This window comes from Salvia splendens, chromosome 21, assembly GCF_004379255.2.
Source record: "Salvia splendens isolate huo1 chromosome 21, SspV2, whole genome shotgun sequence".
NCBI lineage: Eukaryota > Viridiplantae > Streptophyta > Magnoliopsida > Lamiales > Lamiaceae > Salvia > Salvia splendens.
Window position 1 is genome coordinate 11,377,618 of NC_056052.1, and position 71,137 is coordinate 11,448,754.

At 39.1% G+C, this 71,137-nt stretch overlaps 7 protein-coding genes across 14 annotated transcripts in view; 3 read left to right on the top strand and 4 right to left on the bottom strand.

Moving 5' to 3' along the window:
* LOC121783868 (endoplasmic reticulum oxidoreductin-1-like) overlaps positions 1-2,094 on the top strand; it is a 4,793-nt gene extending 2,699 nt beyond the window's left edge. For all 3 annotated transcript variants that reach the window (XM_042182046.1, XM_042182047.1, XM_042182045.1), the window contains 5 exons: positions 335-453; positions 624-728; positions 827-1,029; positions 1,314-1,437; positions 1,548-2,094. In XM_042182046.1, coding sequence (XP_042037980.1) covers positions 335-453; positions 624-728; positions 827-1,029; positions 1,314-1,437; positions 1,548-1,736 — 740 coding nt within the window. In that variant the 3' untranslated portion in view covers positions 1,737-2,094. The remainder of the gene's footprint in view (positions 1-334; positions 454-623; positions 729-826; positions 1,030-1,313; positions 1,438-1,547) is intronic.
* A 5,283-nt stretch (positions 2,095-7,377) lies between these two features.
* LOC121784508 lies at positions 7,378-14,928 on the top strand. Of its 5 annotated transcripts, none has more exons than XR_006046723.1 (8): positions 7,378-7,582; positions 8,209-8,458; positions 9,255-9,378; positions 10,843-11,186; positions 11,270-13,052; positions 13,359-14,091; positions 14,170-14,269; positions 14,528-14,928. XR_006046723.1 is itself a non-coding variant. In XM_042182656.1 (8 exons), the coding sequence occupies exons 1-7, from the start codon at positions 7,494-7,496 to the stop codon at positions 14,239-14,241; spliced, it is 2,940 nt and encodes a 979-aa protein (XP_042038590.1). In that variant the 5' UTR covers positions 7,378-7,493; the 3' UTR covers positions 14,242-14,269; positions 14,528-14,928. The 5 variants fall into 5 exon arrangements, 4 of the variants coding, with proteins under 4 accessions (XP_042038590.1, XP_042038591.1, XP_042038592.1 ...); XM_042182656.1 differs by having other exon boundaries at positions 13,359-13,636; XM_042182657.1 differs by having other exon boundaries at positions 13,359-13,618.
* Positions 14,929-19,592: 4,664 nt separating this feature from the next.
* LOC121784232 lies at positions 19,593-20,594 on the top strand. Its single transcript, XM_042182394.1, has one exon. It carries the CDS (start codon positions 19,593-19,595, stop codon positions 20,592-20,594), a length of 1,002 nt encoding a protein of 333 aa, XP_042038328.1.
* An 11,057-nt stretch (positions 20,595-31,651) lies between these two features.
* LOC121783697 (solanesyl diphosphate synthase 2, chloroplastic-like) lies at positions 31,652-35,254 on the bottom strand. Its single transcript, XM_042181845.1, has 6 exons — positions 34,698-35,254; positions 34,500-34,624; positions 33,325-33,452; positions 33,140-33,243; positions 32,564-32,691; positions 31,652-32,447 (listed from the first exon to the last, which is right to left on the bottom strand). Exons 1-6 carry the CDS (start codon positions 34,888-34,890, stop codon positions 31,899-31,901), a joined length of 1,227 nt encoding a protein of 408 aa, XP_042037779.1. The 5' UTR covers positions 34,891-35,254; the 3' UTR covers positions 31,652-31,898.
* On the bottom strand, positions 34,926-36,798 carry LOC121784233 (GPI-anchored hemophore cfmA-like). The gene is made up of 2 exons (XM_042182395.1): positions 36,264-36,798; positions 34,926-34,987 (listed from the first exon to the last, which is right to left on the bottom strand). Exons 1-2 carry the CDS (start codon positions 36,796-36,798, stop codon positions 34,926-34,928), a joined length of 597 nt encoding a protein of 198 aa, XP_042038329.1.
* An 8,756-nt stretch (positions 36,799-45,554) lies between these two features.
* On the bottom strand, positions 45,555-47,498 carry LOC121784234 (serine/threonine-protein phosphatase 7 long form homolog). The gene is made up of 4 exons (XM_042182396.1): positions 47,143-47,498; positions 46,983-47,070; positions 46,476-46,919; positions 45,555-46,397 (listed from the first exon to the last, which is right to left on the bottom strand). Exons 1-4 carry the CDS (start codon positions 47,496-47,498, stop codon positions 45,555-45,557), a joined length of 1,731 nt encoding a protein of 576 aa, XP_042038330.1.
* A 14,012-nt stretch (positions 47,499-61,510) lies between these two features.
* LOC121785469 (protein FLX-like 1) lies at positions 61,511-64,417 on the bottom strand. 2 transcript variants are annotated; one of them, XM_042183915.1, is made up of 6 exons: positions 64,300-64,417; positions 63,080-63,766; positions 62,824-62,987; positions 62,359-62,459; positions 62,097-62,206; positions 61,511-61,887 (listed from the first exon to the last, which is right to left on the bottom strand). In XM_042183915.1, exons 2-5 carry the CDS (start codon positions 63,688-63,690, stop codon positions 62,114-62,116), a joined length of 969 nt encoding a protein of 322 aa, XP_042039849.1. In that variant the 5' UTR covers positions 63,691-63,766; positions 64,300-64,417; the 3' UTR covers positions 61,511-61,887; positions 62,097-62,113. The 2 variants fall into 2 exon arrangements, with proteins under 2 accessions (XP_042039849.1, XP_042039848.1); XM_042183914.1 differs by having other exon boundaries at positions 61,511-61,894.
* Positions 64,418-71,137: the final 6,720 nt, after the last annotated feature.

A 71,137-nucleotide genomic window follows, 5' to 3' on the forward strand; every position in this document is an offset into this window, starting at 1 on the left:
TTTTCAGCAGATAGAATAACTATGAGCTGCTTGATGTGAATTTCAATAGTAAATTTTCCACTTTTCTTGTTTTGCAAAATAATTTATCTATAAGTTTTTCAATAAATAAATAGACGATGGTAATATGCTTCTCCTCCATCCATTAGGTCGGGGGTTCGAGTCATCATGGGGTAGATGGAAAACCATTATTGATCCTCTTTAAAAAAAAATCAATACATAAATACTCCTAGTCATATATTTATTAATTTGAGAAGAGCATTATACTTTTTATGATGCTGTATATTTGGCAATTTGAAGGTCGTCTGAACCACTTTATTTCTTTTATGTTTTCCAGATCAATCAGGAGAGATTTGTCAGGAGAAAAAAGTTTTATACAAGCTAATTTCTGGCCTTCACTCCTCAATTTCAATTCATATTGCTGCTGAGTATCTGCTCGATGAAGCTAGAAATCTGGTTAGAGTTCTGTCTTCTCCTTTATTCTTGTATTCTTATTGTGAATCACATTTTACATGGTTTTCTTCAAAGATTCAAATTCTTCTGATAGTATTACATAGTTATACGAACAGCCTTTTTCATGAAAACCAGCACAGACTAGAAACCTAATAAATTCATTGCTATTCCAGTGGGGTAGAAATTTGGAGCTGATGTATGATCGTGTTTTGAGGTATCCTGATCGTGTGAGAAATTTATACTTCACTTTCATGTTTGTTCTCCGAGCTGTGACAAAAGTAAGCCTTTCACAATATCATCTCGATTAATAAGGTGTAAGATATACTGGTTTGTATTGACACATTTTTTGTGTTTCGTCTGGCTTCACGTGATGCAGGCTGCAAATTACTTGGAGCAGGCTGAATACAGTACTGGTAATCTTGAGGAGGACCTGAAAGCACAGTCTTTAATGCGCCAGCTACTGTACAACCCAAAACTACAGGCTGCATGTCCACTTCCATTTGATGAAGCTAAATTGTGGCAAGGACAAAGTGGGCCGGAGTTGAAGCTTGAGATTCAAAAGAACTTCAGGAACATCAGGTTTGTAACAACGTTACTTGTCGAGTAGCCTGTGCCTAATCACCTTATGCGAATCAAACTCTATTGCAAGTCTTGTTTCCGCAAAATTCAGCAATTTGTACTTTTAGTGATGGATCAGTTTTGAACCTGATGCGACTAGAACCAGATGAATCAGCAATTTGTTTACTTGTTTTGAACCTAATCAGTCTTGGCAACTCATTTTCCATCATATCTACTTTTGTGGTTGTTACCGTGCATACTCGATTTTTTATGCTAACTTGCTGCAATTATTGTGTATGTTTTAGTGGTCTGATGGATTGTGTTGGATGCGAGAAATGTCGTCTTTGGGGTAAACTTCAGATCCTAGGTCTTGGAACTGCCCTGAAAATTCTTTTCTCCGTTGATAGTAAAAATCATCCAAACAAACCAGTAAGTTTAATACAACTTAGAGACATATATATGTTATTCAAGATCGTCTCATGTATCTTGCTAGGTGAAACATTTTTCGAGAATTAATGCTGATTGGATCTGTCTTGCAGCTGCAACTGCAAAGAAATGAAGTGATTGCTTTAGTGAACCTTCTTCATCGACTCGCAGAATCTGTTAAACTTGTCAATGAAATCGGTCCTTCAGTTGAAAAGACTGTGGAGGAGTTTACATCAGAGCCTGCAGTGCAAGAAATTAGTTTACTAGAAAGAGCACGGCTGGCAGTAGGAAGGATTCGGTAAGTACCTTCGGATGATATGTTTATGTCTGAACTGGACTTGTTTCCCCCCAGGATGATCCTTCCACTGTAGCTGGGCATAGTTTGTATGAATTTTGGAAGCCGTTATCGAGCATTTATACATAATACGGACCGAGCCGCTGTCGTTGAGCCATCTTATTAAAAATGACTAGCTATCAGAGACGAGGCTGTAACTTTTTTACAACCTAAAAAACATTTTTACTAGCAATCATATTTCTTGTTTTTTAGTGTTTTGTTGTCCCAAATTGGGGAGGCTTCGGAAGAATAGTATGTTTTGTAATGAGCAGAGTAGCCAGCAATTAAAAACCCTTGGTAGAAGCAAATTGTGTTTACCATTTTCAGTGACTTATTCCTTTATTAGATTTGCGTGCTCGAATATACTCCCTCCGTCCCATTCAAGATGGTCACCTTTCCTTTTTTGTTTGTCCCAATTAAGATGACCACTTTCAAATTTTGGAAATAACCTCTTCTCTCCTCATTAAAATATTCAACTATCTTTATCTTATCTACTTATTTCACCTAACAACACTTCCTAAAATCACGTGTCACTCAAGAATGTGGCCATGAGTGGGACGGAGGGAGTATAGTATTTGGTGATAAAGTGGCAGTTTAAGTGAAACTAGTATAACACCCGATGCACATACATGTATAGTTCATTGTATTTCCATTTGAGTTCAATGTATTTGGTGTTTTAAAATAAGTAAAGAAAAGTGTGGGTGGAAAAAGAGAGTGGAATGTGAGTATCAATTTTATACATTGGTTTCATAATAAGAAGCGAGTGAAATAAGTTAGTGGAATGTGATAGCTATCTATCCATTTACAGTAAAAAAGTGAAATAGGACTCCTAATGGCTAACAAATGGAGTACTTGTTAGAGTTTGTATATTAGAAATCACCCTTTGAGTGATTGAATACTGTAAAAACTCTTATTTTATTTTCTAAGGAATAAAACGATTATTTTTGTCGTAATGTTGTTATATTTTGCATTTAATAGTTATTTTATTACATATTTAAATGTATAAGAATCTTAACAAAGTCTAAGTCTTTGTTTTAGTAGACCGGTTGTGGGCGACGTCCACTTTAAGGTAACACGGTCAGTTCTGAACAAAGAAAAAGTAGAATTTCACAATCCAGATAGGCTTAAACTACCTATCATGAAAGGTTGCAATATCAGTTCGCATATTTCTAAGTCTAACTGAAATAAATAAGATGACATTGGTGTGGTACAACACTGAACGAATCTAACAGCGAGACATGTCTTTATGCTATCTCCTGAAAGACGAGGTCTTGATAAATATTTATTTCTTAATCAATATATGTTAGCACTGAGCATACGGTATTGATTATGCACTACTTTGACTTATCAAATAGTACGGGTTTTTCGCAACCGAATAATCCTGATATATTGGGTAGTGGTGATTAATATCTAACGGTGATGGGATTACTATTATACTGAAACGAGCGCGAGATGAGTCTCGTTTGATAATGTCCTCAAGAGGAGCTCGAAACAAGGTTTTATTATTCGGAACCTAGCTAGTTGGAGTTTAATTACTATATGTATAATAAATAAGCGTTTCATGTTAAGTCCACTCTTGGAATTAATAAGATGTTAATTAATTAAGTCCATAGCAGACTTTAATTAATTAATGGACATTTAGATCTTAAGTGCAGGAAATAAAAGTCAAAACAGAAACCCGGATTACTTGCAATTTCGGATTTGGATGGGCAGGTCAATATTACTTCTGTAGTGACTGGTCGTAATATTCCAATATAAAGCTTATATTAAATTGTAGGTTCAATTTAATTAGTAAAAAGCTAGTTGGGGGAGGCCATATCCAAAACCTTCCATAGATCCCTGTCTAGACCCAATAGGAACTTAATATAAATAGGAAAATAAATGAGACAGAAAATACACACTTATTTTTCCTCAAAATTTTAGTCCCCTCTCCTACACTGTATAGGACGATTTTTTCTCTTCAGCTCTCCTCCGTGAGATCGAATTTTTCTGTCCTATTTATTCAAGTCCTAGTATCCCGGTGAGATCGGCCCACACTGATATCGGAATACAATTCTGTTGGGTTTGAATCCCCTTGCACAGCGGAAGACTTGTACAAAATAAAAAAAATCAGACGTATGATCTATTTGACGGATTATGGGATTAATCAATTCCATGTTAACACATAATTGCACGCTAGAACGCAAATAATTCATGCTTAAAGAATATAAATCCTAAAACATGATTTCTACGGTTTAGAATTACCGATTTTGATTCTCCAAAGAATCGTCGATTGCTCGCGCCTTCTCCACGTGATGATCTTCAATACTAAACCACAGATCTTCTAACTGGTTCCCGAACTGTATTCCGAAATTAGTGTGGGTTGATCTTATCAGAACATTAGGACTCGAATAAAGAAGATAGAAAAATCTCACGGATGAGAGCTGAGAGAATTTTCGAGCTCCTCTAAAAATAGAGGGGGACGAAAATTACTAACTCCAAATTAATTAATTTTTTTCTCTCCTTTATTCTCATATTTATATTAAGTTCATATTTGGGCCCAACTAGGTATCTATAGAGGTTTGGATGTGGCCTCACCCAATTAGCTTTTTACTAATTAATTTGAACCCACAATTTAATATAAGCTTATATTGGAATATTATTATCAGCCACTACAGTAATAATATTGCACTGCCCATCCAAATCCGAAATTACAAATAATCCGGGTTTCCATTTTATTTAAATGTTTATTTTCCGCACTTAAGATATAAATGTCCTTTAATTAATTGAAGTCTGCTATGGACTTAATTAATTAACATCTTATTAATTCAAAGAGTGGACTCAACAAGAAACACTTATTTATTATTCATGGAATAATTAAATTCCAACTGGCCAGTTTTCCGAATAATAAAACCTTGTTCGAGCTCCTCTTGAGGACAGTATCAAATGAGACTCACCCCGCGCACGATTCAACATAATAGCAATCCTAGCACCGCTAGATATTAATCACCACTACCCAAGATATCAGGATTATTAGGTTGCGAAAAACTCGCACCATTTGATAAGTCAAAGTAATGCATAATCAATACCGTATGTTCAATGCTAACGTATGTAGATTAAGAAATATTAGTTTATCAAGACCTAGTCTTTCAGTAGATAGCATAAAGACACGTCTTGCTGTTAGATCCATTCAGTGCTATACCACACCAACGTCATCTTATTTCAATAAGGCTTAGAAATAATCGGACTGACATTGCAACCTTTCGCGATAGGTAGCCAAAGCCTATCTAGGTTGTGAAATTCTTGTTTCTCTTTTGCAAAGCATTGCATAGAACCGACTGTGGTTACCATAAAGTGGACGACGCCCACAACCAGTCTACTAAGCAAAAAACTTAGGCTTTGTTTGTTTCCTATGCATTTAAATGTTTATAAAACATCTTATAAATGCACAAGCAAACACAATATAATAATATATTGATTCTATTCGTGCGAAACTAGTCGAATAATACTGAATCGGGTTAAAAGTGCATTGTAGAGTTTTTCGTATACAAGCAAGATTCTATTCGCGCGAAACTGCTCGAATAATATTGAAACATGCTTTTCAGTATACGAAACCTAACAAGTTCGAGAATCAGTCAGAAGATCCGTGGTCTAGTACTCGACATCTTCACGAGGAGAAGTAGCGAGCAATCTTCGATTCTCTGAAGAATTATCAAGGTATTATTCCTGCTCCGTAGAAAAACGTGTTTTAGGTTTCAATTATACTTGAAGCATGTTTTAATTCAAGTTATGAGCATGATACATGTGATAATTACGCGAATAGATTTTGTCTAAATAATCCGCTAAATAGATCGAAATTGTTTATCTGATTTATTTGTATCCGGTTCCTCTGCCAACCCCTTTAGTACTGAATATTGTAATATAGTCATTCTAAAAATTTATTACTGAATATTGTAAATATAGCCATTCTAAAAATTTATTAGAATTTAAATGGTCTCTATCTTTTATTCTCTCTATCCCAATTAAGATGACACACTTTCCTTTTTGATATGTCCTATTTAAAATGACATGCTTCTATTTTTAGAAAAAAATAGTTATTTTAATGACAAATTACACCTTACTAATTGATGAAAACGGAAGACACAGAGGATGTGAATTCACCACACACATGATGAATATAGCAAATTGGATGAATATTTAAAAAAAAATATGGAGTAACTTACTTTTTCTTATTACTTGCGCCTTACTTTTTTTTTCTTATTTCATACTTACATCCTACATTTCTCTCTCCAATTTAACTCATTAACTAAGAATTCCTAAAATCTCGTACCAGCTAAAAAATATGTTATCTTAACCGGGACGGATGGAGTACTATAGTGTGAGTATTACAATAATTGTTAGCCATTCTTTACATAGAAAATATAATTGCAAAGAAAGAAGAAACTATGTAGTCTATATATCTAATTAAACTTCCACATTTCCATTAACACAATTAATAGATCACGATGTATATAATTCTTAATATTGTAGTATTAAGGAGTGAGACACATGGCATAACATACGATCCAAAGATATGTCAAATTACATGACTTTTTGTTCTCATCTCATCATCTACAACCCAACATCCATAGTCGTTTTCTTTTCCCCAGCAAAAAAGAGCCAAGCTTTCAAATTAGAGTGGAATATTTTATTAAATTCCCATGTTGCAAAAATGAATAAAAACCATCAGAGAAAGGTAAAAAAGCATTAAATATCGCCGGAAAATAACTGAATTTTAACTTTTATACTCTATAGTTTAACTTTAAAAATTGAAGATATTAAATTTGAACCCAAATCCTTTACGCGATCTTTTTTCTCGTTAATTTTTACTCTTTGTATACACTAGTTTCTTATCTTTAATAACTAATTTGTTGTTAGTTTATATATAGTTTACCATTATATGAATTACGAGTTTGTTATTACATGAACTTTGTAATTTATTAAATTTTTATTATTATAATTGTCAACTCATTTTTTCTTTCCTTTACCTACTACTTTTACTCACACATATTTTCTTTATTTGTATATCTTATTCTAATTAATTCATACTCTTTGATCATTAGTCACACATCTTATTTTTTATCATTAATTTTATTCTTTTTACTCCACTTAGGTGGTGTTCGGTTCCAAGATAAAATAATACAAGATACAATCTAGGATTGAGTTGTGAGATTATTTTAGTCATAGGGGTCAGCTATGACTAATTATCCCATGATTATCCATCTACGATTGAGTTAGGGGACTAAATCTTATGAACCAAACACACTACTAATTTAATCATGAGATACAATCTTGCAAACCGAACACCCCCTTGGATTATAAATTAAAATTGCACAAATGTTTCATTCATTGCGGAGTAGTAAATTCTTCATTTTGAGTGAGACAAGATAAGTACATTTCTGTTTTTTTAAATCTCCATATTGCTTTCAATTCTTATTTTCTATATATTTATTATATTTTATATTCATTATTTGAAATTCTTATGTCCTATGGTGTTAATGCTAGTGTCTACAAAAGTACAGTTTTTAATAGAAAAATAGTCACTCACTTAGTAGTGAACTTATATATGACCATATTTATTAGTCTTAACTACTTTCATTTGCTTGTCAATTTCAGTTGCAAGAATTTCGCTCTCAGATGAATTGAGAGAGTGAGTGAGGGGAAAAGCATAGAGAGAGAAAGAGGCGACAGTGAGAAAGGGCGAGGGATGAAAGACGAAGCCGTCAGCTCCTCGCGCGACCCGTTATTGCCCCCAAGATCTTCGTCTCCTCCTCCGAGCCTCACTCCCGCTGCCAGGTTAATTTACCTTTACGCCCTCGCGAAACCCTCTTATCCAATTGCAATTGCTATGCTTTACGCACTGTTTATTTGTGTCTTTATTGGTTCAATTTTATGCTTGAATAGTTTGATTTTGTTCTATTTATTGCTTCTACAACTTGCGTGTTAGTGCTGTGATGACAAATTAGGGCATGTGATGCCTCTTGATATTCTGCAGTCTTCATTGAATAATTACTCTGTAATGTCGCAGCTAAAGTTTCAGTTGTTCTGCTGAGTTTCATTAATTTCTATGAATTAAACAGCCTCGGCAGGCCATGAAATGATCTGTATTAGCAATGGCAAATGCGTAATGCTATCTCTGTCCATGCAATTTTTAAATTATGTAGTGGAAATCATGTCTCTCTAAGGAATGGATTCTCTTTTTTGTTAAGAGCCTTTAACATTGATGGTTTTACCCATATACAAGAAACTGCGAATAATGAATGAGTAATGATGGTAAACTTAGGACACGGTTTTTTCTGCAACTTTTGTAATGAGTCTTAATTAGATTAATTGACAAAAAGTTAATGATGTTGGATTTCTCTTAATGAATGTTGTAAAATCTTACTTTGTTGCAAATTTGCAATCAATGCTCTTCTATATAGTTCTGTTGGGGCATCATCTCCTGCTGTTCCCACTAATGCTGGAAGCTCAGATGGTCTTGGTCAAGTGCAGAATTCAAGAGGAGGGTCTCTTTCGCGGATTGGTTCCCAGCCCATACACGCATCATTGAGCACCAGTGCTGGTGGTTCAGCACTGGGATCATCACAGCCTTCTTGCAGGCCCTGGGAAAGGGGTGACTTGTTAAGGCGTCTCTCAACATTCAAACCAGAAAATTGGTTTGGAAAGCCCAAGGTTTTTTTAACTTGCTCTCCCTTCTATATTTGCTTTTAGAAATTTTTACTCGATTGATCTTATATTCAATTAGAAATAGTCGAGTAATGAGCGGCAGATTCATGTCAGTCAATCAAGATTCTCGTCTCTCCTGCCTTATTGGTTGATTAAACCTTGGCATTACAATTAATTATGCTTAATTTAATAGTTTGATATATTGGAAGACAACCAAAATAAAATAATGTTTCACTTCAGTAATTTCTCGTTCCGTTAAGTTTGCTGTTTTGATGGGTTAAACTTTGATTTTGAGCAAAGCATTAGTTGTCTTCTTTACTTATTTTTTTCTAGATAGTATTGAACTGGTAACCAGCCTTTGTAAACCTGATTCATCAGTATGGCTGCTGGTGCTGGCTAGTACTGGAAAAGGTAGATAGAAGTACAAGACAGATTGTTTGCTTATCTTTGAAATCCTTTGGATGCAATGGCTTGGGTGTGACTTGAAAGTGAAACTACTCTTGTACTCTGCAAAAAGGTTCAGATTTAAGTTTGGCCTGAGAATAGTAGTGTTGCAAAAAATTAAAGTGAGTGGACGGACAAAAACGGTGAGAATACAAATCAGAATGATTTAGTAAGATATAGATGTGTAATGAACAGAATATCTGCTGGATTGTTAGTTATGCATTTGAGCAGACCCATTCAAATTTTATTTCACTCATGTTTATTCTCCCTGTATAGCTTTCTGTTGTGTCAGGATTGGTCATGGACTAGATGTTGTTTATATGCTTATATCTGTATTTGGGTGCAATTCCTGATTCAGGCTGCAAGTTCCCTGGCATGTGCCAGAAAAGGCTGGGTGAATGTGGATGTTGATAAAGTTGAATGTGAATCCTGTGGTGCAATTCTGAAGTTTGTTTCATCAGCTACCTGGACTCCTTCTGAAGGTGAATTGAGATGGTAGTTGATTATTAGGTTAAGTAAAGGCTTCTTCCATGCTGTCATCAGTTTGTTTATATTGGACGTTCTTTAAATTCACAGTTCAGATCAAGATCAGGTAAATACTAGTTCATTATGAGATTAAAATTGTCTATTACTCCCTCCGTCCCACTCAAGATGACTACATTCTTGAGTGGCACGGGATTTTAGGAAGTGTTAGGTGGAATAAAGTAGAGAGGAAAAAGGTAGTTGAATATTTTAATGAGGAGAGAGGAGGTTATTTCCAAAATTGAAAAGTGGCCATCTTGATTGGGACAAATAAAAAAGGAAAGGTGGCCATCTTGAATGGGACGGAGGGAGTAGTATTTATACGAAAATAAACAACCAAAATTTGAGTTTGTGAACATTATCATATTTAAAATTATTTGTCGGCTGTCATCTTTACATGAATCCAGAAACATTTCAATAAAAACAAATAGATGCCTAATAATTGTTTTAAGACACATTATGTAGTTTCTTCCAAGATATTGGCTGTGTATGAAGTTTTCGAATTGTCAACTTATTTGGTTATGTTGATTATTTTATGTTTTTTAATATATGCATTTTTGTGAAAAACAGTCTTATATGTTGCCAGAGAGTTGATCAGTTATGGACTAATGGGTCCGAATCCCACTAAATGCGTGAAGGATGGCTAACAAGAATGATATATGAATTTTTAGGGGTGTGACTTACCCGGGGTTCTCCTGGGATGGGAGTACTTGTGATTTGTGAATCACCTTGAATATGAAATTAATATCGTAGTGTAATAGGGTATAGGATTCTGTAATAGGTGGCTAAATACGTTTTTTCTTCTCATATAAATTTGCATCTTTGTTGGTTCTGTGAATTTTACTCAAGTCTTGGCCTTCTATTTTCACTTAAAAAATAAACAAACTCGAGTGTAGCGTTAACCTGTGTTATTATTAGCTGAAGAGAGCTTCTGTAGAACTTGCAGTTCTGTTACTTAGAAACCTCTTGATTCCTGTTTCTGTTGTAAACTAAGGTGGCTACTCTTAATTTCTGCTCTACCCCTGTTTCTGTCCATTATACTCTGACTCTTCCTCAGACTCTCTCACACTTATAAGAAATAACTTGCTGATGCTTGTGTCATTTTAAAAATAATAAAGCTCATTGAACTACCTATGAGCTTATATGTGCATATGTTCTGGTTGGGGAGCTTATTATTTTTTGTATGTAACTAAGGTTGCTGATTTGGAGAATTTACCAAATGAATACGGCGCTGTAGGTCTGGTTAGAATCATTCCTTTCGATGTAAAGGACAGTAATACAAAATTTTGGTTCTCCAGTTTTAAGCTTCTTTGAATGATCTCAAATGGAATATTGGGAATATGAAGCCTTTTCTATTTGTACCAATCAAAATTTTCTTGCTGTTGGCTAGTCATATCTCTCGTTTGACTAATTTCCTGCTGTAGCTGATGGTGCTGGGGAAGAGTTTTCCAAGAAACTTGATGAAGAGCATAAGGTTATCTGCCCATGGACAGGAAACTGCTGTGCAGAAAGTCTGGTGCAATTCCCGCCGACTCCACCATCAGCACTTATTGGTGGTTACAAGGATAGGTGTGATGGACTACTCCAGTTTCCCTCCCTTCCTGCCGTGGCTGCATCTGCAATTGAGCAAATGCGGATTTCTCGAGGCTCAGAAATTGATCGTTTGCTGGCCCAGTCTCAGCTTACACGCAATGAATCTGGCATCAAGCTAGAATTTTTTTTAGGAACTGAGTGCTCCAGAGATGATGTCTTCTTCATATACTCTCGTGTAATACATATGTAACCTCTACTTCTTTTATTTAACTAGTAGTTTTTTTTTGGCCTCTTAGTGAAATTTCTGTCAAATTGCAGTCTCAGAAGCTCATAAGCCTTTGTGGATGGGAACCTAGGTGGCTCCCAAATATTCAGGACTGTGAAGAGCATTCTGCACAATCAGCTAGAAACGGCTGCTCAATTGGTCCTTCAAAATATCGTGCTCCTCCGCGTGATCCTAGCCGAGGAAAGAAAGCCTTGTCCTCTTCAGCAAAAAGGGATTATGGTGGATATGAAGTTACTGGAAATAATTCAAAAGGTATATCCAGGTCACCGTTGCTAGACTGCAGCTTATGTGGTGCGACAGTGAGACTGTGGGACTTTTTAACTGTACAGCGTCCCTCTAGTTTTGTTCAAAGTAGCACTGAAGGTCCTGAAACTAGCAAGAAGATGTTGACACGTGGAATAAGTGCAGCAAGTGGCATCAGTGGGTGGGTTGCTGCAGATGGTGCGGAGAAGGAGCAGGCAGAGGACCTTGATGAAGCTGGAACTGGAGAAGGAAAGTCACTTTCAAATGTTGGGGTGGAGTTGAATCTTACAATGTCTGCTGGATTATCGTCATCGCGGTTGAACATGAATGCTGCATCTGAACAGTATCAATATGGGCTTAGAGGTAGAGATTTATTGATTGGGCAGCCTTCCAGCAGTGAGGTTGGTGATCGCGCAGCTTCATTTGAATCACGCGGCCCTAGTTCACATAAGAGGAACTTAGATGAAGGTGGAAGTACAGGTGACAGGCCACACTTTCTGCTCCAACAAGCAGACAGTGGAGAGGGTACTGTCATTGATCGCGATGGTGATGAAGTTGATGATGGTGGACAGTACTCTGCTGGTCCTTCAAAGCGTGCCCGTGAGTCTTGGGTTGTAGAACCCCGTCGGTCACCGTATAGAAAAGATTCTTTTGGTGCTGGTCCCAGCCTGTCATTCGGGTTCGACATAGGAATCGATGCTTATAAAGGGGAATACGACCAGGGTACTGAACAATTCATTGGTAATCCACCAACTAGAGATTCAACACGGGCATCCTCTGTCGTTGCAATGGACACTATGTGCCACACTGCAGATAATGATTCAATGGAAAGTGTTGAGAACTATCCTGGCGATTTTGATGACATACATTTGCCGTCTACATCAGGAATAAAAAACAACGATCATGCTGAGACATCAGAGTTGAATTACAGCAATCAAGCACAGCAGAGTACTTGTCCTGCTGCTGTGAGAAGTACTGGTGAAATTGGAGTCAGCAGTGCAAATGAAGAAGTTGTAAACACAGATACTGCAACTGCACATGGGAGGGATGGTCCCAGCTTGGGGATTAGTGGAGGAAGTGTTGGCATGGGTGCTAGCCATGAAGCTGAAATTCATGGGATTGATGCTTCTATCTACCGAACTGAGAGTGTTGTTGGTGATGTAGAGCCTATTACTGAACTAACTGATAACCAAGGCCAAACAAGCGAATTTGCACCAGATCCAGTGTTGATGGGCAATTTTGTCCCTGAAGAAGTGGATAGAGAGGACCCTCACGGAGATAGTCAAGATCTGATGTTTCGGTCGGTAGTTAGGGCAGATAGTGGTTCAAAAGTTATGGGTTCAACTAAAGCAGAATCTGTTGAAAGTGGAGAAAAGACAAGTAATATGCCAGCCACCTCTTGTGAGAACAGTCTCCATCCTTCACTTTCTTGCAATGCCATTTTATATTCTGGCGTAGAGCTATCTAAGGAAGAAGTCACGCAAGCCACCAAGGATCCAACAACCGATGACTGTGGTTTTGTGGAATCAGGCTATCAAGTTGCAAATGGATCAGGTAAAGAGTTGCACTTTGGTAAATGAAAATTGGTGTTAATTCTGCACATTAGATCCACCAAATAATTTATCTGTGAATCTACTTTAATTGGTCTGTTAATTTTTGTGTGTGTCAGAGGCTCAGAGCATAAATATTTAAGCACTTCTGATAGTTGATTCCAATCTATGAGTCTACTTTATAATTAATTGTGTTGTAGTTTACTGAGTGATCACAGCTTGGATTTTTATACACTTCCGATAATCAATTCCAATCAGTGTTTGTGTTTGTGTGTGTATGTTTGTGTATGCTAACCAGGTATTTGGTTTGCATATGGAACTCTGTTAGGGCCTCCCAATGGTGGAAGCAACTATGATGAAGCTGTGGAATTTGATCCAATAAAGTATCACAATTACTACTGTCCTTGGGTGAATGGAAATGTTGCTGCAGCTGGCTCTAGTAGCAGCGGTGGCTCTGGCTCCAGTCACAGTGCTCTTGCGCTTTGTGGTTGGCAGCTGACGTTAGATGCTTTGGATGCATTCCAATTACAAGGCCAGGTTCCACCAGTGCAACCAGTTGAATCTGAATCTGCTGCTTCGATGTATAAGGTTAACATAGATAGCCAGGTTCCAAATGCTTTACACTGAATCTTGATTTTGTTTAAATTTCCCTGTTTTGTATTTTTCCTAATAATACAACCTATGTGAAATTTGGTAAATATAACAAAAATTGTTTTTCTTTATAAGATCTAATTATTTTGTCATCCTTTATGTTCATAACCTTTTTTCTTAACAATTTTTTTGATACTCGATCTGATGCAATTTTGGTGTACTTCCTTTTACCATCTTAAGGAATTGGACTTTTGAAATATTTTATCATCTAAGAACTTCTCTATTTGTTCAAATTCTTTATTATTTCGAAATGAGGGTATCCGTTTTGTTCTGTAAGAAATGGAATTTTATTAGAACAATGAACTGGTATCAAATGGGATGAGAAATATCCAATCTCTAGCAGCATCTAACATAAGAAAGGCCTAAATACCTGGTTTGAGGCCCACCAAGCAACTCCAAATTCGGACAAAGTGGTGTATCCTACACTTTTCTACTTTAAATACCTTTACAACTTTTCACTACCAAAAATGACTAGAAATTTTTTACAGGATGATCATCACACACCCAATCAGAAGCTCTTGGCAAAGCACTCTTTCAGTAAGAGCAGTGGGATGAACTAATGGGCTATTCTTGACGATGTGCCATCAGGTAATTTTCCACTACGATGCTTCTGCAAGAAATTATCGTTAGGGCGAGACACGTGACAGTTGAATTATTCATCTTTTCATGCCCCCTGCTCCTATATCTCATGTTGGCTTTTCTAGGAATGATATGCTCATACTTCTCGTACTATCTTGCAGTTTGCCTATGTAACACAGAAACTGCATCATGTGATAAATAGACATTTGAAGCTATGTTCTATATTTAAAACCAAATCTTATCTGTCTTGAGTTTTACAACTTGCAGTTATTATTGCCTCATGGTACTCTGATTGAACCGAGAGCCTAAAAGCACCCATCCAAACACAACGTGTTGATGTTATTAGTTGTTTTCACCTCAAATGGAGTAAAGTAATGGAAAAACTAATGTTCCGTTACCTGTGTTTATTCAAGATGCAAGAGAACCTCTATCTTGAGTATCTTCTCCCTTTTAGTTTTGGACCTCAGTTTCAGTAAAGCCTCGTGTTTAGTCAATAATAGTTGTGTGGGGGATTATTGTATTCTACTGTTTCAGAATGTTGCTGCTGCTGCTGTTTTGGAGATTGCTTTTCATAACGTTTCTATTTATATTCGAACACTCTGTATACGTATATTTTACCCAAGTCGACCTCCAAGTTCAAAATCATAAGCTTTGGGGATGTGTTTAAATTTGTTGTGCATTTAGGATTAGGTGCAGGAGAATTGGTCTTGTTTACTTCTTGCTTTTGAATTTTTGGGACTTTATTTGCTTCTTTGAGCCACTATTTCTTTTCGTTGTGTCGTTGTGGGCTATATACATTGTTTGAGAAAAATGGGACTAACTGCAATACACTTAAAATAACTACCAGCAAGTGTCAATTTCGTTGGTTTCTTTGATTGCCTTAGTCATTTAAATATCTATCTATGCAAGATTGATGTTGATGAAATATCAGAAGTTTACTGACTGAAAAAATTAATTATTACTAAAAGATAATCTTAACTAATTCATTGTCCAATTCGGTGGATTGTTTAATTTTGAGCTCATTCAATATCCCCATCCTTCTCAGAAAATATTCTCGTTCTCGTATTAATGATTGAGCAGTGTGTCATATATCCAAAGTCATTTTTATAGGGGATATTGGTGTTATAAATTTTGGTCAACATTTTGTATTTTGCATGAACTATAAAATTGATTTAAATTATCTTTAACTTTTCATTTAGTTTGTTATTTTTCAAAAAATCCAAATAAGATTTTCGGTAAAAACTTATTCTACTTGGGGCTAATTGTGATACTTTTTTTAGACCACTTTTTTAGTTCTTGACGAGTAGGATAAAAAGCTACTCCCTCCGTCCCCTAATAGGAGTCGTTGTTTGACCGGGTACGAGTTTTAAGAAATGTAGAGAAAAATTGGTTGAAAAAGTTAGTGGAATGTGGGATCCACTTTTTTATATTGATTTTATAATAAAATGTGAGTGGAGTGAGTTAGTGGAATGTGGGGCCTACTACCATTTATGGTAAAAATGAAGAGTGACTTTTAATGGGGGACGACCCAAAATGGAAATTAGCGACTCTTATTCGGGGACGGAGGGAGTATATGATTTAGTTGTGTCAAGTATGAAAAAAAGCATGTACATTAGTCAGATATGGTGATTGATCTGCCATAAAAAATAACAAACGAAATGTAAAAGTTTGTGATATTTTAGATCGAATTTAAAATTCAAGGCAAATACTAGAATTTGTATGAAGTTAATAGTTTTATGGACTAATATCTCTTTTTATATTGTAAAAGATAAAAAGCCCGTCACCAAAATAAAGATTGAATTATGAAAATAGTTCCTGGACAATTTGTGCATAATGAATTTTAATATATCACGGATAATCTTTGGATATATAAAGTAATTACATTCTCTGTTTGGTACTTGTAATTGAAGTTGTGGAGTTTCAAATTCCAATTTTTGGAATCACAAAAATATTTAGATTTGAATTTGAATTGCAAATCCAAATATCTCAATTTTACAATTTGATGTCATATTTTAAAGTAGTACTCCCTCGTTGCATAGTAGTGGAGTCATTTTGTCATTTTAGTACGTTCCATAGTAGTGAAGTCATTTCCCTTTTTAGTAAAAGTTAACATATTTCTTTTCTCTTACTTTACTCTCTCTTACTTTATTATCTCTTCATCTCTCTATCTTTTTCATTTTCAACTTTATGCTTTCTTTACTTAACTCACTTAACACAAATTTTTCTTAATCTCTGTGCCGAAAAGAAATGTCTCCACTACTATGGGACGGAGAGAGTAATAGATAATTGAAATTCAAAATAATTACTCTCTTTCAGCTAAAAATAAAAAAATATCTTATTTTTAACATGTCCCCTAAAAATAGAAACTTTACACTGTAATGAGGCATGACCCATTTTCCACTAACACGCTTTTCTTTCTATCTATTTCCTATTTTACCAATTTTGCATTAAACCCCGTACCATTTTAAAATTTTCTTATTTTAGGGGGCGGAAGAAGTATAAATTAGATACATTCACTACATATATCCATTATACATACTGCACACACACATACACACACTACACACATATAAACAAAATATATGGCTGGCAAATCGTGTGGATTGGGTCGTTATCGGGTCAACCTGATAATGACCCAACCCAATAAGGCCTAACCTGAACCCGACCTGTTAAGGAAACTGTAAATCCGAACACGAACCCGACCTGCTACCTTCAAATCCGAACACGACCCGCACCCGACACGAACCCGTTATCGACACGATATAATATGGGTTGACACGACACGATAACAACCCGAACATGATATTACACGATTAAAACCTAATATTACACGATTAAACCGTAAATTTTAACCTAATTTACACAATTAAAATTCGTTTTATACTATTTAAACCTAATTTATAAGAAATTAAAAAATTAAAGTAATATATATATTTTTAAATAATAATAAAAATAATAATATTATTTCTTAATGGGTTACCCGTATTCGACCCGTATCCAACCCGAAATTATCGGGTTCTTAATGGGTCAACCCGATAAGGACACAGATCCAATAAGACTTGACCCCAATCCAATAATTTCTTGCGGATTCGTGTCAGATTATCATGTCGTGTCGAAAATTGCCAGCCCTAACAAAATACACACTACACACATATAAACAAAATACACACATGGTACACACTACACACACTATATACACACTACGCACATTGTACGCACTGCACACACTATACATAAAATACACACTATACACTCTACACACACATACTACACAAAATATACACAATATACTCCCACTACACACACATACACAAAATATACACACTACACACACTATACACAATATACATACATTACATACAAAATGCATGCATTGCACATACACTGCAAAAATTACACACTCTGCCCATGCTACACTACACACACTGTCCACAAAATGCACAAGCAAATACAAAATACACAGCACCATTCTTTACCTAGGGGATGAGACTTGTTTTCTAAGGATGAGACTCTAGTTGATAAGATTTTTCAACGATGTGAAACAACTATCATTCCTAGTAGCCCCATCATCAGTGGTAAGACTGGTGGGGTTGTGATCAATATAAGTTTAACATCGAAAAGATCAAATCTGTGTGGGCAGTTGTGGGGCTTTGATGCTATAATTAATACTCCTAATTTAATAGCAGCATGGTACTTTACTGGTGCAGTTGTCCACATAATACTCCTAATTTAAAGCTTCCCTACAAGTCAATGTAGCCCGTAACTCATGGGCTAGCGCGAATAGCCCACCAAATTTATAGGATTAGGACTGGAAATTTCTAGTCGGATAAAATCAACCCGATTAGCACGCACTCGATTAACCCGCAACCCGTTAGGGCACCGAAAACTAGATAAAATTTCTATTATTCTATTTTTTTACTCATAATTCGACACTTCATTGATTAATTTTAACTAAAAATATAACTTTTAATTTTATATTAAATATACATATTATATATTAAATATTTATTAATATAATAATTGATAAATAAATTAAAAACTTCAAATTCACAAAAAATATTTAAATTTCTAAAATATACATTAAAATTCCACGAAATATCCCAAATATTAGCATTTGATCATGTTTATGATTGAGTTTAAGCGTATATCTCAAATATATCATAATTAAATGTTTTATATTGTATAAATATTAGTAATTTTAATCATTATTTATTGGATTAATCGCATGTTAATATTATCGGTAGCAACCCGGTTAACCGTCTAGGCTAGCCCGAAACCCGAGCTTTTAGGGTTAGGGTTGAACTTTTGTAACCCGAAAGAAATCACAATCTGATTAGCCCGCACCCGATTGACCCGCAACCCGAGTAGGGTTAGCCTGAAACCCGACGGGCCGTCCCTACCTATTATTGGTGGTTGCAAAATTGTGTATGGTGATCTGCTGCTGTTCAGAATTGTTGATATGTGGAGAATGTCGTGATATATATGGTTTATGATTTCAAGAAACACCAAAAAAACGTATATCTTTTAAAGACACAAAAATTGAGACGCAATTACTAGTGTTTGACATTTTTAAAAAATAACCATAATTCAGGACTCAAAAAAAGTCTCTATGTAGATTTCAAGAAACACTAAATAAACATACTTGTGTGCCCTAATTTTAGTTGAAACACCAACAGTAATGATACTTTATAAAGTTTTAGTGGTATATTTAGGCACATAAATTAACGTCTTTAATATATAACATTAAAAAATTTCCTGAGCCGTTATTTTTTGTTGTAGTGAAATTATAATATGTGATCACCTCTTGTAATATATAAGAATGATACTGTTGCTGGACATATATAGGATTATAACTAGGGATTTCTAAAGTGTGATGTCGTAATAGTATATCTCTCCAATTCGATCGATTTATAATTGCCGAAATTAAATTACTTTAGAAGTGTTTGGTTGCAAAACTATTTATATATTGTTGGAGCGAGCACATTAAAAGTTTATTAATCAATTTTATATTCCAAAGTGTTAGAAGATACCGAGAATAATGAGATTGATTGTAAATTGATCTATTACCAAAGATAGAATAGGATCTCCATAATCTAAGTTTACCATATATGCATATTCTATGCCTATATAACAATGTAATATATTGTGTGATATTCGTCAAGTAAATATATGAAACCTTCTCCCAATCGTTTCTTCATGGTATCAGAGCAGAGAAAGATCCGGCTCAGAAAAATTTCATCATAGCCGTGTTCATACCATATCTCGGTCAAGAGACCAAAACCAAATCAGAAAAACCAACCCTACCAGAAAAACCAATCCCTGCACAAGAAACATGTCAGATTCAAATTCAGATTCAGAAGTAGATACCAAACCAAAAATTAAGCCTTCAAAGTTGAAGACAATCAAGAATGTTAATGTTGCATTCAAATTGAATGGAAAAAACTATCCTTTGTGGGCGCGACTAATGAAAGTCGCAATAGGGAGTAGAGGAGGATACTCGCACATCAAAGATAAGCCACCGGAACCAGAACGTCACAGATATGCTGATTGGGAGGAAACTAATCTCGTGGTGTTCTCGTGGATCGTCGACAACATCGAAAACGACATCATTGCTGACATCGCCCATCACCAAACCTCGAAAGCCATATGGGATAATCTCGTCGTAACCTTCGAAGGCAAGAGGGACCCATACCTCATATATGATATGGAGGATAAGGCGATTGCACTCAGGCAAGGAAGCATGGATCTTGAAACTTACTATCGGCGAATCCACAGGCTGTGGATTAATGTGGATCGATGTCGAAAACAACCCGTCGACTGCTGTGGCAAGGGAGTCAAGAAATTCAGGGAATTCTCAAACACGATGAGGCTGTTCAAGTTCCTCACGGGGCTGAATCCAGAGTATGACACAATCCAAAGGGATATCCTCAAGGAGGAGCCCTATCCCTCAGTCGAAGAGGCTTACGGGAGGGTCCAGAGGGAAGCGACTCGATTAAAAATCATGCCACCGGCATCCCCTAAAACCTCCGAAGACTCTGGCGTAGGAAGCGCTGATGCATCATCGAGAAAATTTGGCTATGGATTCGGGGCACAGAGAGACCGACCAAGCAACAGGAACGGGCCACCACGATCGCCGCCTACCGGAAGCAGTCACCAAACCGAAGGAAAAATTGACAAAATCAAGTTGTGGTGTTCTCACTGCGACAAGAACAAGCACACGAGGGAGACCTGCTTTCTCCCGGTGGGATACCCGGAATGGTGGGATGAACGACAGAAAACGAGAGCTCAATCAAAGCTCGCCGCCGTCGGGATCAAAGAGATAGGGCAGAAATAGAACAACGCCCAAAATCAACACCGAGACGGAGGGACAAACCAGCTAAACAAAGGTGGGAGTGGTGGTGAAGGCGTATCGGAGGGGTTCGGTCGGAAATTTCATGGAGAGGGCTGGAGTGATGGAGCCGCAGAAATGGAATGGCGGCGGAGTTCATTCAGGAGGTAAATGGTTTGATCGTGGATCAAATCCTATGTTATTTCACATTTTGTAGAATGGTCCCCCAGATATGCATGATTTAAACTTGATACCCCATCCTCCTAAAATGAAACCCCTAGATATGCATAATTGTGAAATTGCCTCACATGACATCCGAAAATCCGAATTACTGATGCACTTTTTATTAGCATTAAATAAACCTGCAAGTATACAGAGTATATATAGTATAGCTAAAGGTCAGTACCGGATATCGAACACATGGAAAACAATTGTTTCATTCCGTCTAGTACATGTAGATCTGTTTTATTTCCGGCTAATTGCAAGTTTCCGACGTCCGCACTTTTACATTTTGTTTGAATCTGGAAATGTGCTCTGTTTTCTTCATGTTCGTGTGTGATTTAGGCAATGAAATGCAGGTAGTTGTTAGTTAAATCCTTAGTTTGTTATTTGCAGCTTTATTTCGTACTTGCTGTTTCTGGAAAATGGTCCCCGCTGTTTACTCACTTTCTGTCTAGCTATATTAGGAAGTTGTTTGCTCGGTCTAAGAAGTTAGTTTAATATCTCGCAGTTATGAGGAAGTTCGATGTCAGCATGATGTTTTCAGTTTCCTAGGTCTAATGTTTAATTCGTTCCTAGGTCTAGCAGTAGTTTTACCTCAACCCAAAATTGCGTGGCAGCAGCCATTCACCATTTCCAAGGTCTTCTAAATGTTTTCTTACGCGTCCATCTTCGTGGGATCGATCCCTGCTTCCCTGTACTAATTCATAGTATAACTGGTTGAGGGTTTTGAACGCGGAATCAGTGTGTCCAACGACTGAGATTTCTGATATCCTCTGAGTTCCTAGACCTCGTGATCTAGCGGATTCTCTGGATCTGAGAAGCTTGACCTAGCATAAAAAGCACACACGTTTCCAAAGCGAGTTTCAGGTTACAAATATGTGAAGGAGCGAAACTTACTGACAGGGGGAGATATCAGAGACTAGTCGGAAAACTCATCTATCTTTCACATACCCGCCTAGATATAGCGTATGCAGTGGGAGTGGTCAGCCAGTTCATGCATTCACCGCAGGAAGATCATTGGGAGGCTATTTTGAGAATTGTCCGATACTTGAAGGGTACAACAGATCATGGAGTGTTGTTTGAGAAACACGGTCACTTAGAAGTACATGGGTTCACTGATGCAGACTGGACTGGGAACCCAAATGATAGAAAATCAACCGCAGGCTACTTCACCTTTGTAGGAGGAAACCTTGTCACTTGGAGAAGCAAGAAACAGAAGGTGGTTGCACTATCAAGTGCAGAAGCAGAATTTCGAGGAATAAGAAGTGGTCTCACTGAGATACTGTGGCTAAAGAGACTCATGACGGAACTTGATCTTCGACGAATACCTGCACATTAAGAAAAGCACTGGGAGACTGTTTTAATGAACTTCTGCAAAGTCGTCCGGGCAGCCTTCATCGACGAATTTCTCCGGAAGCCAAGCATCGCAGATTGTCAGTTTCTGCTCTGGCTTCACGAATAAGTGCACGGATTCCCCGGGATGCTCGGCAGCGTCAATTGCATGCATTGGTAAAGGAAGAATTACCCTGTGGCGTGGAGGGGGTCATACACGAGCGGCCACAAAGGCACCCACCCCACCGTTATACTCGAGGCCGTTGCCGACTACCGGCTATGGATTTGGCATGCGTATTTCGGGGTCCCCGGATCGAACAACGACGTCAACGTGCTCAACCAATCCGACCTCTTCAGCGAAGTTTTGAATGGTAAAGCGCTGGCCATCAACTTCATCGCTAACAACCGTCAGTATAAAATGAGGTACTATCTTGCCGACGGCATCTATCCGAAGTGGCCAACCTTCGTGAAGACGTTCAACAGGCCGATGAACGAAAAACGGGCTCTTTTTGCGCAGAAGCAAGAGGCAACTCGCAAGGATGTGGAGAGAGCGTTCGGGGTTCTCCAAGCTCGATTCAACATTATCAAAGCCCCGGCTCGTACGTGGTTTATGGAGAATATGGTCAACATCATGTATACGTGCATAATCTTGCACAACATGATTGTCGCTGACAAAGGACCTGAGGCGGGAAATTGGTTCGACCCTAAAACCCCAGGAAGCTCTACCGCAAGTAGACCGCCTCGCACTGGAGTGCATCCGTCTTTGCAAGAGCGGCTGTCTGTTCGGGCAAGGACACGTGATTCTACCGCCCACGCCCAACTCCAGGAGGATCTAATGGAGCACATTTGGGCAAAATTTGACAACCAGTAGACGCACATGATCGTCATTAGACAACTCTTTCTTCTGCTTCTTTGAGTTTTGAGATTTTGAATTTAGAGAGAGTGAGCGAAAGATTTTAAATTATGTATTTTTAATTTTTTTAGGATATTAATTATGTGTTTTTATTTTTTTTTAGAATTTTAAGTTGTAATTTATTTTATTTAATGAAGTGTGTTTTTATTAATTGAATTTGTTGGAAATAAAAATAAAAATAAAATTGAATGAATAGTTAAGGGATGAGATGGTTAAGAGACGGTTAAGAGATGGAGGGATGCAGGTGTTGTCTCTTACTTAAGAGATGGGGTGAAAAGTACAGTGGGACCCATGAATAGTGAATAGATGAGACGGTTAAGAGACGGATAAGAGACATGGATGCGGATGGCCTAATCCCGACATAATAGTTCTATAGAAGAAAGTCAGTGTATCTTTATAGAACTTTATGTATGAGATTTTTTGTAACATACTCCCCTCGTCCTAAAAAGATAGGCTACTTTTACCATTTTTGGACATCCTGAAAAATTAGGCAAAGTTTAAATATAGAAAGTTTTCAACAAATAATAATAATACACATCATTTATAATACAGACCTCACAATCCGCTAACATTCATTCCACTACCTTTTCCCCCTCTTTCTCTTTTACTTTTTCTCATTTCTCTCTTGCTTTACCAATTGCATATTAAAACTCGTGTCGTTTATAAATTATCTATTTTTAGGACAAATGGAGTATTTCATTACCAGAATATACAAAATAACTAACAGATGAGCCCTGGGCAAATCAACTAATTTTTTGTATGATTTATTTAATTCATAGTCTAATTATACTTAATTAAGTCATTATCCTAATCTAGTCCATAATTTTTTAATTTCCAAGTTGAACTAGCATTGGATATAATACACAGCTAAAATGTTGTATCCTTGAGCGGATCAACAATACACTTGATTATGTAGGCCCCATTATTGACGATAATCAAATCAAAATCTACACAAAACTCCCACACTACGTTGGCAGCAAACTCGATATATGAAAGGCGGTTATGTGAGTTCAATAAACATGCATTTACATAAAGTTTATAGTAATGTCCTTACGTTTACGAATCACTCAATTGTGTCTAGGATTTATCATGCGTCTATCCAAATAGATCAATCACTTTATCTTATATTTATTAAACGACCCAATTATCATATGCAAATACTTTAAATAATTCTCTCAAAATTCTATTCGGCCAATGAATACATTCTTAGCTCAACTAGTATTTTTATTTGTCTTATGATGTAGTACAACATAAGTTGGTGTCTTAAACTCTTAAGCATCATTTGAGTGGTAAAACGTTGTGTAGGGTCACAACACATCACTCGACAAACAAAATGTAATGATCTCAGATTATTCCATATTCCATTCAATTATAAACGGTAGACACTTGACGAACGGTTTAGTAGCACAGTATACAAATAGTCTCCAAAATATTCAGGTATCTATCACATATATCTACTACTGTAACCTAGTTGTGAGAACAATCATATTCTCTAAGAATGTGATGCAAACAACCGATTAACATAACATCAATATCACATAGTCACAAATATGATGTCACAAATTATACATTCATTTAGTGTTTAGACTTGGTTTGTTTTGATTTATTTTCACATGAATTTAATATGATTTGTCAATAATGCTACGAATTGGTTGATTGGTCAATTTGTTGAGTTTTTTTTATAGAAGAAAAGCTTAAAATAGGCCAAGAATAGAAAATACACTACATGAAGTTGGAATCGAGAGTTTTACATGGAAATTACACTATACATACAAAATGTTTCAAATTGATACAAAAAATTTTAAGTTTACACTATACATATAAAATGTTTCATAAATGTTTTAAGCTAATAGTACATTTTACTTAAATAACGCCGTTAATTATTTTAAGTGTCTCATCAAACATATCAGAAGAAGTTAAAGAAATAAAGTTACCCTCACGAAGATGAATCGTCACTCCACAATATATTACTACAATTGATTGCTCAAACAAAAATCAGGACTTCTGTCGCTGAATAACAACAGCCAACAGGTATACACTTACCTTTGATTTTTTATAAAAATTTTGGTGGGCTTTGAAAAAAGGGTCTAGAACCTCTATTCAAATTTAGGAGTTTTTGTTCAAAATTTCCATCTTTTACACTTTTGTCAAGTCTTTACACTTCTGTCAAATGCAGTTGCTTAAATTTTAATTCTTGGTTGCCTTTTATTTGCTATTTACTTGCTTTATGAGTTTTGATTGCTGACCGTGATTTAGTTTAGAAACATGTCTCGGTTGCTTTAACAGCTGTAGTTTTAGTCAGCTTCAGATGCTTCAACCAAGCTTTGAGGCACTGCTGCGGTTGGAGCAAATGCAGGAAAAAGAGAGCAACAGTAATCTACTTTGTGACAAGTTTTAAGGTTTTGAAAATATTTTCAATATCATTACTAATTTCTCAAATATGAGAATTCATGTTTGGTTGAGAAAGATTGTAGTTGTATTTTGAGTTTATTTGCTGCTTGTTTTTTAAAAATGTGCTGAAAGTATTTCTTATGAAGGAGCTTTCAATAGTAAAATATATTAGTGCTAAATTAATTAAGAATGTGATGTGAAGATATATAATTCGTGGCTTGCATAATATCTGTTGGAAATTGGAAATAATGTTGTCTTTACACGGGCAACTCATGCTATTACAAAAGAATCAAAACTAGAAGGTAAATATATCAAAGTAAATACAATGGGAGTAACAAGAATGCAAACTATTGTCTTCTTCAAGTCGAGTCAAGGTATCCCTCTCTCCGCAAGATGAGATACGCCCCGGCTAGTGCTCACGGATTGGCGCAACATCACCAAAGATGAAACGACTTTCCTCCTACCTAGTTGAAGCACCTCAAACTCGTAGACACCGACGAACTTGAATTGGAGGCGAGAACCGAGCAATGCAATGCTCCTAAATGCGAACTAGAATGCTTGAGAGCTAGAGAGAAAAGAGAAGATTTGTTGGTGTGTTTTCCATCTCTCAAATCCACACCTATTTATAGGATAGGAGTGACCACATGAAAGGTCTCGGCATTAAGGCAGGCACCTCATAAACATTTTGAAGGTTACCTTAGAAGTGAAAAGCCAAAAAACTTAGAAAATGAAAGGCTAAATCCCTTTCCAATTTCTCACGTTTTCCAACAATATCTACATCCAATAACCATTTAGTTAACTTTTGGTAAAACACCCGATAAAAATGGCGTTGGTGATTTAAGTTAATTAAAATATTTATTATAAAATTTTGTATGTATACTTAAACTTTTTGTACTAATTTAAAATATTAATAAAATATTTTATATTTTGTATATATAGTGCCATCTTCCCAAGTTTTACAAAATTACCAAATTCACATGTTTGATACACAAAGTTTGTTTATTGTGAGCCAATGAATGTATGCAAGGCACGCTGAAGGCACAAAGTATCCTTCTTTGCCCTCATTTGGTTTCATATTGGGTTAATTACCTTGCAATTTCTAGTGTCTCCCATTTGAATTAGAGAGCTCCCTTGTGATTTGGGTGAATCATGGGATTTGCCATCACAAGCATAAGAGCATCCACATCCGTGCTCTTACCAACGAGCACGGATGTGGGCCCGGACCCACTTTTTCTGCTTGCTCTTAGGCAAGAGCACAACACTCACATCCGTGCTCTGCCGCAAGGACGAGCACAAGGGTCCCACCATTCCATTATTCAATTTAAATAAAAACATTTCCACAAAATTAAAATACATTAAAAATACCCGGAATAATATTACAAAATACATTAAAAATTAAAAATTAAAAATTACATAATTAAAATCCTAAAAATTAAAAATTACATAATTAAAATTATAAAAATTAAAAATTACATAATTAAACTCCTAATCAATAAAAAATACATAATTCAACTCCTAAAATAAAAAAAACCACTACTCGTGGTAGAATTTCGTCAAAATGTGTTTGATTAGGTCTTCTTTTAGCTCAACGTGGGTTCGGGTATCGCGCATTGTGTGCCTTGTTTCGATCCTCTCACCCACCATCGTATGCACACATCGGCGTGGGGGAGACCTCGCGCTTGAGCTTCCGGCTTCATCCTCGTCGTAAAAGCTAGCCGCCCTCGGTCCTTCGTCGGCTATAATCATGTTATGTAAGATAATACATGTGTACATGATGTTGGCGATATTTTTCACGTACCATAGCCGAGACGGGGCCTTCACAATGTTGAATCAGGCTTGAAGGACCCCAAAGGCTCTTTCGACGTCTTTCTGCGCGGACTTTTGACGCTGCGCAAAAGGAACCTGTCTCGCGTCTTGCGGGTTGCTGAGCGCCTTCACGAAAGTCGACCACCTTGGGTAGATACCATCGGCGAGATAGTAACTCATGTAGTATACATTTCCGTTGACGGTGAAGTCGATCGTCGGTGCTACATCATTCAATACATCATTGAAGAGGGGTGAAGAATAGAGCACGTTCAAGTCGTTATTGGATCCGGCAACACCGAAATATGCATGCCAAATCCATAGGCGGTAGTTGGCGACCGCTTCAAGGATAAATGTTGGGCTGCCGCCTTTGTGACCGCTTAAGTGTTGCCCCCTCCAAACAGTCGGGCAATTCTTCCACCTCCAATACATGCAGTCAATGCTGCCTAGCATACCGAGAAAGCCATGGACTATTTCGTGAAGATGAAGCAACCGTTGGCAATCATCGGTGGTGGGTGTCCGAAGGAATTCATCACCGAAAGCTGAACGAACGCACTCACAAAAATTTTTAAGACAAAGGATTCTAGTAGATTCACCGACATGCAAATACTCGTCGAAGAGGTCGGCCGTTTGCCTAGTAACGAGTTGTCGAATGACACACGTACACTTCTGCAACGCCGAGAGACTTTGCCAACCGGATGCATCTGGACCTGTTTGGAAGTATTCAACATGGGCGGACAATGTGTTGATAATACGCATGAACAAGCGCTTTGACATGCGAAAACGACGCCTAAAGTAATCTTCCGAAAACCGCGGCTGGTCGGAAAAATAGTCGTCAACGAGCTTTTCGTGTGCTCCCTCACGGTCACGATGGATGTAGCGGCGAGTTGATCTAGTTGGTTGAGGAGGAGGGGCTGGGGTATTCGCTGCGACATATGCTTCATAAGCGGCACGATGTTGTTCGTAGTATTCTTGTTCTTCGCGCTCCGCTTCCGCAATGAGAAGTGAAGGTGTAGATAAGTTGTATGAAAAATATGAATGAGAGATGATTTGATGTGAAAAATGGATAATGAATGTGTGTATTTATAGATGATTTTGGGGGGGGGGGAAATACAGAAAAATGGGCAAAAAAACGGCCATTTTTTGGGATTGTGATTTTTTTGGTATTATTTTCGATTTAAAAAAAAATAATTTTCCAACGGATATGCCGTTGGCCAATCAGAACGCGTCACGTCGCCTGCTCGCTGGCACGGACGTGCTCGATGCATCGAGCAGCGTTGTGCCAACGTCTCCGTGCCGCTAGCACGGACGGACGGCTACATGCTGGCCGATGTGGATGCTCTAAAGAGCTCTTGTGGAACGTCTCCCATTTGAATTGCTCTCTAAATTCAAAGCTCGCTGGAATTTTATGTGGGAATGATAAAGCACATTCATCTTTTATAAACCAGACATGAGGCTAATTAAGCAATGAAGCTTGTTCTTCGTGGGTTGACTCAACGGCAAATTCACAAACAAAGAGGGGTAAAATGAGACCAACGGCTCTTTCATCAATTATGGTTGATGATTGTAAAACCTATGTGGCCAGTGATTATATATGTATTCAAACTCCTCATTATTAGTCAATCCACATATGGCAATTCTGAATTATTCTTAACGACATTATCACTAACATTCAAATATCGTCAAATTATACGACACGGCTCTTCGATGGTTTTAATGCTAAAGTAAAGGATAAAAAAAGGAATTTGGAATGATACAATTTTTAATGCAAAATTGATCAATTAGAAAAAATTTGCCAAAAATATAGGTAAAGACCCATAATAAAAAGAGAAAATTATTTTTTATAGACTGATAATAGTAGTATAATACTCCCTCTGTCCCCTCTGTCCGCGAGAAGTCTCATTTTTTTTATTTTGATAGGAATCCATGTTCATAATTATTATAAATAGTAAAGAGACCTTACGTTCCTCCAACTCACTCCAGTCACATATCATTCAAAACTAATATATACAAGTGAAATCCCTACTCCACTAACTCACTGTTCTTAACATTTCTGATAAGAATGAGACCTTTATTCGTGGACGGAGAGAGTATTTCATATGTCCTAATAAATAAACTACTTTTAACATTAAAAAAGAAACTAATTTTAATATTATACACCAACCATCAAAATTAAACTCAATTTAATATGAAAACTTTTAAAACAATTACACTTACTACAATAACATTACAATAAAATAGCTTTCTTATCACTAACTTTTTTTCTTTCTCTTAATTTTTCTAACTATCTGACTTTATCAATTCTCACGTTCATGAATAAAATGCGTCTATTTTATTTTAGGACAGAGGAAGTCTATACAAATTACTACGTCAATAAATATTTCGCCATGAAACCTTCACATGTGAAAATTCTTTAAGAAGCAATGAGTAAAGGTTTTGCAAGAAATCTCACTTCATCTGATCTGACGTTGAACACAGGAAAACGCGTGAAAAAAATAATTTCTAGACAATCAATTTTTTGGTTTGAATGAAACAGCACAGTTTCTGGCAAACTCAAATCCAAACGCTTAATTGATTAGTTAAGTTTAATTGTTGACCAATGTGAAAAACAAAAACAAAAAACAGAAAAAGTGAGAGCTTAAAAAAAATATAGGGCAGTTTCGATGATTTTCAGCACGAAACGAAAACGTGTGAATTCACAAGTTGAAGATGCCCCAAAATAAATGTAGGCCGGGTGAAATAGAGCATTCACGCATTGTAAAATGGCAGAGAGCCCTTTGGATCGGCCGATCAAAATAGCTTAAAATGAAAATTGGAGAAATGTGAGACCTTTTCAGAGCAAAAGAGGAAGTGGAGAATTCATCAATTGAGATCTGAGAAAGGACTCCGGTAATCGATATCTGCCGGCAACGGAACATGAGCGCCACAGGATAAACGGCGCGCTCTGTTCTCTCAAAGGCAATATTGAGGAGATAAAACCCTAAACCCACCTTCTTATTTATAGCTGTTTTTTAGGTTAATTTGATTACCACTGAGGGTATCAAAATAAAAATGTTATATTCCCCCTCAATAATTAAAATCAGAGATATTAAACGCCTAATTTTATACTCCTTCGGAATAAATAGTGTCATTTTTGTGTTCGACTGTAACATTCCAAAAGTTTAAGAATTCATAGAAAATGAAATTATGAAAATTAAATAATTAAAATCATAAGTATAAAATTCTTAAATCAAAACTCTCAACTCAATTAGTATTAACACATCACATATTAAATTCTAATTTGTTTTATAATATAGTGGACCGAACTAAGAACTTTAATATTTTATAAAGAACATGAGAAATTATGAACTATATAACATAAATATTAAATAGATGGGTTAAGAACATGCAAATTTTTTTTTATTGAGGTTCAATTATAACATTCTAAAAATTAAGAATCAATAAATTTAAAGATTTGCAAAAAAATACATTTTGAAATTTGCTCTAGAAGCTGGAAAGGGATCCGAATGGATCAAATAGGCATTTTTAATTTACATAAAGAATTAAGCAAATTGGTGAAGAAATAATTTGTTGATGGAGAATTATAATGGGAGAAGAAGAAAATGATAATTTGTTTATAGAAAATTATAATTGGAGAAAAGGAAAATAAGAATTTTTGATAAACATATAAATAGTAAAGAAGAGAGAGAGCTTGACAACTAATGAAATAAAAAAAACTTTAAAATGTAATTAAATGTTAGGCACTTAATTTAACAAAGCTCATTAACACACTCACAATACATTCCTTAATTAAAAGCAAGACGAGCGTTCATTACTATAATGGTAAAATAGTATTTATGTATAACATAAATTTAATTATAAATCTAATATAATCTAAAATTACCCTTTTGACCCTATTATGGTAATGCCTTTATGTCTCTAAAACATTTTCCTTAAAATTAATGATAACTATATAATCTAAACATCTAATTTTTATACTGTAGTTTCATTTTTTTTAATATTAGTCAATTTATCAAATTTAGTCTCATTTTTAAGTTCGAAAATTATATTTACAAAAAGTTTCTTATTGTTTTTTCTTTCTTTTATTTCTCCCATGACCTTTACTCCCTCCGTCTCTAATAATCAATAATTTGTCATCATTTGACCGGGCATAGGTTTTTTTCAATTATCTCGTAATCATCAGAATTAGTTCTAATATGGTTAAATCACATATGATGTAGACAATAAAATGTCGATGTTAATTTAAAGTGTGTCATTATATACAAACCAATGTTGTTTTATTGTCATAATCATAAGTATTAGTTTCAATTTTGATTAATATACGACAATTGTTAAAATTTTAAAATTTAGGATGATGTTCAGTTTCAAAAGTTACAAGCGAGATTGATCAGAAAAATTATTGTTGAAATGACAATCATTCTATAATATTATTAGCTTCCCATTTGATGATGAACAAATGGATACTTCTTCTATAGGCCATTGTCCGAAAATGACCACAACAATGATACAACTGCAACAATAGCTACACCAATATTGTTCAAGATTTCCTATAAATATACAACATAGACCTGCTTTCATGCACAACTCCATTCTGTGATGATCAAGAATCGAGCATGCGACACACTGCCGCGGGCCTGAGCAACATGTCTTCATTTTATCCGTTCCAAATTATAGTTCACCAACTGTTCCAGTGATAGCCTAAAGGGACTCGGGGGAAGGCAGTGGAGATTCTCAACAGCTAGATCGGCCATTTCTCTTGCCAGCTCCCGAGCCCTATAAATCCCCCCGCTGTGCTTGACAATCTCAATGGCCTCCTCAAGAGAGCCCATCTCACAGAATTCAGAGTCAATGATGTCTCTGAGCTTCGTCTCTTTCTCAAGTGCAAATATGACCGGAGCAGTAAGGTTTCCCTTTGCCAGGTCGCTCCCAGCCGGTTTTCCCAGCTGCTCTGCTGACTGAGTGAAATCCAATATGTCATCAACGACTTGGAACGAGAGCCCCAAATTCTTACCATACTGGTACATCTTCTCGCTGATGGAACTGTTGACCCCACTGAAAATCGAGGATCCCTTGGTGCTAGCAGCAATCAAGGAGGCTGTTTTGTAGTAGCTCTTGATTAGATACTCATCAAGGCGAACATCACAGTCGAACAAACTCGATGCCTGCTTTATTTCGCCACTAGCAAAATCTTTAATAACCTGCATCACCATTATACTCAGTAATTTGCCTTTAACAAGAAAATTTTGCTTTTTATTCCTTACTGTCCACTTTATTTATCATCAGCAAATGGTCACGAGGCGAAGTTCTAACACACCTGGCTTATAAGCTTGATAACTTCAAGATTTTCGAGATTTGCCAGGTACCACGATGATTGAGCAAACATGAAATCCCCAGCAAGAACGGCCACTCTTGTGCCATATAATTGATGGACGGTTTCCTTTCCTGCAGTGCATCAGTATATAAGAAAGTCTAGTGCAGCAACGATTGCTCTCTTTTGAATATACGTTTAAGGGAAAACCACATGATTACAACTTCAAGTACTAAGAAAATCGACATATTTCAAGTATGAGTAATCAAGCAAGAGGTATAAGCATTGAACCAGTGGTACTCAAGCTATTGTATTATGTTCAAACTGGAATGACTGATGTATCATACTTCAAGTTGGGAAAAAAAGTTAAAAACAAAAAGACAGATGACAAAGATAAGTAAAAAAATTGAACTACAAAAAGGTAAAAAGTCAAGAGAAGATAAAGAGTAAAGAATTCGCATTTTTCCTTTCTTTAAACTATTTATTTATTTTTAATATGAAGAACTAAAAACTGAAGAGAAAATGAAATCAAAATTGAAAGAGCACAGATATGGATGATATGAGAAATCTAATAGGGCTAACCTCTCCTCATGTTGCTTTCATCTATTACATCGTCATGAATCAGACTAGCAGTGTGGATCATCTCGATGATCTCGGCCAACCTTCTATGTTCTTTGGTAAGATCCCTGAACCACGAGAATGTTACGTACACAGAACAACTTGGGTCTCGACTGAAGGAAGATATAGAGAATACCCTAACGACTTACTTCAGACCAGCGATTTCTGCAGTGGCTCGTGAGGCTAGAAAAACTAAAGCTGGCCGCATTCTTTTCCCACCAGCTTCGAATATTTGCTCAGCAGCAGACATCAAAACAGGGTTTTCTGAACCAACAATCTAAAATTCATATTAAACACTAAGTTAGTTTGATTGTGAACTAGTGTTAACAAATCAAATTCGAAAAGGTGCATCACAAAAAGTAAATGCATCTATCTGATCAATTTATTCTCCTAATTGACATAATCCAACTAGTTACAGTGGCCACAAGATCTCTCCATTTAAGATCATGGATGCTTCTTATTCCAATATTAAGCAATCAACTTTGAATGTCTCATTCAGTTCCTCACCATTGCTATTAACTGTTTTCATTTGGGACGATGCTTTTGCACTATAACAACGTTACAATCCATTACATCACTGTAGCCAGAATCACACATCTCAATAGGTTAAAACTATCATCTATAACAACAAACTTGAGCTTGCACATCGAATATACTAGTGATTTCTAGCATGCACAAAATCATTCATCCTCCCTACCCGTGAAAGGAAATCCACGTTACGGTGCCAAAAGGGCCTTATCAAGACTGTGTTCATTGGGGACAATGCTTTTGCACTATAACTACGTTACAACCCATTACATCACTGTAGCCAGATTCATACATCGCAATAGGTTAAAAGTATCATCTATAACAACATACTTGAGCTTCAACGACGAATATACTAGTGTTTTCTTGCATGCACAAAATCATTCATCCTCCCCACCCGCAAAAGGAAATCCATGTTACGGTACCCAAAGGGCCTTATCAACCAAGCCTCCCATAAAACCTCCATTCGATTACGATCATTCATAGTACACAAGAAAATAAGTCACCAACCATCATCACCAATTCCATAATATCCTTCCCACCTACCATACACTGAAAAAACATCCTTCTATGGTGTCTCTCCTTCAATATCCCATCTCAAAATACTCTCTCTGTCCCATAAAAAATGAAACGTCTCCTAAAATGGAAACAACATCCTTTCTACTTTTTCCTCTCTTATTTTACTCTCTCTTCATTAACTCACAAAACTACACTACATAAAATCTCATGCCGAAAATCAAATGTTTCATACTTATATGCCAACAAACATCAAACAAACGTCTAAAACCAAGAAACTCACCGACTGCAGATTCTTATTCAATTGCAGTAAATCTTCAGAAACCACTTCAAACATATCCGACATTGAAGGAAGGCCCTTTTCCTCATCAGCCAAGTCCAGTGCAGGAGGGGGACCAGCAGCAACCCCTATAAACAACGCCAAGAAAAAACTATACATATCAAGTCAAACAATATCAGAAGCTACAAAAACACAAGTTACCATTGAGAAAAGCTTCCGGAGTCTTGGTCGAAAACACGCGCCGCCGGCAACCCAAGAATCTGCGGCGCCAATTCACTTTCTTGAGCAGCCCCTTTCCGATATTTCTCGTGGAAACACTGGAAGAGCACCCACACGCAGCAAAATCCAATCTTGCTCTACCAAAATCGAGATTACTACATGTCACTGACATCATTACTAGCAAAAGCAGCAACCTTTCTTTCCCAGAAGCTAAATAACCCACTTCAGAAACTCGGGCAATTTCTCATTTGACGCAGAATTAGTCTCCAATGCTATAAAAATTGAATCTTTGATTGAAAAAAGAGGCTGGGAAAGTGCGAAATGTTGAGGTGGGGAGTTTCTCAAAGAATAGAAGAGGCTGCTGGTTGCGAGACGTATTCATTTTGGGTTGGGCATGAGCAGGAAAAATTGAGTGGAGCAAAAGAATACAGCATTCGACTTCGGATTTTTATTTTTATACAACACACAGGATTGTTTAATTTCACAAAATTTCAAGACTTTTATTGGAAAGTGTTTTGAAAAGTGGTGTGACAGTGAGAGATATGAGAAGCAATGGACGAGACAACAGGGCGGTAGATCTTATCTGGCTTCCAAATTCATGGCAATAATTTTGTAATTAATCGAACAACAAATGTATTATTAGTTTAATACGGGTGTCCACAATAAGGCGGACACGCCCAATAGCCCCGCCCCAATTGTTGTCCATAGCCCCAATTTTGTTGTCAACAGCCCTAAAATTCTATTTCTGCCACTATAGTAGACACCCCCAATAGCCCCCAAATTTTATAATCAATTTTCAATTTAAAATATTTTTAGCTTCAATCAAATGTAATTTAAATACTCGCAGTGTAAATAACTAGAAAACGAGGTAATTAGGGCCGAATATTCGTTGTATTGCAAACCGGTAAAATTATACAACGAATAATTAAAATAAAATACAACTACTAAACTCCGCCACCGTCTACTCGGTGTCGGAGTCGGCTTCCTCGTCTTCCTCTTCTTCTTCTCCTCCTCCTCTCTCGCTGCTGCCGGCCGCGGTATCCCCAGGCGCATTATCAACCAACCCCAGTCGACTCTCAATCCGAGTGATGAGCCTCTTGTAGACGTTCCTGACGTACGGGTCAGTTTCCCCTGCGTATGACCTGCATACGTCTTGCAGTTGTTGCATCAACTGCACGTCTATGGTATTGGCCAATACCTCGTGGGGTTGCACCGTGGGCTGTGGGATTGGGGCGGGCTAGTGGATGCGCGATCCGGACGCGCCAGCCGATAGGCGGGAGGCACTTCTACCCCCTCTGGCGCTGCGGATAGAGGCCTGTTGTCCCATGGGCCGCCGTCGCCTAGTGTGAGTATCGGCTGGCTGTTCGACTTGTTCGTCGGACTGCTCGAACTCTTGCGAGCCGCTTCCACTGCTGTAGTCGCCGGCAAGGTTGTGCCTTGTGCGCTTTGGCCCAGGAGCTGTTCCCACCTCGTGTGCCACGATCGACCTGAATTTCGGACAATCCGCGAGGACAAGATACTCTTCCCACAAGGTGAACTTCGGCCAGCCCTCTGTGTGGTATTGGCCCTCAGACAGGTTCTTAACATCTGCTGCTCTGCGGCCACTCTCAGCGTGGCGAAGGTTGTTCTCGTATATGGACGAGAACCGCTTGGTCGCACGGAGAATCCTACCCCACTTTTTCCGGAGCTGTTCTGGGTCGCGCCTCTCGGCGCCGTCGGGTTTGAACTCCTCGTATGCAAACATGACGCGCCTCCAAAAGCTCCCCTCGGCCTGATCTGTGCCCACCACGGGGTTCGAAGTGATAGTATCCCAAGCCTTCGCCACGGCAATGCTCTCGTCTTTGGTGTATGGCTTGCCCCAGTTGGACCCAGAACTAGAGCCACCGCTACCGCCAGTGCCACTGCCCTCGCCACTCAGAATGCCGGCCCCGCTGCCCGTGCGCCCACCGACGTGGCCGGTGCCACGACTGCCGCCTCCGCCCCTACCGCCTCCGCCCCAACTGCCGCTACCTCCTCGGGTCGGAACGGGTGTTTCCACTCGTGCTGCCGGCGTATCTGGGATGCCAGAACTGAGCAGACCCATCCTAGTATCAAATGCGTCTTGATCTGCTTCGGTGAACGGAGATTGGCTGGCTTGGAAAGGGGAACCAGGACGCGGCTGGTGAAGCGCGTCTAGGTTGGGTCTGTAATCTCCAAATGCGGAACGACTCAGATTCCGCTGTAAAGGTGGCGGAGTTGGAGAAGACCTCCACGACTGAGATGGAGGAAGGGGTGGACTCGATGCCCACGGTGGGGGAGATTGATTCCAACTCCAATGCTGGGACGGAGGCGCATATCCGCCAAAGCCCGACGGCTGAGAAGCATATCCGCCAAAACCCGATGGCTGCGAAGGATAGGCCGAGGGGTTTGATGGATTGCTGCCATATCCCGATTCCTGAGAGTCGGGTGATTCGTCGTCTCCTCGGTGCATTTTTTAGAGAGTGGTTGTGTATATAGTGAGTGGATGGATTTTGTGAAAATGGTGAAAAATAGGTGGTGGGGAGTGGTATTTATAGAGGAAAAAAACAAAAAACAAAAATTAAAATCGTCGCCGCATGCGCCGCGGCGGATGTCCTCACTATAGTCGCCGCGCCTATAGGCGCGACTATGTCCCCCCGCCGCGTCCTCGCCCCGCACCCGGCGATCGCCCGTCCGCCCACCCTCGCCACGTCCACCGCGTCCGCCCCCGGGGTGGACAACCTCGCCACTATAGCCCGCCCGCCCTCCGCCCCAACCCGCGGCTATAGCCGCGGGCACCCCATAGTGGACACTCTTAATGGCTAGTAATGATTTCATCCTCTTGGTACTAATATAAAAGGGAAGGTTCTTTAAAGAATTATTAATGTCGTTGACCCCCAAATTCTTCTCAGAAATTTCAATTACCTTCAGATCATTTTTATTTTTTTTATTAATTTAGAAATTGATTAACAATGAAAATCAATTAGATAATTCACCATTGTTTACAAAACTATACTATTCTATCCCACAGCATCCATAATTGATGTTGTTACACATCTTGAAGCCTTTGAGTCTCCCAAAATTGTTGTTCCGCCATCCGTGAATCCTCTTGAGTCGCTCAATCTTGACAGTTGAAGGCATTCTCTTGTTGTTGCTCCGCTCAACGATGGTCCCAAATATAAGACATGTTTTGCATGTAGGAGAACATTTCTCCTAGGCAGGCGGAGGAGTAGGCTTGGAATTCATCATTGGGATTGTGTCTCTCACGACAGCGGTTGGCTCTATTGCAGCGGCGGTGGCCCTCTACTTCCTCTTCATCTTCCACTTCTTCTTGTTGGTATTTCTTCTTATTGGTGTGTCCCACTCTCTTGAGCTTTTATTATAGTTTGAGTACTTGTAATGATATTTTTGAACTATATGTTTTTGTGCCAAATCTTCTTTCTCCTTTTTTTTAACTTTTAGAAAATAAAAATAAAAATTAAAATATTATGAAAGCGTTAAATAGTATGTTAATTATAAATTTTAAAATTGTAAATTTAGTAGTGAGGAATTGCTTTTAAGATCGGAAAATTATAAAGAAAAAAGTGTTACAACCTTACAATAGACTCAAACGCGAACATCCGGATATTACGGTTTGGCCAATATATCAAATAGGTTAGTTTAACTAGAATAGCCGTGAGCAGAAGACACCTCAAAGAAATGTAAGTAATTTAATAAAATTCAGTATTTTCTTATAGCATACTCCATGTTAATAGATAACTAGTGTGCCAATTAAACTTGAGAGAAATATTTCAAATTAATGACTTTACATAATCAGTCGCTTGTTGTAAATATTAAAGATATTCTCTGGTAACTTAAACTCAAATACTATATTTTAAAAATAACAACTCTTTCTATTTTAGTCTGTCTCTTAAAAATATAAACTTTCAAACTTTCTATTTTAGAAAATCTATAAACCCATATACATCAATTTATTTACCACTTAAACCACTACAATAAAATAGACTCCACCATCCACTAACATTAATTTCATTACTATACTACTTACATAAACTTGTGCACTTTGCCAAAGGCTTTGAAGACATAAAATATGAAAGCAATCTCTCCAACACAACATTATTTCTGAAAACATAATATGTAAAATTAGAAAGCAAGCATGCGTATGCAACAAAAACACTTGGCCAAATACCATATGACGGAGATGATTAGAAGTGATAATACATTACAAAGAAATACAGTATAACTATAAGAGTATCTGAGCATCAGATATTGAAGTGGAAAATACCAACTTCCTGAAAGGAAAGGTGGTTAGAGGCAGAGCATGACAGTGAGATTCATTAACAAGTTGAGTCATTAAACAGCATATTTTGTTTTCCAAACAAAAGATACCATTTCTCCCCATTCCACCCTTTGCAATCTTCAGAATCACGGGTTGGCTATCATCTGGGTGGTTTCCCTGAAACAAACGCTCATTTTGGATCAGTCAGTAATTTGAAGTAATGATAGAGACAAGAAATGAAGGTCTGAGAAAGTACCAAGGTTACTGGATAGATACTGCAACAAGCCTATGGCAATATCCAACGTGACGGAGGCCACATCCTTTATCTATTAAGGGACAGAACATATACATCAGATGAGTGAATTGAGAATGACAATATTGCCAGCAGCACAATTGCAAAGGATAATGAGCATGATAGGAGTAAAAGGCTCAATACTAACGAAAGACAACATATACTAGGAATAAAGGATTGAAAGAACAGGAACTTGAAATAATTGAATGGAACTAACGAAACGAATACAAGAATACTAATCCTCACAAAGGAGGCCACAGTAAAAACCATCCACAATATTGATCTCTCCAAAGATGCTTTTCAACGTCTGGGGTCCTCCCTATTTATAAGAAAACTAATGCAACAAAATAGGAATAAAGAAGCTGAAATAACCACCTAACAATCTACTGATTTGTCTGCCCCATATCTCTCAATCGGTTAGCTTGAATAGCTGACCAAGTCAACTATCATTTGAGGGACTATTCTGCTGACTCATACTTGCCAAACCACTTCCCTATATGTGTGCTTGTACAATCTCCACTCCGTATCAGAGCACGCAAAGTTAATCAAATGATAAAGTGTATCATAATAGATACAAGTCAGGGAATGTGAAGGGTTGCATGGCTTTTAGCATTTCCTTGATGATCATTAAAATTGACAAAAATGGAACATTTAGAAAGCACTTGTGTAACTTGTGAGTGCCTAAAATTACATTCAAGTATGGCTGGCATATATACTAAAGCATGAAGCTGTTTTTGTTTTATATTATCGTTATTGTGGTTGTTATTAACTTATTAAAAATAAAAACCCTATAATGATAATTTAAATACAATAGAAATTCTGTGAAGCAGACTCTGTGGAGGGATCAGAGATGCAAGTGCTTTTTGCCCCCAATTCCCAACCACTACAGTGGGCAGTTTTCATTAAGTAGACTGATGTGATTGAAACTAACTATTTCATAAATTATGATTAAGAGACCTCATTTTATTTTAAAATTTTCTGAATATGTTTGATTCCGCTGTGTAAGGAATAAACAAATGATAGAGATAGTCAGAGACATAGAATAAGAGAACGAAAGTGGTGATCAAAATTCAACAACTAAAATATGTAGGTACGTGAGACAATGATGCTCGCTTGGGTGGATGCCCTTTCCTGTCTTCACCAAGCTGCACATAGTGTCTGTATGGACCACACTTCAACAGAATCTACATAGCAAACAACACAACAAAAATGCAGAAAACACAATGTCAATTAACAGTAAACAATCAGCACATATAATCATCAGATGAACCTTATCCTGAGATGCTGGATGTAAGCCCAGCAACTTTGGCTCCTCGACAGTTCTCTTTTGTTGTTCCTGGATGTCATCGTCATTATCTTCACCATAGAGTGTTTGGGCAATATACCTGCATTGGATTTTCACAACAACACAAGTTAGACTTTATCAAGGCAACAGGGACAAACCTATACAGCACAGTGATTCTCATACTCACTTGATCACAACCAATAAAGTATCCTGCACCAAACCTGCTAACTCCTAGCTAGACAGCTTGGGCAAGTCCTATTTCAGCTGTTTGGGAATATGACCTGCTGATGCTATTACTAACATAACTAGTTGGCCATGCTCCACCTACTAACCCATAAAAGGAAACATTCATGGGAATCCCAGAGTTCAAAAGCTCACATCCAAAGGATGAAAGGGGATGAGACACTAGCGCTACTTCGTAGTGGACAATTTTTTGTTCCTGTCTTTAATTTTAGAGCACATGATATCCCAGCTCTCACACAAGATTGTTTCGATCTTTCAGCCTGTACAGATGGACACTTTTAACGGATTCGAGGATGGTAACTTCTAAATGCCTGTTTCTGCAACTAATACATAAGAAAGCTACCAAATTAGAAATAAAAGCATGCATGTGCCACGACAAACTATTGCAAATTTCTACCATCCCCCATCAAAATTTGAGAATTTGAGAGAGCTGCTGTTCTTTAACCGAGTCGGAATTGTTATACTATATTACTAGTAGAATGAATTTCAAATTAGAATCTCAAATTGAAGTATGCACATTCTCCATTGACGTTCATAATGAAAGTTAAACTAGTCTCGATAAAATAAACGTAGTTGGATAATAGTATATGAGAGAGAGATACTTCCAGCAGACACTAAATTCAAACAAGCATTAGGAGAAAGACTTTGCTACAAAACAGTAGTATTAACAAACAAACACACCACTATCAGGAATAATTCAATTTGACACTGACCTGAGAAAATTGAGCACGATACCATGTCATGCCCATAACCTTCACTACTGATGCATCCATCAACCTATTCATTGCCACGAAGGAACTGTCAATGCAGCATCTGCAAAATCAAACATTTAGCAAATATAAATTCAAAAACAACTTTGAAGAAAGTAAGCAATCGATATAGTACTAGATAAAGGGGCATTCATGCTCGAGCACTGACAGCTAAAAAATAGATTAAAAATGTATACTTGGCATCAATTAGCAACGCCAAAAACTACAACAATCTATCTATCTATACTAATACTAATACTAATACTAATACTAATATGATGAGAGAGTTGTGGGGATGAATTGATGGTTAAATTCCGCTAATGTACGTCATGGGAGATGATATCCGCCATTTGTACTCGAAAAAAAAAACATTTCCAGTGATGGGAAAAACGCGTGAGCCTCTCGCGTCTTTGATAAACACGCATGACGCTCTCGCGTCTTTGATTAAACACGCGTGACACTCTCGCGTGTTTGCCTTGGATACATGTTCCAATCCAGGCGGCAGAAACTTCACTTCCACCTCACTCACTCTCTCACTCTCAGCGACGCCCAACGTCTCTAGCTGGCGGAAATCGAAGTGAATCCGATATTTTGATGCTCTAATTCCTATTTTAAGTGGTGTTAGGTAATTTTTTACCATTAATTTCAATTATCATTGCTATATGTTAGTTAGGTATAGATTTAGGGTTCATGGTTTGACATTGTGTGACAAGAAAAACATTGAATTTAGGCCATTGATGTGAATTTAGGCCATTGATGTAGTTATATGTATGCATTGTAAACTAAATATATAATTGAAGCATTGAACTTGGTATTAATTTTTTGTATTTAATTTTGTGCAATATTTATTTAAGTATGTTGAATTTAGAGTATATGATGTTTTGTCGTACTTATTTTGCAGGTTTGATGGTGTTTATGAGTTTATATTGGGATGGGAAAATTATTCAGCTCCCAGGTTTGGGTGTTGCTTATGATCCCCTTCATGCAAAATTATTTATTATATTGAATGAAAAGATATCTTATTATCAGCTAGTTTCAATGATATGTGAAAAATTGGAATTGATTTGGATGCACATACGATTGATTTAACATGGAGGCATCATGTGGTTTTTAGTGGAGTGGTGAATTATATAGCTACACCAGTGGATGATAATTTGTTGGAGTATATGTTTGCTGAAAATTCACGTCAAATTGAACTTTTTATTGAATATACTCCGGTTACTACTGCGTTGCAATTTGAACCACCTATCACTCATCATGATGTTGGAACATCTAGGAGAGATGATTATCATAGTTTTGATGTCGGGACATCTAGGAGGGATGATAAATATCATAGCTTTGAATTCAACACATTTGGGAGGGAGGTTGATGAACAACTAGATGTACCAAATGTGACATGTGATGGTTATGATGGTTCAGATGGTTCTATTAATTGTGATGGTTCTGATGGTTCTGATAATTGTGATGGTTCAGATGGTTCTGATAATTGTGATGGTTCAGATGGTTCTGATTGTGATGGTTCCGATGGTTCTCAACCAAGTGATCTTGATTATAGTACAGAAGCATGTGAAGATTCTACAGACAACGAGACACTTGATATGATGGTTGAGAATTATGTACAACCATCTGTTCGTGGGGAGCAACCTGTTCCCGACTATGTGCCTGAAGGGTTACCATTTTTTCGATCATTACCATGTGAAGGCAACCGAGGTTACTTTTCAGAAGACCATGGAGTGGGTGAAGAAGATATGTGGTATTGGGATGAGGATAATCCGAGACATATAGATGTGGGAACGAAATTTGATAGCAAATTGCAGTTAAAAACTGCTGTAACATTATGGCATGTGGGAACAGGTCGGATGTATGAGGTTATGGATAGTAAATCAAGAAGATGGCATGCATTTTGTAGGGACCTTGGGCAACGATACCTATGTAATTGGGAGGTTAAAGCAACGTTTAAGAAACGTGATGGTAGCTGGTCTATCAACTCATGGGTTGATCGACATTGCTGTATGGGAGATCACGATCCAAGTGAACATGTTAATCTTACATCATCCATGATTGCTCTCTGTATTTGAAGTCAAATTGAAAACGATGCTGAATTCAAGCCTTCTGTGGTAGGTACATATATCAAAGATAAATTTCACGTAAAAATCGGTTACAAGAAAGCATGGTATGCTCGCAGAAAAGCTATTGAGCTTGTATATGGTGGGTGGGAGGGATCATTCAGACAACTCCCCAGCTACCTGACTGAGTTGCAAAGTGAAAATCCTAGGACAATCGTTGAGTGGTTGCATGACCCTATATTGAGTCAAGGTAATACAAAGGTGTTCCGCTACGTATTTTGGGCATTTGGGCTAGCAATAGAGGCGTTCCAACTAGCAAAGCCGGTCTTATCAGTTGATGGGACTCACCTGCGTGGAAGACTGAAAGGTAAACTACTTGCTGCAGTAGGTTACGATGCAAATAAGAACTGTTTGCCTGTTGCTTTTGCTATTGTTGATGAAGAAACAAATTAGAGTTGGAGTTGGTTTTTGAATCTTGTCAGAGTGCATATTATAAAGCATGACCAGGAAGTGTGCATAATATCAGACAGACATCAAGGCATTATAAATGCCATGCAGTCTGATGTGTGGAAAGAGGTACCAGTTGGTTATCATCGATACTGTTTAGTTCACGTTAGATCGAATGTGTTACAAAGACATAAAGGCATTATAAATGCCAGGAAGTGTGCGTAATATCAGACAGACATCAAGGCATTATAAATGCCATTTAGTCTGATGTGTGGAAAGAGGTACCAGTTGGTTATCATCGATACTGTTTAGTTCACGTTAGATCGAATGTGTTACAAAGACACAAAGGCCCCAGAGTGAAGAAATGGGTATGGATAATGGGTGAAGTAATTGAGGAGCGGAGATATTGGACTGCAAGGTGTGAATTAGAAAAGGTGAGTCCAGAAGCTCTGAGGTACCTCGAAACCACCATAGATAGATCGCAGTGGACTATGGCACACGATGAATTTCGTCGATGGGGTGAGACATCTACTAACATGGCCGAGTGTTATAACAATGTGTTGTTATCTACGAGGGAACTCCCAATTAGAGCTATCATTGATATTACATCCTGGATGACCATCAACTGGTTTGTTAACCGAACGACTCTAGCCAAACAATGTCAGACGCCTTTGACACCGTGGGCTTGGGAGTTATTTCAGAAGAATGACCGTCGAGGGAGATGTCATCATGTTAGGACTACAAGCATAGTACGTGGAACTTATGAGGTGCTAACCTATCATAGAGGTCCGGGTAGAGGCCATAATATACATGTTGTAGATTATCGTGAAAAGAGATGCTCATGTGGAAAGTGGCAGACCTGGAGAATGCCTTGCTCTCACGCTGTTGCGGTGCTGAGAGAACGCATTGATGACATCTTTAGTCATGTTGATTCCCGATACCATACAGATGTTTGGATTCACCAGTACGCAGGTATGTTATTTAGATACTTCTTATTCTTACATTATTATCATGTCTTACGGTTGCAATTTTATGCAGCTGCGTTCCGTCCATTGAGACACCAAGATTATTGGTATGAACCTGAATGGACGTTGGAATGTTCACCAGCACGGCTGCTTCCTCGTTCACGTGGGTGGTACAACAGAGGCAGGATACACAACAAATGGATGAGCGCGAAGAAGATGCGCCAAGAGCTCCTCCTCGATGCCGCCTTTGTGGAGAGACCGACCACAATAGAAGAAAGTGCACTTTAGGACGTGTTGTGTAGTCATATTATATTTGAGAATCGTGTTTGAGGCTTGAATTTTATTATGTTTACGAACAGTATTTTAGATTTTCTAACCATGTTTAAGACTGAAATGACATTCTTAAGTAATATTGTTACGTAAAATCATCTTGTTACGAAAAATTTCGACAGAGTTTACCTTATTTATTGATCAATCCACCTGTAATAAGTAGACAGTACATCTCATGATAACTGGCTACTTAAAGGACGATGGTGTATATTTACTCGGGCCTTTTCCTCTGTTGTCACGGCTAGACCTTCTACGTGGGAACATGCCCATAATTGTCTGAGACAAACTTGGCCTGGAGCGTTCCTTGTCGGGTCGGGACGTGTGTGCACTACTACTAGGGCGATCAAGTTGTACACTACTCCTAGGAGGGTCTATATGTTCTCTCCTCCTGGGGCGCTCTATGTAGGCACTACTTCTGGGACGCTCCAATTGTGCAGAACTCTCAAGAGCATCATCAGCAGCATCATCATCATCATCATCAGCAGCATCATCATCCAATTCCTCATTTGTTGGAGAGTGCATGATATGGACATCTGAGAAGAATGAATCTTGTGTAGTAGGCTTCCATGGTAGCCCAACTCTATCAAAGGGAGTCACCCAACTAGACTGTGGCACGTCTGACCAGGTAAGAAACCAACTAGAGGGATCTGATGCTGGTGGATTTTGCATTTCAGGCTCAGCATCAAAATTGTCGATGAATGTATGCAAATCTATGTTGTCATCTGAATTAATATTTTCTTCATTTGCGGCTTGTGATGACCCTGGCATGTCTTGGGACATTCTGTAATGACGTGAATAATCATGCCCGCCTGTTCGGACACCTCTTTGACCAATACCGCGAGCTCTTCGGATAAAACCCCAGGACATATCCACATCAGTGTGCTGTGTAGAAGGTATGACCGTGCGTTCACTCTCACTGCAATCGTTAAGGTAGTTAAGAACAAGATTGTTAATCTCATGCAACAATCCTACGGCGTTTGCTGGGTCAAAACTGCTCGACAATTGAAATACACGGGCCAATGTCTCAGCCTGTAACAAATAAAACGTGAATAGTTAATAACATAAATACTTTAAATGAAACAACAACTATAAAAATACAATACTTACTTGGAGTGTTGATGATGATGCACCAGTGTTCATCCCTACTTCTGGAAGTCTACCCGGCAGTGTGATATATGTAATAGTTATTTTAAAATACCACTCCATGTATAATCGAGTTCTAATCACCTGCACATGGTCTTCAAGAGGCTCCATGTAATGATTAGACACGAACTCTGACCTTCTCTCCCAATGTTGAATGTAAGCCTTGTTCTGCATAGCCCAGTTCGTCTTAGATTTTCCACGACGATTTGTTTTGAAATGAGTTTCATTGAAACCCCAATCACGCAATTCCGAAATGAACGGAGTGCCTCCAAATTGTCTCACAACGCGCTCAGTCTCATGTGCTTCGACAATAGCCCAATAAACCATGTACGTCACAGATCTCCAACTGTTGTTTATCTCGAGGCAGGAGTCTGGTAATTGACGGTCCACATATGGCATCCAAATAAACTACAATAACAAGTTTACATTAAACTATTAGACAAATATATATCAAAACATTATTCATTTTACCTGGCTATTTTGGAGTAATGATAACTGTTCACGATAATGTCGAACAAAATGTTTGGGGGCTTTGTTTATCATATATGAGCCAGTCCACCTGCAATGAGAAAAGTTTCCAATTTAATATGTTGTCATTAAATACACAAAAGAGAGAAAACAACAAACTTACATTAATGCACATGGAGTGTTGTTTGTATGTATACGTGCCATCACAAAATCGGGTCTCAAAGTGGGCATTCTCTCCCACACCCACGGTTGTAGGAGTACTGTCGGACCTCCAATGTCTATCCTTTTTCCCATGGACGCCACACAAAGATTATGATATAATGTAGCAAGTGCAGCACTCGCCCAACTAATCATAGAGGCAGCCTCTACATCTCGAAGTTGGGTCAACCACATGAGAGGTATCTTACACCCTGAGCTGTCGGGTAATATCAACCCTCCCAATAGCGCAAGCACAATCATACGTGCCCGTTGAATGTAGGCTTTGTCTTCCAGACCATCTTCTAACGGTTCAATCGCCATCCTATGTATTAGAGCCGATGCCAAGATACCGTTTTCCTTCATCTCACTTTGAAGGGGATAGAAGCCCAACAGTTCATCACATAAACTCTTCCACCCAGATTCACAATAACCATTTCCTGTAAAGGGTACTCCATCTACACGTAGAGCCCGTAATACTTGAACGTCCTGTAATGTAATAGTAGTCTCTTACGGGAAGATGGAATGTATGTGTCTCTGGCCTCCAACGTTCAACCAAAGCTGTGATCTAAGCATGATCTACATCTAGAGACTTCCCACAGTAAAAAACTCCACCAAAACCAAATCTGCAGACATAATCAATCACGCGTATGTGATGATTATCTATTTCCCAAATATGGCCCTCAAAGCGCCGAATATTGAAAGGAGTTATTTCGTCGCCTGCCCACGCCTTGCGAGATATATGACTGTGCTGATAATGCAATACCGAATGATCTTCTGGTCCATATCGCGACATCCTAATATAATCAACAATTAACAACATGTTTAATTATAAAATAGAAGGATCTTCGGCTCGTCATCTAGTTAAGTGTATATATAAAAATCAATTAGTACACATTATTCCATATATTTTACTTATATTTCAAAATTCAATCAGCTCATATAGAGTTCAATTCTCTGAGATCAAATCCAACACCAAATCTTAGTTACTAACAACAATTTTCATCAAACAACAATCTTAGTTTATCAAAACAAATCAATTTTCATTGTTAAGAGAACTAAACAAATCTAAAGTTGACGGTGCTTTCAACTAATTTGCTTTTAACTATTCTAAATCCGATTAAGCAAAGTATACTTTTTGATTGGAACAAATTACAAAATAATAAGATTGATTAACATTGTAAAGTTTAATATGTGTTTTAACATATGTCTTTCATCACAATTCAACACCAAATTCATCACAATTCATCCCAACACCAAAAATTCGAAACCAATTTCAATAATTCAACAAAAATTCGACACCAATTTCAATAATTCACAAATTCAATAATTCAACAAAAAATTTCAAACCATGAACCCTAAATCTATAACCAACTAAAATCGAAACTAAGGGTAAAAAGTTACCTAACAACACTTAAAAGAGGAATGGGAGCAGCTAGATGTCGGATTCACTTCGATTTTCGTCGGCTAGATGACGAATTCGCCGTCTCGTCGCTGGGCGTGCAGAGGGAGCTGCTGGGAGTGAAGGAAGAGGGGAGAAGCGTCGATTTTTCATTCATTCAAACACGCATGAGCTTGATGCGTATTTAATTAAAACACGCATGAGAGTAACGCGTGTTTTGTATACACGCAAGAGACTATCGCGTGTTTGGTTAAAACACGCAAGAGGCTCACGCGTCTTTCCCATCACTGGAAATATTTTTTTTTCCGTGTACAAATGACGGATATCATCTCCCATGACGTACATTCGTGGAATTTAGCCATGAATTGATGGCAAAAAGATACTGGTCCAATGAAATGATAGCTTCCTAAGTAAGTTTTGGAAGCACCATTGAATGAAACATAGAGAGAAGGGTGATGAGGAAGGAGAAAGAGTGGCAGCGAGGTGGCTGTGGCGTTAAAATGAGAAGAAGAAAAAAGGAGAGGAAGGAGAAGGAGAAGGAGAGGTGCAAAAAAATTGATAATTGAATCTTGGAGGTGAAGAAATTTGTGTCAAACCAAATCATCAACTGCCGAGCCGGATTGAGAAGCGCCGGCGTCGGGAAATGGCGGGTTCCACTGATTACGGTGGCGAGGAGATGCTAATTTGATGTATATCCAAGATTCTGTGTGGGGCTTTTTAGTGTATTAAATAAATTTTATAGGTGTTCCGAATCCTGCTCGACCGAACTTGCGGATTAAGATCGAAAGTCTCCCAATGACCTCAAGGTCGCCACAGCTCCATGCTGCCAACTGCGCTACAACCCGTTCGTTATAACATGGGTTTTTAATAATATACTAGAATTTTAATTTGGATTGTTGCGTGTTTTAAAAACTGGACTGGGACCGATCCGGCTGCGAATCGGTAGCTTATCTAGTCCGGTTTGGTCATTAAAACCGCCACCTATTTGGTCAGATACAATTATACACCGTCTTGCCCACTATATTTCTTTCCTTTCACCACAATCCAACTAAATAAAAATGTTCAACTTACTGCAACCAAAATGAGGCCCGATTAATTGGGAAAAATCTGTATATCTACGGCTACGGTGATGAATAGCACAAAATTGAGTGGGAGAATCTATCTGTAATAACTACTCCCTTCGTCCGTGAAATGTTGTCCAATTTGATCATTTTAATCCGTCCGTGAAAAGTTGTCCATTTTGCGTTTTTTTCTATTTTTGGTAAATGGACCCCACTTTCTACCCACTCTTTACACTCACATTATATTATAAAACTAATAGGAGTATATAAATGTGAGACTCTCATTCCACTAACTTTTTTAACTCACTTTTCTTCACATTTCTTAAAATCTGTGTTGAGTCAAACTTGGACAATATTTCATGAACGGATGGAGTATATAAAATATAAATTTTAGCCTAAAGCTCACCTTTTATATATGTATTAATAAAAAGTAACGTAACAATAATTATAACATGCCAAAATTGCAGTTTACATGCCAATACTATGAGAAAATATTCAATATACCTTCCGTACCGAAGGTGACATTATGAGGTGGTGTACCCAACCAATTAATCTTTGACAAATAGGAATATAAATGACTCAACATCCAACTAGACATTCCAACTAATAGAGTTTTTTTTAGAAGATACCATTTTTATGAAATATTGCATGATCTTAAAAATATAAAAATTGCCGATATTTGTCCTCATATATATAAATATATTTATAATTTAATTGTTATTTTCATACTGTTGGGATTTACGCACACAAGGCTTTCACACACTCAATAAGATCACACACACACTCACTGTTGTATGAGATCACACAATGCAGAAAACACACACACTCACACTTTGAGTATTGAAGATGATAATCTTGGAGAGAAAACTGGAAAACTCTTTATTGATTAAACTCTATCCTAAACTACGTACATGGTGAGCTATTTAAAGCTCTATAATCACGTAGCAACTGCTACTAACTAACTACAAGAAGAATCAAGAAAGCAAGAAGAATAACCGCTACATCTCAGCTAACTAACTGCTGCTCCAACGGCTAGTTCGGCTAGGTTGCTTCTACCTTCTCGGTTCAAGACCGAACTCCTTCTTCGGCTCAATACCGAACTCCTTCCTCGGCTTACAACCGAACTCTTCCTTCTCGGCTCGACTTACAACCGAACTCTTCCTGCTCGGCTCATTCCAGCTCAACGCCGAGCTTCCTTACCGAGCTTCCATACCGAGCTTCTTTACCGCTGAGCTTACCGACTTCTGCCTTCTTCTTCTTCTCGGCTAGTTCCAGGCTAGTTCCAGCTCGGTAAGCCGAGCTTACCGAACTCCTTTCTAGCCGAGCTTCTTCCAACTGAAATGAGCACTCCATTATTACAATTCTCCACCTGAGGGCTCATCTCAGTTCTTGCACAAACATTGATCCATTTCTTGCAATGATCAAACTTGTCTCTACCTAGAGACTTTGTTAGCATGTCAGCCGGATTGTGCAAGGTGTTAATCTTAATCACCTTCACTCTCCCCTTTTCAATCTCATCTCTAATGAAATGCAACTTTATGTCTATGTGCTTGCTCCTTTCATGAAAACCCGGATGTTTAGCCAAGCACATAGCTGAGCTGCTGTCACAATGAATCACCATTGTCTTTTGGTCAAAACCAAAGTCAGAAATCACTCCCTGAATCCAAAAACTCTCCTGTACAGCTGCAGTGAGAGCTATATACTCTGATTCTGTTGTTGAGAGAGCAACAACACTTTGCAACCCTGACTTCCAGCTGATTACAGTTCCAAACATGGTGAAAAGATAACCTGTTTGGGACTTTCTGTTGTCCAGGTTTGCAGCATAGTCTGCATCACAATAGCCCTGCACAACCTCCTCAGATTCACCTTCCCAGCCATTGAACACAATACCCCAGTCCTTAGTTGACTTCATGTACCTCAATATCCACTTAAGAGCATTCCAATGCTCCTTCCCCGGGTCTGCCATGTATCTGCTAGTCACTGAGATAGCATGAGCCAAATCTGGTCTTGTACAAATCATAGTGTACATAACACTTCCAACCACACTAGCATAAGGGATAGCCTCCATCTCACCAGCCTCTTGCTTAGTTTTAGGGGCTTGTTCCTTTGATAGCTTAAAACTCTGGGACAGAGGAGTTGATGCAGCTTTTGCATTTTCCATTTTGAATCTCTGCAACACTTTCTCAATATAATCAGTTTGCAGCATCCACAGCTTCTTGCAGCCTCTATCTCTCTGAATATGTATGCCTAGGATCTTCCTTGACTCTCCTAGATCCTTCATTTCAAAGCTTGACTTCAGATCTTGTTTAACTTTCTGAATTTCTGTCATAGAAGGCCCTGCAAGTAGCATATCATCCACATAGAGTAATAGGTAGGCAATGGGAGTCTTGCCTGCCTTCTTGATGTAGATGCAATCATCATATTCTGACTTGGAGAAGCCAATCTTCTTCATCTGTGCATCAAACTTCTTATTCCACTGTCTAGGACTTTGCTTAAGTCCATAAAGACTTTTCTGTAACAGGCACACCTTGCCTTCTTCTCCAATCTTCACATAGCCCTCTGGCTGTTCCATGAAGATAGTTTCCTCTAGATCTCCATTGAGGAAGGATGTCTTCACATCAAGCTGTTGTAGCTCCCAGTCAAGCTGATTCACCACAGCCAATAGAATCCTAATCGAAGTGTGCTTCACAACAGGTGCAAACACTTCATTGAAATCGATTCCCTCCTGCTGTGTAAAGCCTCTAGCCACCAGCCTTGCCTTGAACCTGATTCTGTCTTTATCAGTGGTTTCTACCTTCTTTTTAAACAACCACTTGCAACTGATCAGCTTCCTCTCCTTTCCATCTGTATTCAGCTTGGATTTGTCCACCAAAATCCATGTTTTGTTCTTGAGTAAAGACTCTATTTCCTCATTCATGGCTTCAATCCATCTTTCTCTATCTTTACTCTGCATAGCTTCTTTATATGTGAGTGGATCTGCACCATCAATACCTTCAGCAGCACACAGAGCATAATACACAACATCAGAGAACTTTGTTGGTGGCCTTGTTTCTCTTCTAACTCTGTCCCTTGCAAGCTGATAGTCTCTGATAGAGTCTGATATAGACTCACTAGCCTGGTTGCCCTGAGTTGGAGCCTCTTCTTTATCTGAATCAGACTCACTCCCTGAGTCAATAACTCCACCTGAGTTGGAGCCGCTTGGCGGCAGTTCTTGCAAAACCAGATGAGAAAGGAAAGGCTCCAGTGCTTGATGAAAAAGCTCAGGCAAAGATGGAGGAGATGCAGCTCAAGGCACATTCTGCAGTGATTCTGTGCCTTGGAGATAAGGTCTTGAGGGAAGTTCAAGAAGCCAAGACTGCGGTGGAGATCTTGGACAAGTTAGATGAAGTTTACTTGGCCAAATCCTTGGCTAACCGGCTGTATCTCAAGAAGAGGCTGTATGCCTATAGTTTTTCTGGAGATAGGTCCATCATTGAGCAGCTAGAGGAGTTCAACAAGATCATTGATGACCTGAGATCTGTTGATGTCAAGATCTCAGATGAGGATAAGGCCATTCTCACATTGAATGCCTTGCCTAGCTCGTATGACCAGCTAAGTGATGCAATTATCTATGGAAGAGATAAACCTATCACCTATGCAGAAGTCTATTCAGCCTTGATGGCCAAAGAACTCCAGAAGACAGCCAACAGAGGCTCTGCAAGCTCCAATGTTCAAGCTGCAGAGGCCTTGAATGTGAAGAAGTTCAAGAAGCAGAACTTCAAGAAGAAGTTTGAGGGCCCTAAACCCTCAAGTTCAGATGCTCAGAAGGAAACCAGAGCTTGCTATTGGTGCAAGAAACCTGGACATTTGAAGAAAGATTGTCATGCATGGAAGAGAAAGATGGCCTCAGAGGGACACAATCAATCTGATTGTGTGGAGAGTGCTGATCCCCCGGCTCAACTCATGAATATCAGTGATAGTGGGGTCAGTCATAGGTGGATTATGGACTCGGGGTGCAGCTTCCATATGTGCCCCAATAGAAGCTGGTTTCATGATCTTCAAGAAGCATCGGGTACGGTTGTTCTTGGTAATAACCACATTTGTCAGATCAAAGGAATAGGGAAGGTAAAGCTAAGCCTACAAGATGGCTCTATAAAGATCCTAACTGGGGTGAGGTATATTCCAGAAGTAAAGAGGAATCTCATCTCATTGGGAATGCTGGAACAGAAAGGGTTCACCATATTGATGAGTCAAGGAAAATTGTTTGTGAAATCTGGAGATGCAGTGATGATGGAGGCTGACAGAGAGCATATTCTCTATTATCTGAAGGCTAAGGCTGTTGATGGAGAAAGCAATGCAGTGTCAGATGATTCCATAATGCTATGGCACAAGAGATTGGGCCACCCAGCCGAAGGAAGCTTGAAAGAACTCATCAAGAAGGGTCTGATCTCTGGAGATTTCAACAAGATGGACCCCTGTGAGCAATGTATACTTGGAAAGGCTAAGAAGGCACCCTATCCTACAGGTATTCACTCTTCTACAGCCCCTTTAGACTACATACATAGTGATCTTTGGGGGCCTTCACCGGTGTGTTCAATTGGTGGAGGAAAGTACTATCTAGCTATCATTGATGACTATACAAGAAAGTTGTGGGTATATATTCTTAAAGAAAAATCTGAAACACTCACAAAGTTCAAGATATGGTGTAAGGAGGTTGAGCTAGAGAAGGGTAGAAGTGTTAAATGCTTAAGGACAGACAATGGCCTAGAGTTCTTGTCTGCTGAGTTTGATCTGTTCTGTAAAGAGAAGGGTATGAAGAGGCACCGGACTGTTCCTGGTAATCCTCAGCAAAATGGTGTTGTGGAAAGGATGAATAGGACAATCCTAGAGAGGGTGAGGTGCTTACTTCTGGGGTCTGGTTTGAGCAGCAGATTCTGGGGTGAGGCTGTGTATACAGCAGCCTATCTCATCAATAAATGCCCATCTACTGCCCTGAAATCTGAAACTCCTGATTACATGTGGTATGGAGCTCACAGTGACTACTCAAAATACAAGGTGTTTGGGTGTGCAGCCTATGCTCATGCTAGGCAAAGTAAGCTTGAAGCTAGGGCTCTGAAATGTATCTTGCTGGGGTATCAGAGAGGTGTTAAGGGGTATAGGCTCTGGTGTATTGAGCCCGGTAAGCAGAAGGTCTTGGTGAGTAGGGATGTGGTGTTCTTGGAGGATCAGATGCCATTCCTGAAAGATAAGCCGGACTCCAATGAAGATGAGGGTGATTTCTTCAAGGTGGAGCCGTCTGTGGGAAAGGGATATTGAAGCTGATTTGCAGAGGATCAAACGGTTTCAGAGATGGCAGCAAGGCTTGATGCAGAGAAGTTCACAGGCAAGAATGATTATGGCCTGTGGAAGATGAAGATGAAGGCGATCTTAATTCAACACATACAGTATTATGTTACTAAGTAAACATATAAGTGGTTTATGATTTAATTCGCGTGTACCGTGCTCAACTTGAATCCCACCTACTGTTGAAGACGATGTAGTTTTCCGCGGTCGGAGCAATCCCCTCTTTAAAGGAGTGTGAAATAGGAAATATGTCTTGGAATAAGCATTAAATTAAAATAATTCCAGAACCAAATCTGGCTAAATATGGAAACTAAATAGGCCCTAAATAATATTATAAGAGCATTAGTAATGGGGCGCCCTAAGAGCATCCACAATGGCAATAGCCCAGTCATAGCCTAGCCACAAACTCCTCCTACCACATCATCAGCACTAAAAACTCCTCCTGCCACATCATCAGGACAAGCAATAGCCTAGCCATAGGCTAGCCACAATAAACAAAATTATAAAAATAACAATCACACAAATACGAAATTCAACTTACGACACAAATACGGGAAAATGCAATAATTTTATTTAAATAAAAAAAGGTATATTAAAAAAAATCAAATAAAAAAAAAATAAAAAATCGGCTGGCCGATCGGGAGCCTGCAATGGCGGCCAGCCGATCGGCAAGCGCATCGGCCAACGCTCGCCGATTTGGCGCTGGCCGGCTGCAATGGTTCGGCGAGCGGACCGGCCAGCGCCGGGAATCGGCTAGCCGGTCCGCTCGCCGCCATTGTGGATGCTCTAAGGCGCGCCCTATGCACCGCCACGTCATCATTTTTATCCTCCTACCCTCTCACCTGCAGTGGAGCGCCCTAAGGGACGCCCTAAGGCGCGCCCTATATGTTTTACTATTATTTAGTTAATTAATTTAAATGTTTTCAAATATATAATGCAAACTAATTAAAAAACACAACGAGTAGCTAAAAACCGGCGAATACTGTATTGATTAACAAAAGTTACACGATTCAAGTTGGCTAATCTACGCAATTCCCAACTCCCGGCGCAGCTCATCGATCAACCCTTGGAGGTATTCGGCTTTGGCGGGGTCCGTACACTTCTCTAGGGCCTTGTGCGTCTGCAACAACGTCCGCGCCATCAAGGCTCTTGTCAACCCCACTTACGCGGCGGTCGTCACGCTCGGGGTCGGGACTGGGAGCGGCGATAGGGTGGCGGCGGTCGAGGATAATGTCGTCGTCGCCTTCCCCTTGTTCTTTGCAGCCTTGACGCCTATGGGACGCCGGGAGGACATCGGTGTGCCAGAACTCTCTTCCTCCGTGTACGTCCGGTTGAGGTCCACCGGACGAGTTCCGCTTTCGCTACTCGTGTAACCACCAGCGGCGGTGGTCTTTGTCCTCTTTGTCGCACCGGTGTGCAGAATCCCGCCTTGGAACTTCTGCTTGTCCCTCAAGAGCTCCCAGATGCCCAAATGCTTGAAGTCGTCGTACAGGGACTGGTACGACAACAACGCTCTATCGCGCACGTCACTCAAGCTCTCGCCGCTCCCCTGCTCCCTCGCGCACTTCTCGTACTCCGATGCGAACAGGTTGACTTGCTTCTTCACCTGATGCCAGTGCTTGCGGAGCTACTCCCGTTGGCGCTTGTACGCGCTCGGCGGCTTCGCCTCATTGTAGCGCTCGGCGATGCGCTCCCAGTACGCGAGCTGCTTCTGGTTGTTGGCGAATATCGGGTCCTCCGATATATCCACCCAACACCTCGCCAAGACTAGGGTTTCATTCGGCTGGTAGTTCGTACGGCCGGGGGCATACTCTTCATTCAGATCCGCTTCTTTTTGGAGGGGGCGGCAGCGGCGGATGGGGTGGCGGCGGCGGCGCGGCGGGAGGGGGCGGCGGGTCGGTTTGGAGACGGCTCCATGTCAGACAAACCATACGAATCCGTACTGAATTCGGAATCGTACTGCGTGTTGGCATTGAACGACCGATATTCGTCGGGTTCTGTACCCGACCAACGCGCATCACCACTAAACATCGGACTATTGAGACTTGAATCCATTTCGTAGTAAATGTGAGTTTCGAGAGTGGAATCGTGAAATGAAATGTTACAAATGAAGCCGAGATATGGGGTATTTATACAAATTTTTCGAATTTAGCATTTAAAAAAAATAAAAAACTCGTGCCATCGTCCGCGGAGCCCACAATGGTGCCCGATGGCGCAGACAATAGGCCATCGTCCGTGCTTCTTCCGCGCCCGAAGCTTAGGGCGTGGGCGTAGGGCGTGCCATCAGGCGGGCACCCACAATGGGGCCATCGGGCGCGCCCGAGGATGATGGCACGCATCGGGCGTGCCATCGGGTGCCCCATTGTGGGTGCTCTAAGTTGTAGTATCTACTCTCTCCATCTCTCATTAATTAGGACCAATTTCCTTTTTCGTCCTTCTCGATTAATTGATACTCTTATTTTTTACTATTTTTAGTAATGGACCACACATTTCACTAACTCATCCACTGACGTTTTATTATACATTTAAAGGGATGTATTCATATTCATAAAGTAAATATTGTTCTAAACAAAATACTTGTTAGTGCATTGGATCTTGTGATCTAACGTTAGATTAATGTCACGTTTCATCTAATAAATCTAATAAATGTTGATTATCAGTCTAATATTATAACTTAGCTAATAATGTACTATTTTAGTACAATAATGTTTCATTTTAATTAATAATGTAGCTTGTCTAATAATGTAACATCTTAGTCTAATAATGTAGCTTATCAAAATCATTCAATCCAAGGGTTGTGATTTGTGTTGGTGTTTTACTAAGGAGGTGTGAGGACCCTAAGAGCATCTGTAACCCTTGGGGCCGGGCCGCAAATTGCGAGTCCCGGCCCGTCCCATGCATTACACGGAAGGGCGGCACGGCTCAGGCCCGTCCCGGTGACGCGTGACCGGCCTGGGGAGCGTCCCGAGTCCCGGCCCGGGACGGGGTTGCACGGAGACGGGCCGCAAGTCCCGCGTCCCGGCCCAGCGTTGCACGGTGACGGGCCGGGCCGCAACCAAATTTTTTTTTTTTTTATTTTAAATTCGAAAATTTTATATTTTAAATTCGAAATTTTTGTCAACTACGTTGTCACGAGCCGCCCGTGCAGGGCCTTCCTCACGACATCCGCAATGTCATGGCTCGTTCAGCTGCGATGCGCCAAGAGGAACAACACACTCGCCTCCAAGCCGATCTAATCGAAGAAATTTGGACTCGCAACAACGTTTTCCAGCATTGACGTTATGTTTTCATGTATTTTATTTTCAGTTTGAAAATTTATATGTTGTAATTTTGCAGTATTCGATGAAATTAAATTTTCCGTGTTATAAATTTACAACGTTTTTTATTTTACTTTCAAAATAGGTTGGAGTTGTGAATAGTGTCATTTATTAGTTGCGGCCCGGGCCGCAACCTGCAGGGTTACAGCAGTTGGGGCCTGGGCCGCAACTGTAGAGGAATGTTGACCTGGAGGGGACTTGGGGCCGGAAATGGGGACGGTGTTACTGATGCCCTAATACACCCCATTAATTAAAATATAAAAGTTAGACCCACATCCCACTAATATTTTTCCATTCATTTTTCACTATATTTCTTAAAATCCGTGCCAAATCAAAATGGGTGAATTAAGGGGACTGATGGAGTAGTTAATGATTTTATATGGTAAACGAATTTGTTCAGTTGTGACATGTACACTCCAGATTGCAAGATGTGACATGTGAATACATTCCTGATGAGTGTTGGAGAGTGGAACCATTTTGCATTCCATGTAAGTCTCAATGGATGAGCAATAAATCACTGAAGCTGGTGTACCTGGATCCATCACCCCTCTCAATGAAAGAACACACCCATATGAAGCTCCCAACTCCTCGAATCTACTTTGTCAACTGGGTCAGAAAATGAACCTAAAAGTGGGTTGTGTTGTGTGGATTGCAGTTGAACTTATGTGGGTTGCTTCTTGATATTTACCAGGATTGAAAGTTAAATTTTGAAGGACAAAATGGTAAAAGAAAGATGAATATATACAACTACGAGGAAGAAAATGAGAAAGTATGTTTATACATGACAAAATGATTCAAAAAATATTTAAAAAATCCTAACTAAACGTTTATTTACATTATAAATTTTATGTTTAATTTTTTTTTATTTTTAATTACTAAATACGTAAATAAAATATTTGAAAATTGGCTCATACATCTACGTATTTTTGCACGCATCTTCGCAGAGGCAGGGTGTGCACATCCTATTGAGACGAGCGATTCGTGCACTAAAAAAAAAAGCGATTCGTGCACTCTGCTTCGCATGCCTTATTAGATTCAACTCCAAAAATCACCGATATTTGGACGTCCTGGAGTTAGCATCCCATCCAAATCTACTACTTCATCCGTCCACTTTCCTTTTTGATTTGTTCCAACTAAGATAATTCATGGCTATAAATGGAAATACCTTTATCCCTATTTTATTTTCTCTATCTTACTTTACTCTCTCCACTTGACACACAAAATAAAACTGCATAAAATCTCATGCCACCCAAGGAAGGGGTCATCTTCCTTGGGACGGAGAGAGTACCAGCAGAGCCAAGTATTCTTCAAACCTAATTTTGACCATCATGAAAAGAAAGAAACGGAATTCAAATTGCTTTAGTCACATAAGAGCATCCACAACGGTGGCGTCCGTCGCCACGGCCGTCCGCGCCGCTGGCACGGACGCTACCCGCCGCTGCTGCGCTCGCGCCGTGCCAGCGAGCAGCTGACGTGGCGCGCTGGGATTCGTCAACGGCATAGCCGTTGTGTTTAAATTTTTTTTAATTAAAAAATCGGTTTTTAATTAAAAAAAACCGATAAAAAAATTCACATCCCAAAAAAAATATATCCGTTTATAACCGTTTTTTCCACTTTTTAATTTTTTTTTTAATTTTTTTACCCCAAAAATACACACTTTCATCTATAAGTACCCCCCAATTTCACTCCCAAAAATTCACATCAAACTACACAATTTTCATCTTCATTCTCTCATATCCATTTTCATCTTCAATCTCTCATATCCATTTTCATCTTCATTCTCTCATACCCTACAACATCACTATGTCCGGCCAAGACGATAACCCTACGGGCTCCCACGGTTGGAACCCCGAATGGTTCGGTTCACAACCGTTTCCTCGTCCGGAAACGGACTATTCGGCCCCTCCTCTCACCCAAGATTCGGGCGTTCCGGGTGGCTACCGGCCATACCCGGTCGACGAGCAAGGTGCCTCCGATGGGCGATACGGGTGGACACCGGAGCCTAGGCCTCCCGTCCCTTCCCAAACTCCGACTCCTCCATCTCGCGCCGGTGTCCGCACACCGTACTCACCGGCGGATATGGATAGATTGTTCAAGGCGTACTTGGAAATCTCCGAAGATGCGGTGGTTGGCACGAACCAATCCGGCGATCACTTTTGGTGGCGCGTCTCTCGGTGGTACAATGCAAACCGGCCGCCGAGAACGATCAAGCGCAACGAGAGTATGGTGCGCAACTGCATCGGCCGAGCCAACGACGAAATTGGCAAGTTCAATGGCTATTTCCTCCAGGAGTCGTGGAATGCCGGGAGCGGCCGGAGCGAGGTCGACATCATCACTGCGGCGCCGAGCACCTACCAATCCATGAACGGTAAGTCGTTCAAGTACCTAAATGTTTGGCAGGAAACGAGGACGCACCCGAAGTATCTGGGAGGCGTAACATCCTCCTCTAGCGGCTCCTCCAAACGGTCACGGTCGGCATCCCTATCCGACGCCGGCGAAGAAGTGGCTAGCCAACTCGCCGAAGCTAACTTGGGTAGCCCCGAAGCCGGACCAAGCGGTTCCCGACGCCGACTGCAAGGAAGGAAGAAGGCGGCGGCCGAACGCCGTCGCGCCGCGACTCCATCTGCCCCCGCCCTATGTTCCACCTCCACCCCCGAACAACTCGTTGTTGGCCCTTTTGGCCCCAACTCAATATGGCCGATAGGTCAACTATGACCCCCACGCAACTTCAAACGCACGAGGACATGATATTGGGTCTCAAAAAACAATTGGGGTTGGTGCCGCCGGATGCGTAGTCTTCCTCGGGTAATATTAGCCAATAATCATGTAATTTTTAATTTTTAGGAGTTTAATTATGTAATTTTTAATTTTTAGTTTTTTAATTATGTAATTTTTAATTTTTATGATTTTAATTATGTAATTTTTAATTTTTAGGATTTTAATTATGTCTTTTTTTTATTTGTAATTTGTAATATTTATTGTGGTTTTTTAATGAATCTTAGTATTATGGAAATGTTTTTGTGTAATTGAATTTTAAATTAATTGTGCTCGTCCTTGCGGAAGAGCACAGCTGTGAGTGTTGTGCTCTTGACAGAGAGCAGACAGAAAAAGTGGGGTCGGGCCCACAACCGTGCCGCTGGCAAGAGCACGGTTGTGGATGCTCTAATACCATAAGGCAGTCGATAAAAACTTCACAAAATTTCTCGCATATTATCTGTCAGAACTCAAAGCATATACAAAAAAAATCCCATCTCATTAAGTTAATTGCCTCCATAGATACATTAAATCACTGAGTTTCCGGTTTCCATTTATAGCTTGATGCAAGACTCAGTATATTATATTTGTACTATCATCTACCAGAAATTTCGTAAAAACAAAATAATGCAAAAATACATGGAACTAATCAGCCACACAACAGTTACTCCCACAATGATGTAAAACAATGGTGATAGCTACTCGTTTTCTCAATCTTTCTAATGGGCAACATGCCAATGGCTAAGGTAAGAAATCGCATTTGCCAACGGTATCTTAATTCCATTGCTTTCATCACACAAAATTTCCATCGATGCAGCATATCGGACTCGTTACTAGCAAAGTTCTCATGCCATGGCCTGAATCCTGATAGCATAAATCAATATCACTTTCATGCCAAGTACTAGAAAATCATTTATCACGTAAATATATCATATATGCATGGATTGGCGTTACGATTTCTTAATACATCTTGCATAGTGCATTTAGAAGATGCTCGATTTATTTGAACTTTTTATCAAACTGAAAGCATAATGCAGTACCCAAGTGATACGAAAAAAAAATGTACCATGGCGATGAACCAGTTTATTTGGATCCTTGAGCTCGCTGTGTATCATAAGGCCCCCAAGCACCAGCTCCAGGGCCATAAGGAGGATAGCCTTCTCCACCAGCAGGTGCCTGAAGCAGGATCGGGGATGTATTGCTAGATTCAGATCGAACATGCATAATAAATTGATGATACAAAGCTAACAGCTCTAAAGTGTTTTTTTCCCTGAAGGTCTCTTTTTTTATGGAGAGAATTTGCCAAAATGCAAGAATTTATGACTTACTGGGTGCATTGAGTTTGTAGGCATCATGCCATATCCAGCAGGATACGGATTTCCAGGATACCCGGATTCGGGATTCACATAATTTGCATTATAACCAACACCTGCATCGAGACTCCAAGAATAAGGCTTACACTGCATAATCATTATATGAACTGGATGGAGATATGCAGATAATCATATGATGGGGTTGAAGCTGCGACAAATGACTAGATTCATATCCATTGTCGCAGCAGCTTCAGGCCCATGGTCATATGCCAAACATCAGAAGGTACACACTCTTTTCCATTAAAACATTCTTCAACAAGAGTTTTTAACTAGGGTATTTTTTTTTATCCCAATGGGGTTTTTCTTTTTATTGTGTAATTTTCATTTTTTATGGTACAAAATTCCGTAATTTTGATTATTTCTCAAAAAGAAAACGAAGAAAATAGGACAATATAATTAACAGGACCAAACATACAATACCTGAAATTCCAACTGGTGCTGCAGCAGGGGCTCTTTTTTCTGTATTAGCCAATTCAGCTCGAAGCTTTTCCAACTCACGGGCCATAGTGACTAATTTACTCTCCATCACCTTCCCATGTTCAAAGCTTTCAGCAAAGCTCTTCTTCTCATGCTCAATAGCAGCCCTGTGGAAAAAACAACAATGTCTCTATCACGCACATGCACAGGATATAAATAAAGCAAATACAATCACGACATTACAATTCACACGGCGCACCTCACTCGCTCCATCTCATGTCTTAGACCTTCAATTTCTGCCTTAACTGCCGGAACCTGATGCAAATCCGAGGTAACTCTACCTAAATCTTGGGTCATAACCTGCACCTGCGCAGCAAGTTCTTGCCTACCAACGGTTAACTCCTTAACATCCATGTGCACCTGCACGAGCTCAGACCTCATCGCATTAACAGCATTAAGGTCATTCTCCATTTTAGCCGACTTCTCATACAGTTCCCTCATTTGTAAATCCTTCTCAGTGTGCAGAGTTTGCGCATACTTGTCCGCCCTCTGAAGTTCATACTGCGTAACCTCTAATTCCTGCTTAAGCGCGACATGTGTTGCAGCCAATCTCTGGTTATCAATTAGCAGCACCTGGATGTCGTCATGTTGAACTGCCAACCGATCCTCTATGATCGCGGGATGAGGAGGGAGCTGTCGAGGTCCGGACAAGCTATAATGGGCTTCTCTGACTTCTTCGTGTAATGCAGGATGCGGAGGTCCCAGAATGCCTCGGGGAAAATGTGGTTCGAGGATTGGGGCATGATGGGGCAGCCCACCGTGTGGAACCCCTTTAGAAGGAATCGGAGGCCCGCGATTTCTAGCCGACATTTTTTGATGCTTGGCTTACTAATTTTCTACAGAAACAGAGCAATGGCTGGAGCTAACGAATAAATGAAAATGCAGGCTGCAGGAAAAAGAAAAAGTCATTATTCATAGCAAAACATGAAGGATTGAAATTTATTGAAATGCCAGTAATCTATCATCTATCATTATACTAAAAAATTAGTACAAAATTGGGAAACATGCACATAATAGGTCAAATTAAAGGGCAAAACTTGTTAGACATAACATTGTCCCATAGAATGCAGAAAAATTGACTTCCTATAGAAATTTTGAACCTCTATAAATACCATATTGCCATTGTTTCGATTTTGAGCATGAAACATATCGATTTTGAGATGTTTTTAATTCTAACTGTCAAAACTAAAGCAAATATAAAAAAAAAAAAAAATACATATATTGAACAAGCCTCTACACAAATCAAAACTGAAATCAAGAAACCCTTCAACTTTTATCCATGAACTAAATGATTGATTTTTCGTCAACATAATTCCACCAAGTATCTAATAATAAATGAAGAGAAGAGCTATGGAAAGAGGTAGATTCCAATTATTCATTGACCCACACATTAACATAGGATTTGGAATCCATTCATACCTATAATTCAAGAGAAGACAGTGGGAGTTGTGGCAGTCGGAGAAGATCGCAAATTATCTCGGTTATTTATTCCCGTTATTTTCCTTTACTGTTAATTGGACTAGAAATAATAGTTGGGCTCTACAATTTCTTTCATAATAAGCCCAACGCCTCTTGGATAAACTATGTATACTTTCCTCCGTAAAAATAAATTAATTTTATTATTTTGAATTATCCACTAAAATTAGATCAATTTTAAATATAAAAAAAGTTTTAAATCATACTAATTCTACATATTATATTATTTTAAATATGAACTCTACAGTCCATTAATACTACTTCAATCAAATATTTCTTCCATCTCTCTTATTTTAGTAATTGCACGTTAAAAATCTATATCATTTATAACTTACCGAGGTAATATAAATCGGAAATTTATTGACCTAACAAAGTAAAAATGACTAACACAGAGGAACACGAGCCCGATAGCATTACCATTCACGCTGTCTACACAACATGTTCATTGCATCAAACTGTAAAATTGAGGGCCCATGGGCCCCAAACCTACATAACTTCACCCCCACTTTGCCCCTGTTTTCCTCAATTGTTAAAGAATGATTAGCATGTAGTAATTTTTAAACTAATAAATATTTATAAATATATCTAATTAATAAACATATGCATCGGGGAGTATTAGCTAGGGTGACACCATGTTTAGAGTGACACCATAACACTAATCATAGCTCTTAGATCTATAAGATGGGCGCCTATGATGAATTAATAAAATAGAGTTCGGATTGCAATGTTGGATATTGCAGACGTGAGTATTTTAGTCAGTTCCTACCCCGATAATAAAGTAACATGTAAACTGTAAATACTAATTGGTAATACTGCAATATTCATAGAGTAACACTGCAATCTGGTAAGCTAATACGAATGATGCAGGCGCGTAACACTACAATATTCATAGAGTAACACTGCAATATGGTAACAGACTAAAAATAGAGAATGTCGATTTTTCCCTTCAGCATTTTTTATGTTCCAATTTAATTAAAATGAACTGCCATATGATAGCTTGAGAATTACACGACCTTCAGATCTAACGGCCTAAAATGGTGGTATGATGTTATAATTAAAGGTGTTGTCATATTAATGCACTCTTATGACAATGTATCTATTTAAATGCATTATACTATCATTTGAAAAAATTTACTACTATTATTTAATTTTTTTAATAAATTATATTATCACCAGTTCATTCCCTATAAAAATAGCGATTCCTTCCATTTATCGAAAGATTGAACATTTCATTCCATTCTCCTTATTCATATTTTAAATTTTAACAAAACTACAATAATACATAATCTAATACTCTTGTACTATATTATACTCCCTCTATCCCATTCTACTCGCACTTTCCATTTTAACATTGTAAATTTAAATATGAGTAAGTAGTATAATTAAATTAAAATTTTAAATCTAATAAAGCAACACTTGATTAGGGAACACTTAATTAAATACCATAGTGTTTACTTAAAATAGAAACAGTGTAAATAGTTTGGGACATTCCAAAAATGAAATATGCAAGTAGCATGAGACTGATATTATATACAATTAAATTCAATATCATTTCAATTCTATATTTTTAAATTTCAAATCAAAGTAAAATTTTGAAATTTCAAATAATTGAAAAGAATACATATTCCGAACACCACACACAACACACACGCATAAAACACACGCAATACACACAAAATAGACCCAAACACTTTCATACACATAACATACACTGTCACAGTCCGCATTTTCTAAGGATAAAAAACACGGATGATCGCTACTAGGGAAGGAATTAAGAAGCGGGGAAGAATGGGGGAGAAGAATGAGGACATGGGAATACTCGACATCCAAAAATGAAAGAACACTTATCAATATACTCCTCACGTCCCACAAAAATATGCATTCTTTCCTTTTTAGTCTGTCCCACAAAACTATGCACATTCTAATTTTGGAAATTATTTTCTCTCTAATGATGTGGTACTCATTCTTCACTAACAATACTTTAATTAGTTTTTCTTTCCACCTCTCTCTTACTTTGTCAATTGTACATTAAAACTCGTGCCCATACGAGCTCGCCATCAAAAAAAGATAAAAAGGAAAGAAAGAGAAGAGTTGATGAATCCATAACAACATGTATCAAAGAAGTTGGATCAGCTATTGTTATTGAAACTGCCAAGTCTAGTGAACTTTTTAGTAAAAGCTATTGGTGTTGATGCTGAAATTTTTGAAAAGAGAGAGAAGATTAATTCAGAAGATTCTAAATCTCACTGTTGTTTAAGTTATTAAGGTCGTGTGTTTCTGAGTGGATCGATGTACCTTTTAGCATGGAGAAAGAAAACAAAGAGAATCTCGTTAAAGCTATATAGTAAATGGTGAATTTGAATAGTTTTTAATGCTTTGTTAGTGATTTGTCTATGCTTGCTGTTGGAATCGTGTTTGGTCGATGGACTTTGACCAATAATAAAACGAGACATTTAATTTTGTAAAATTAAATGCAATAGCGATGATCTACTTTCGGAGTAGATGATCGTGGTATATTCATTTTCTCTAAACCGATTCCCGGTGAGTGAGAAATTATGAATTAAAGTTTGTCACACTTGTGAGCTATAAAGGAGCTATGAGATAAAACCAATGGATTAATTAAAAGAGCCAGTTATCCCATATTGGTGGAGAGAACCTTATTAAACATGTGTTCAATAAGATGAATTATTACGTGTAATAATTATAGTGGACTAAGATGGGCAGTAGAGCCCATGCGTGCACGCTGCCCCGTCGCGAGCCGCGAGCCGTGCTCAGTGCACCGTGACCCGTGCCCTGTCTGCCGGGTGCCATGTGTCAAAAGGTTCACGATGGACCCGACGCATAGCGGGTGCCCAAAGGTCCACGACGGACCCCGACGTACAGCGGGTCCCAAACGGTCCACGATGGACCCCGACGCATAGCGGGTGACAAAAGGTCCCTGATGGACCCCGACGCATCATGTGCCAAAAGGTTCACGATGAACCCCGTCGAGTAACGTGTCCAAATGCATCAGTCTCTCTAGCTCCCGTAACGGGTTGTAACCCCCGACGGTTACAGTCAACCCATAATTGCATGCTTAATGCCTGCATTGATTCCACCTCCATATGCATTGGACTTGGCCTATAAATAGGCTTGCATCATTTGCATTCTATACATTAGACACAACACAAGCATATTGTTGCATAGCTCTCCCTCTCTCTTTGCATAGTCTTCCGTCGAAGCTCTGCCCTCGCCATCATCTAGTTCGCCGGAGCTTGTTCTGTTTGCGGTGCTGCAACGAACAAGACGAAGCCGTTTTATCTTTGGGGACGACACGCCAATCCGAGAGCACTACCGGAGCGTATCTCGTCTTGCGGAAAGAGGACTCCTCGACTCGGCTTACATCTTTACGGTTTATTGTTTCGAATTATGTTTTGTAATTTCAATTTAATTTATTTCCGTTTAATTTCTCCATTCTTCATTGGGTTGTATTACGCCCGGCTAGTGTTTATCTCTTGTATTCTAGAAAACTAACAATCGCAAGACGAGATATACTTGCCGTTGAAGAAGGAGATTGGATTTTAAATTAAATCTAAAACTTTCGAAACTAATACCTTAGCGTGGAGATGGATCCCGTCGCTGCGTTCCCCTCCATGCCCACTGTTCCTCCGCTGGGTCCCCGCTGTGACAGCGACTCCCGTCGGGTCCCCGCCATGACCAAGACTCCCGTCGAGTCCACATCATTACCCTTGATTACCCAAGCGCCTTGAGCGCTTACTAACCCATTTGGGTCGACTGGTGCGTCCACCTTGAGTGGCACCGATGGTTCCACCTATGTGGTTCCGAGGATCCTTGATTGGATCGGGTGTTGGGCCTTCGGGGTCAACACGGTGTTGGAGCCTCCGGGGCCAACACGTAAATGACGGTTCCACTGTTAGTGGTACCATGAGATCCTCCAACGGATCAAGTGTTGAGGCCTTCGGGGTCAACACGTGTGTTGGGGCCTTAGGGGCCAACACGAGAACTAGTGGTTCCACGTTAAGTGGCTCCATAGAATCCTTTAATGGATTGAGTGTTGGGACCGTCGGTCCAACACGAGAGTTGATGCCTTTGGGATCAACACGACTGACTCCAATGTGGGGGAGAGACCTCGTGAATGGTCAATGATAGGGAAGTCCTATGGGACGTCTCCCGTCGTCCCCACGGATGGGGTCGTTGGGCGTGTCCCATTGGTCTCAAGGGACGTCTCCCGTTCGTCGGGAGACATGGGTGACATTTTACTCCCGTTCGTGCCTTAGAAAATATTGGAAGATATTTGGCACACGTTGGTCCCAAGGGACGTCTCCCGTTCTTCGGGAGACATGAGGGACATTCAACTCCCGTCCGTGGCATGGGAAACGTCGAGAGACATTTCTCACCCGTCCATCGCCGGGAGACATGGGGAGACATTTTGCTCCCGTTAGTGCCTTAGAATGTGTCAGGAGACATTTGGCACACGCTAGTCCCTGAGAAAATGTCGGGAGACGTATGACACACATTAGTGTCGTGGGAAATGTCGGGAGCAAATTTTGCACCCGTCGATCTCCCGTTCGTCGGGAGACATGGGCTCCCGTCGGTTCTCTGGTATATGTCAGGAGAAAATTTTTCACCCGTTGGTCTCCCGTTCGTCGGGAGAAACGGTCTCCCGTCGGTGCCTTAGGAAATGTCGGGAGAAAACTTTGCACCCGTCGGTCTCCCGTTCGTCGGGAGATATTGGGAGACATTTGGCTCCCGTACGTCCCTTAGCAAATATCGGAAGACGTTTTGCACCCGTCTGTTCTTAGGAAATGCCGGGAGACATTTGGCACCCGTCCAAATGTCGGGAGAAAGATGACTCCAAGAATGAAGCTACCAACCAAGAAGTTTGGTGGAGCTAACTTCATCAAACATGACGACGGCGACATAGCCGCCGTGGTAGTCGAGGAAGTCAACCACGTCGAAAAAAAAAAGGTGGTTGGTATATCGACACGGGTGTCACTGCCCACGTGTGTGCCGGTAGAAGTAAGTTCTATACTTACAAGACTGTTGAGGAGAGGAAGCTCAACATGGGGTACCAAGCCTCGTCGGAAGATGTCGGCGTTAGAGATATGGTCCTCAAGATGACGTCCGAAATGACAATCACTCCGAAGGAAGTGCTACATGTTCGGACATACGCAAGAACATAGTTTCTGGATCAATACTTGTAAATATGGGTTTTAAACTTGTATTTGAGTCCGATAAGTTCTTTGTGTATAAGTTTGGAAAACCCATCGGAAAAGGTTATGTAACCGAGGGTCTTTTAAACAAAGTGCATCGGCTATTCGCCGTGTTGAAAAGCCATTGGCTAATAATGAAAATGCTACTACTTCCTTTTATTTGACTTGGTGTTCAAACTTGTAGCATATAGATTAGGACATGTGAGTCCTAATGCTAAAAAAAAAACGGTTAGTAAACTTGGATTTACTAAAGACAAATGAAGTCAATACCTAAAACAAATGTGAGATTTGTCTTGAGGCGAAAATGACTGTGTTACCGTTTCATTATGTTGAATGGAACATGAAACCCCTTGAAAATTCACATTGATGTATGTGATTTAAAATTTGTGCAAATTAGAAATGATATAAAGTATTTTATCATGTTCATAGATGATTGCACAAGATGTTGCTATCTTTATCTTTTAAGAAGTAAAGATGAAGCAATTGAAGCGTTCAAAAATTATAAGAACGAAGTTGAGAATCAACTTGGTTGTAAAATCAAAACGATTCGAAGCGATAGAGGAGGCGAATATGTAGCCCCGTTTGAGGAATTATGCAACGCAAGTGGTATAATCCATCAAACGACTGCACCATATTCACCACAATCTAATGATATTGCAGAACGCAAAAATCGAACTCTAAAAGAGATGATGAATGCACTGCTTCTGACTTCAGGATTACCACATAACATGTGGGGGGAAGCTGTTTTGACAGCCAACTATATCTTGAATAAAATCCCTCTCAAAGGAAAAGATGTTACTCCTTATGAGTTGTGGAAGGGAAGGAAGTCATCCTACAAATACCTCAAAGTGTGAGGGTGTTTGGCAAAGGTGATGGTTCCTCCGCCCAAAGAAGTTACAATCGGACCTAAAACGGTTGATTGCATCTTCATTGGATATGCACTTAACAGTAGTGCATATCGATTTGTTGTTCACAAGTCTGAAATATCGACTATAACAGTAGGGACAACAATTGAGTCAAGGAATGCCGTATTTCTCGAAAATACATTTCCTTGCAAAGACAAAGAAAAAGTCGTAACCAATTCTGAGACAAGAATTGAGGAAGAAGCCACTAGTTCTAAACCAGTGGAGATTGAAACCACTAGTTCTAAATCAGCGGATGAGGAACCTGAATCGCGCAAGCGTGCAAGGCCCGATCCAAAAGATACAGTACTAAGACGTGGTAATAGAGTCAGAACCAAAAACATTTGGTCCTGACTACATTGCTTTCATGTTGGATGAAGAACCAACATCGATAAAAGTAGCCTTTGCTGGCCCAGACGGGCTGCATTGGAGAGAAGCTGTTCAAAGCGAAATTGATTCAATTTTGCTAAACCACACTTGGGTGTTGGTAGATCTACCTGAAGGTGCGAAACCTCTAGGTTGCAAATGGGTACTTAAAAGGAAATTTAAGGCCGATGGAACAGTGGATAAGTATAAAGCCCGATTAGTAGTAAAGGGTTTTAAACAAAAGGAAGGACATGACTTCTTCGATACCTATTCACCTGTAACAAGGATTACATCTATCCG

What these genes read in the sequence shown, in the direction of transcription:
- LOC121784508 (XM_042182656.1), top strand. Translation starts at nt 7,494, where the DNA reads ATGAAAGACGAAGCCGTCAGCTCCTCGCGCGACCCGTTATTGCCCCCA. An exon ending in AGCCTCACTCCCGCTGCCAG is followed by an intron (nt 7,583 to 8,208) that starts GTTAATTTACCT and finishes TCTTCTATATAG; the next exon opens with TTCTGTTGGGGCATCATCTC. An exon ending in TACCTGGACTCCTTCTGAAG is followed by an intron (nt 9,379 to 10,842) that starts GTGAATTGAGAT and finishes TTCCTGCTGTAG; the next exon opens with CTGATGGTGCTGGGGAAGAG.
- LOC121784232 (XM_042182394.1), top strand. Translation starts at nt 19,593, where the DNA reads ATGTCAGATTCAAATTCAGATTCAGAAGTAGATACCAAACCAAAAATT.
- LOC121783697 (XM_042181845.1), bottom strand. Translation starts at nt 34,890, where the DNA reads ATGATGTCAGTGACATGTAGTAATCTCGATTTTGGTAGAGCAAGATTG. An exon ending in GCAGAAATCGCTGGTCTGAA is followed by an intron (nt 33,244 to 33,324) that starts GTAAGTCGTTAG and finishes CTCGTGGTTCAG; the next exon opens with GGATCTTACCAAAGAACATA. An exon ending in TGAAAGCAACATGAGGAGAG is followed by an intron (nt 32,692 to 33,139) that starts GTTAGCCCTATT and finishes GATGCACTGCAG; the next exon opens with GAAAGGAAACCGTCCATCAA.
- LOC121784233 (XM_042182395.1), bottom strand. Translation starts at nt 36,798, where the DNA reads ATGGGTCTGCTCAGTTCTGGCATCCCAGATACGCCGGCAGCACGAGTG. An exon ending in GGGCCAATACCACACAGAGG is followed by an intron (nt 34,988 to 36,263) that starts GCTGGCCGAAGT and finishes CAATTTTTATAG; the next exon opens with CATTGGAGACTAATTCTGCG.
- LOC121784234 (XM_042182396.1), bottom strand. Translation starts at nt 47,498, where the DNA reads ATGGCGATTGAACCGTTAGAAGATGGTCTGGAAGACAAAGCCTACATT. An exon ending in AACACTCCATGTGCATTAAT is followed by an intron (nt 47,071 to 47,142) that starts GTAAGTTTGTTG and finishes TTCTCATTGCAG; the next exon opens with GTGGACTGGCTCATATATGA. An exon ending in CATCATCATCAACACTCCAA is followed by an intron (nt 46,398 to 46,475) that starts GTAAGTATTGTA and finishes TATTTGTTACAG; the next exon opens with GCTGAGACATTGGCCCGTGT.
- LOC121785469 (XM_042183915.1), bottom strand. Translation starts at nt 63,690, where the DNA reads ATGTCGGCTAGAAATCGCGGGCCTCCGATTCCTTCTAAAGGGGTTCCA. An exon ending in CATGAGATGGAGCGAGTGAG is followed by an intron (nt 62,988 to 63,079) that starts GTGCGCCGTGTG and finishes TTTTTTCCACAG; the next exon opens with GGCTGCTATTGAGCATGAGA. An exon ending in CTACAAACTCAATGCACCCA is followed by an intron (nt 62,207 to 62,358) that starts GTAAGTCATAAA and finishes ATCCTGCTTCAG; the next exon opens with GCACCTGCTGGTGGAGAAGG.